The 62,611-nt window shown below is 36.5% G+C and overlaps 1 protein-coding gene and 1 non-coding gene across 7 annotated transcripts; one reads left to right on the forward strand and one right to left on the reverse strand.

Annotated features, from left to right (window-relative positions):
- Positions 1–1,156: 1,156 nt before the first annotated feature.
- On the forward strand, positions 1,157–54,728 carry LOC145691772 (uncharacterized). Of its 6 annotated transcripts, none has more exons than XM_081767111.1 (4): positions 1,157–1,271; positions 1,553–1,883; positions 28,570–29,327; positions 36,190–54,728. In XM_081767111.1, the coding sequence occupies exons 3-4, from the start codon at positions 28,618–28,620 to the stop codon at positions 36,854–36,856; spliced, it is 1,377 nt and encodes a 458-aa protein (XP_081623237.1). In that variant the 5' UTR covers positions 1,157–1,271; positions 1,553–1,883; positions 28,570–28,617; the 3' UTR covers positions 36,857–54,728. The 6 variants fall into 6 exon arrangements, with proteins under 6 accessions (XP_081623237.1, XP_081623223.1, XP_081623229.1 ...); XM_081767097.1 differs by adding an exon at positions 19,159–19,266 and having other exon boundaries at positions 1,160–1,883; XM_081767103.1 differs by adding an exon at positions 23,935–24,041 and having other exon boundaries at positions 1,160–1,883.
- Positions 26,839–26,912, reverse strand: TRNAQ-UUG (transfer RNA glutamine (anticodon UUG)). Its single transcript has one exon. It is a non-coding gene; the product is annotated as a tRNA-Gln (tRNA).
- Positions 54,729–62,611: the final 7,883 nt, after the last annotated feature.

A 62,611-nucleotide genomic window follows, 5' to 3' on the forward strand; every position in this document is an offset into this window, starting at 1 on the left:
GACCCTGCGGGGGACCCTGGGGCGAAACTTTTTACTTCGATCTGTTGTCCTGTGAACATCATGTGACACTTGTTTTACTGTTTTTCCGTTTGGCTGCACATTTCATATTTATAGGGGTGTCCATGTTGTTTTCAATGCAAATTTTGATGACATTTTGACCCGCCGCCATTTTGCATAGGGTGATCGTAGAGAATCGGGACTTGTTGTAGCTTTTTTTTTTTTTAACAATAGCTTTCAAGCGATATACCAATTGACCCCTCTTTCCATTTTACAATTTTGAGTTGGACCCCGTCTTGGACCCTGCGGGTCACCTTGGGACGTAACTTTTTACTTCGCTCTGTTGTCCTTTGCAACTAATGGAATACGTGTTTTTCAACGTCTACTGAAAGCTTTTGATGTTTGTTGAGATAAATTTAAGTTTTAAAAAGTAATCAAGAACAGAGGCGGCTTTAGGATTTTAATTTTGGTAGGCCCGTTTCCTTGCTTATGGATACATATACACATTTGAAAAATGAAATGAAATATTTGGGTTTTACGTCCCACGTTTATGCCGATTAGGCTAAAGGAGACGGTGATGATGACTGATAAATGAAATGATGGAATGAAGAAAGTGGGAGGAAATGGGAGAACCCCGAGAAAACCCACTCACATGGATATACACATTTGATTGATTAATGACAGTAAGGAATTACTTTTATAGTAGTGGTTGATGCTATTTGTTAAATTATTATCTATCATTAATATAAATAGTGGGAAATATATGGTTCTTTATTGTATATTTTAGCGTTTATATAGGCCTATTTTTCAAAATGTTTGGGTAGGCCTGTGCCTACCCGCTAAACCTGCCACATGGCAAGAAGCTGCCCTAAGTTGAAAGCTGATTCCATTAAATCTATAACAATTTCAACCCCCTCCCTAATATATTAATCCGGATATGGGGCTGAACAATGATATTGATATACCTACTCTATTTTGAAGACAGTTTAGCTAGCTAAACGTAAATAAAACTGTTGTCCTAATTAACTTCCCATAACTCAGAAAGTCAATGAACAACAAGAAATTTTTTCAACTCCAAAGGGGAATTACGTTCTCAGACCTGGTAACATTAAAATATAGTCTATACGAAATAGGGCAAATATTTGTTTGAGTATGAGTTCGACAGTGGCTGTGCTAGTGAGTGCCTCGTGGCTTGAGGTGCTCCGTGAGGAAGATGATTAAGTGGGCCCAGTGATGCACCTACAATATACTTACACTTTCTGTTCCATTTACACGTACATACATTCCCTTCTTTTTTCTACACTTTCTATTTCTCCTTTCTTTTTTCATTTTATACTTCCCACTTTCCTCTACTTTTTTGCCCTGTTCACCTTGGCTTTTCGCCCGTTTTCCCTGTCTGAACTCCTTTCCCGACTTTGACTTTGACTTTTTCCTGATTTTGACTTTTTTTCCCGACTTGTGTCCTTTTCCCGATTGTGTCCTGTATTTTATTCTATTTTGCTTTTGAATCATAAATCCTCTGTTTGAGGTACACATTTGACCATTTTTGCATTAGTAGCACATATGACTAGTGAGCCGGTGCACCTACCTATTTAACCGATAATGGTCTACGACAAGACTAGACAAATATTTGTTTCGTCTGATAGTGTAATTATGGGAAATGAGTTTATATTGTGAATTTTACACTTAGAGAGACGCACAAATTAGGATATATATGTTTATAATTGGAATTGACGTTCAAAAGGAAGTAAATCATAGGAAAGAAAATATGTAGGAACTAATGTCATATAATCTCTCCTGATAAAGTCTTGTCAGTAACACGTTCGGATGGCTGCTGTTCAACGCAGCTGACATGATAATGAATACACTTGATATGTGCAAGCAAGGTATGGGTGAGTATGAGGTGGCACGTTAAAGGCATTACTCGAGCAGACGGTTCTCCTAAATTTTGACATTTTTTCCATTTTCAGGTTAGGTTAGAGCTTTGTATTTTAGCATAGTATGCAATAAAAGAGCTCCATTGCCACAGGTAGATTGATTTCAAGAGTGCTTAGTGTAAATACAGTGTGGACGTACGGCGTAAAAACTATAGTGCATAAAACACGAATCAACTTGTGGTAGGTGGCCACGATGCTATTTGAGTCAGGGAAACCCGACCGGTTACGGGGGTGTGTGTCTGTAGGGAGCAGGCGCGTCAGCGACGGGAGGATACACATTTCAATATTCTGTGCACTGACAGTAATTACTTACATTCACTCTCTCATTCCTTTACGAAAAGTGTTTCACGGTTTTTTACCTATAAATTTTCTATTTGGTAGAACCGTCTGCTCGAGTGAACCCAAGTTAAGAGTGTGAGGACATTTTATTTGGAAAATTTAGGGATAAAAGCTACTAGGCCTAATTCATACAGGAAGAGGGTCCCTGTTTATGGAAGAAATATGTTGTTGATTTCACAATAGGATTGTACAAGTAATCAAAATATAATGGGACCTCTCTTTTCACATGAATAATAATATGGAACTGCAAAATGGAAAATGTGCTATTTACCGCTTAGTGTTTTATGAGAACATTGTGAAGTGAAGTGCTATGTTAAGGCATTGAGCACACTGATCATAAAAGTGTTGCAAAGCTGTGCCACATGCAAGGCATGTATATTTATGCCATATGAAGTATATTTTCCACTATCCGCGATAATGCGTGTGCTCACAGTTGCTCATGCACCTGCTCCCTACGGACGCGCTATTGCATGAGCTCTGTACAATACTGCTGGCCTGAATCTGATTCGTGCCTTTTAGTGGCCACCTAGCACAAGTCGGTTTCGTGTTTTATTCACTAGTTTTTATGCTATATGTCCAGATACTGCGATTATAATGAGCCCTCCTGAAGTTAATATGTACCCATTAATTCAGTTGCTCTTAAGAAGGACTCTTGAAGGCACTAACTGTGCATTTCCTGCTAAAAGAAATTCATTTTTCGTGGATATAAATATACCCCCATAAAATGGGATAACACGAGAAAATATGCCATACGAGGACAAAGAGAAGTCAAGAAGTGTGGTTCATTTATATGGAGTTAAACATAAGTAAACAAAGTATTAATTATGCATTAGAAATCTTTGTCTTCACTTCTGCCCTTAGGGAAGGTTCTCGTTTAAGCTTCGCCAGATGCTAACCGGATCTTATAGTGAACACCTAGCATAGGTTGATTTACCTTTTACGCACTTGTATGTTTCTTGAAGCACATGTTCAGTGTTAAAAACGCAGTATTTGGATTTAAGTTTGTACGCATATTATAAATGCACGCAGTCAGTCGACATGCATTCTTAATAACAACATTAGGATATTGTTTCACGATGTATATGTTGTATAAATATAACCCCGCATTCTTAAATTCTACGGAATTCTAATATAATTAATCTCTGTAAATTAGTGTTAAATTCTATTAATTTACAAGTTAAGAGTAGCTACTATCTGAGGAATGCATGTAGTCAGGAACAATACCTCTCTAACTAAATCCGTGAGGTAAAAGTGACAATATACCTACGTAGTCTGTATAATTTTACTCCTAAAAGGATCAGCAATATAATTATAACACCTTATATGCATTTTCCCATTACATTCTAGGGTTATTCCACCGAAAATCAGACGATGGTGGTTGACCATTTTTGAAAATTCTGATAATTTGACACAAATTGGTACACTCAGGTCCAAAATTATTGTCGCATGTCTATAAATATGTTGTTGTAGGAGTATAATTTGATAACGAATTCGCCCAATATTTCTTATAATGTTAGTATGTGTATAATCGGCAAAGACATGTATGTGGCAAATTTTATGTAAAAGAGCAGTAAATGAGAACAATATAACGAAAATGAAACTTTCTTGTCTATTTAACATCTCATTCTAATTTTCCTATTTATAATTATTTTCCTATGAAATTTACCACAAATATACATTTCCCGATTATACACATAGTATCAGCATTAAAAGTACCCTGCAAAATCATTATCAAATTATATTCTTACAAGAAGACAGTTATAGATATGCGACAATCATTTTGGACATGACTATACATCTTTCATAAACATAATGGTACGGTTAGAAATATTAGATTCCATTCCATATGCCTACGGTGGCCATGTTTCCAATGTGACGTGTAGCAAATCATGATAAAGTCAGGATGCACGCTAAATACAGTATCTCAGAAATAAAAAGGGGTACAGGTATGACACAAATACCAGTGAAAAGGTTATGAGGTGGTCGTTAATACAGTGCTAAAACTTCTTTACTACCTTTATTTCAAATGCCTCAGATAATGCCACAAAATTATAAGCGACCATTATCCAAATTACCATTTTTAAGCCCTGAAAATTCTGGGAAGGAGTTGAGCAAAACCTCCTATATGGACTAAGTATTTGTCTCCACACAATGTACAGCTGGACGAAACAGACCATAGAAATGAATAATGATGGTTTTGTAAGCCCACAAACGGAATTTTGCCAATGTTTGCACTTGAATGTCTGGTGGAGCAATTGCCAAAATTCTGAAAGTTACCCTGAATGACGTTTAGTTCATAATGTACTTATGGTATTTAAAAGAAAAAGACAGAGTTTTAGAGTTAGCAGGTATACAAACTGTAACGTTGGAAATTTACATATAAATCATGTCAAGGTACAGTGTAGTGGCATGTATTTCTTTCAGCTATAACTCGTACAATACATGAAAATGGGACAAAATATGACTATAACTGTAAAGTACCTTGTTTCTAACAAAACATGAAAAGAAAAGATTTAGAGCCCGCATGATGGCTTAATAATGGTGCGTTTGCAAAAGAGAAATTTCGTTGCACAATTTTTCTGTAATACGATAGTTTCTCTTTGTGAATGTTTATCAGTTATAAAAGTGTAAGTATTCTGAAAATATGTGACAGGTGCCCAGGATATACACTTCACTTAGCAAATGATGTTCTCGGTCCCACTGGTTTAAAGAGCCGAAGTTACAAATCATTATGCTCCAGATCCACATCATCGACAACCAGACACCACTGCTGTTCATAAACGCACATAATAAAGTCCTAGATGTGAAAATTAGAATAGTCTAATTCCTTGGCCATTGATGTTATACCTTCATATGTATTTGAATTTTTATGATCTGTAATATCGCATTGTACTTACGCTAAGCGGCACAGATATGTGTTTTGATCTAATGTGATGTACGTTTTTGCATTTGGCATACTTTCCAGGGTTTGTCCAGGTGGGCCCAGCCCGAAAAAACCCTATTTGTTAGTATATTATTGGTACAACTATGGTGATTACATTGTAAGTGATTTTTATCAGATTTTAGACTTTTCTTGGGCGAATTAGACACTTTTACGTTAAGATATACAACAACATTCAACATAAGACCTTTATAAAGCTCTGAATGCGCTAAATGAGTTAAAAAAAAAAAAAAAAAAAAAAAAAACTTGGCTTGAGATAGTTATAGAACAAATTAATGTATGGATTATGCTTATAGCCTTTTTAAGTAAAAGAAGCAATTTTGTACTTTAGAAAATATTTTCCGTGAATAGTGTGCTCGTCGACTCAGCGACACCGAGGGACGTTATCACTCATACGTTTGACGGGTTTAAGGTCATAGGTGCCGGTACTAATAGTACATATGTAAATACATTAGTAAAACTATTAGTATTATTTCTTACTATTGATGTAAAACACAAGTGTTTTCAACTAAAATTTGGTTGAACCATAACAGTTCAGTCATTTGTTGCTACTATTCAAATAAGCATTCTGTAGAATCAACACCAGCAATAGCGTAAAAATTCTTGTCAAATTTAAGAAGCTTAATGCTCGGGGTTCCGAAGACTATGTAACGCTTACTATTTCAAGTGCTGAATTCAAATTTCCGTACTAGTGAAAGTTTTGATGTACACGCCGTGAAAGAAGTGCTCAAGAAATTCCCGAATTAAACGCAGAAGGATCGAAAATGAATACTTCAATAATAAAACTATTTATTTTACGCTTAAGCCTGGCATACGTACCGTAAAAAACGGAACAGTCCCGTTTTTGGGCCCGAGTGTCCCGCGTCCCCATAAATTTAGTCGGAAAAGTGAAATGTCCCGTATTTTAACTCTCTTCCATTTCTGTTATCAATATCAGCTTATTCGAAAAGTGAAAAACAAAAAATTCTGACATTGGCTGGGAATCCTGTAATTAGTGAATGTACAGTACGCTGTTGCATGCAACAGTTTCGAGGAAGTTATTACACCACCCTGTTCGACTTGATAGCGAGCGAAATTTGGAATGCTACTTTTTCCATTGAACTTGATAGAAACTCGGATACTCTCCGGATTAAAAAAAAAATTAATAATAAAATGGCTTTGAGTGTTTCTACATTTACAAACATGGGGGAAGATGGCTGACCTTTTCTCCAGCAACACATTAAGTAAGTTAACAAGAATTATAATCTTTTTCAGGGGCTAGGGGCTCAGAATTGTGCTTTGGTCCACGTCTTAGAAAAATGTAAATCTGGTCCTGACAATTTCACACGACACAGGGAGAAAAATCAGCTTTTCATCAGATTAAACTGACGAACGTAATTTTGGCAAATAAATCCATGTAAATAAATATTGCTAAACGCGCGAAGAATATTGAAAGTAGATTGTATCACTGATTTAAATAATTTGCATATTGTTTTCCTGTATAGCATTTTTATAGCACATCTTAAGTTTTTAGGCATCTTCAGTCTGTACAATTAATTGCAGGGTACGAAGAGAGAAAAACAGCTGCTGCTTAGTGAACTTTCGCCTATTATATTCTTGAAAAAAAAAAAAAAACAAATAAATAAAAATGAAATCTTTTAGTTTTAGTCTCACGGTTATGCCTGCTATGCTCAAGGTGACGGTGATGATGAGAAATGAATGAAATGACGGAATGAAGAAAGTGGGAGGAAATGTGAGAATCCCGAGAAAATCCACGCACACGGTGTTTGTCTACCACAAAGCTCACTTGGCGCGAGCTGGGATCGAACTAGGGACCCCATGCACCAGAGGTGAACGCTCTACCACTGAGCCACCGCGGCTTATTATACTTTTATTCATAACCAGACTATAGTTCAATTCATTGTGTTGGAAAGTTGAGGTGGGGGATCTGAGGTGTCCCGTATTCTCATGGAGAAAATATGACAGGTTTATTTACGCTGGAAGATGTTAATTTCATATAAGACATTTTGAAACTTTTATTTATTTCATACAACATGAATTGTATCTTTGTTTTAAATTAATAGACCCCTTTTGTATTCATATTTGGCGAATGGCAGTCAGGCTTCTGGATGACTTGATCTACATTTGTTCGTTTGTTTGCCGAGCTCCTTCATGGCTAAGCGGTTAGTGTACGCGTCTTCGGCGTGGGTGACCCGGGTTTGCTTCCCGGAGGGAGATCATGTGGTTCGGATTCCACTTTAATCAGTAGGTCCCGTGTAATATAGCCTCGCTGCTAAAAGGGATGTTAAACACAAAATCAACTCAACTCGTTTGCCTTTACCACACACATTACAGGATACAACTTTCGGCCTTTTAAGTTAAAATTTTCACAGTACAAGAAGAGACAATCTAAATTTCCTGTATAGATTTTGGCGGCATACCAACGAAAAATATCAAAATGGCGGCAATTTTTTCAAAACAGCGAGTATCTACGCTACGAAGCGCAATTTTCAGTCTTTTAAGTTGAAATTTTGACGGTGAAAGCACAAGTTATGCTAAATTTGCTGTATAGATTTTCTCGGCGATCGAATGTAAAATTTCAAAATGGCGGCCATTTTTTCAAAACAGCATTGAGTAGAAAATTGTTGCAAGTTGTGTCAATGACAATCTTGAAACATAAATCACAAATATAAATAACATTTTAACACTTTTACCCCAAAGACATTGAAATATTTCGAAAAAACCCGATTAAACCCGAAAAAACCCAATTAAACCCGAAAAAACCCATATGGGCCCAGGTGGGTTGGGCTTTTTCAAAAAAGCCCGGGTTTTTTCAAACCCTGATACTTTCTCTCAAGAATAGGGATATTAGCTTGTACAGCTTCCGTGGACATAAATATGTAGTTGGTTTCTATGATTTTTATTTTCTTCACGAAAGTTATGCAAATATTGTGCTCATCCACTGTTTAACATTGACAGTTTCATCCATTTTTCCCTCTCAGTATTAAACATATCATCAATTATTTCTATACCAGGGCAACTAAAGCACACATCCATCGTACACTCGTACCTATGTAGCAGTGGCGGCTCGTGGAATAAAAGACAGGGTGGGCCAAGCCTCAAGACAAATACTTTATGAAGATGATGATGATTACTACTACTACAGTAATAATGATCATAATAATAAGATTGATATTATTTGATTATTAAGTGAATTGCTTAAAAAAGTCGAAATTGCAGTCAGGAAAACTTATCATACTAACACATTAAGTATCATCATAGGGCAACAACGCAACATAAAATATTTTCTGTAATAGAAGGTACTCACCTAATTATCTGTACATATGCTTTGCTCGTCTATGCTTAAGGCTGGAGAATTTCTCCATTACTTTTTGTTGCATTCCTTTATTGTGGTAATATAGTCTTTGTGTGTATACAATATTGTTAGTTCATTGAATCTGTCTTGGCTCATCGAATTCCTTAGACAAGTCCTCACTCTTTTTAATGTACTGAAACAAGGTTCTGATTCTGCTGTAGATACGGACATTGTCAACAAAATATCCACCAATTTTGACACCTCAGTAATTATATCTGTTAAGTCATTGTCACGCAGAAATAGTAATAAATTACTGGTGTTATTAATTGCGCAAAGAATATCGTTGCTGTATGTGGCCAATAGTTCAGATTTGAGCTTTTCTTTGTTCAGCAGCGGATAGGAACGGGATACAATTGTTAAGTCATTTTCCGGAAAGGAATGTTTGAAAGTGGAAAAGTTCTGAGGATTCACTATTGAAAACGCACGTAATACTTTCTAGCAACACGCTTACTTTATTCATTTTCGCACAACCACACGAAAACACAGGGAGAAAAAATAGCACAAACGACACTATGAAGATGCATATTTAAACTGAGGGATGGACACTCGGTTGGTTTTGCATTCCTTGAGCAGAAGTAAGACAAGAGAGAAAGGACAAGGGACAAAACAAGTGAAAGTGCGGGAACAACAACCTCTACAGACAAAGCAAATTTTGGCAACCAGCAAGCTTCAAATCTTTTTGTTCAGAAGGGATCGGGTGCAATCATGTGATGAGGGCCTACTATTCTTGGCCCATGCCACCTACATTCAAGCTGGGTTTTCATGTTGTTCACCACAAGAGTCAATGCAAGACTATACTAAGTCCACACTAAAACACCTCAAGCCCCTTTCCCGTTTATTTTGTACTGACTGCGTGAATAGCGTGCCCATAAGCGTAAGTAGTACATGGAAAAACTGATATGGAGGAGTCCGAACTACTGTTTTTGGTTCAGAGGGAAATTATAGCAACAATACTAGCAGGATAACTTAAGATACAGGGTTTTCATAAAGTATGGACGGATTTAATTCGCTTATAATTTACATAAAAATGCTCATATTGAAATTAAATAAAATGCAAATGGTAGCGGAAGGATTAAATTTTTACCTGTAATCTGCACCAGCTCAGTTCATTCACCGCCACACCTCCAACTGGGCGCCACTAGGAATCGACTTCTGTGGGCTGTTGATGATGCTTTCCCTTACCCTACTCACTGTTGTAGGCGATGTTGGCGGCCTCCCACTTCGAGGACGGTCCAGGACGCTTCCTGTCTCCAAGAACTTAGCATGCCACTTTCGGATTGCACTCTCAGTCGGTGCCGGCTTTTTGAACTCTTTGGTGAACTTTCGACACACCAGAATTGGTGATTTTAGCTCTGCGTACCACAGAACACATTGCGCTTTCTCTTTCACCGACGCCATCTTTGATACGGTAACAGTGTTGCCAACTAAAAATTTAATCCTTCCGCTACCGTTTGCACTTTATTTGATTTCATTATGAGCATTTTTATGAAAATTATAAGCAAATTAAATCCGTCCAGACTTTATGAAAACCCTGTACTTACATTTTTCTATGTTAATACAAAAACGATGGGAGGGCCGGGCCCATCGGGCCCCTTGTGACGGACCACCTCTGCTATGTAGGATCACATGTGATTAGTTCTACCAACTTTTGGGAATCAACATTTAAATGTAATATTTTTAACATAAGCTTGACATTTTGATGCTAAACACACAAACGCACAACTATGAGGGTACCTGCACACAGGGTTTGAAAAAACCCGGGTATTTTTGAAAAAACCCAACCCACCTGGGCCCATGTGGGTTTTTCGGGTTTAATTGGGTTTTTTCGAAATATTTCAATCTCTTTGGGGTAAAAATGTTAAAATATGATTTACATTTCATGAGAGTCATTGTCACAACTTGCAACAACTTTCTATTCACTGCTGTTTTGAAAAAAATACCGCCATTTTGAAATTTTATATTGGTTCGCCGAAAAAATGCATACAGCAAATTTAGAATTTCTTGCGCTTCTACCCTCAAAATATCAACTTAAAAAGTCCGAAAATTGCACCTTGTAGCATGGATACCCGCTATTTTGAAAAATGGCCGCCATTTTGAAATTTTATGCCGCCAAAATATATACAGCTAATTTATTCTCTCGTGCTTCTACTTTGAAAATTTCAACTTGAAAGACCTAAAAGCGTGGATATCAGCAGTGGCGCAAAACAATGCTGAGGAGGATTACCCACGTCGGTCCCAGCGTCCTCCACAGGGGACATAAAATATGACGACATTATTATTGTTTTATAACTTTAAAATCCGACTGGCAACATTGAAAACTGTTTACAAGGGATGATCCAAATATGAACATTCCCTGTAAACAGTTTTCAATGTTGCCAGTCTGATTTTAAAGTTATAAAGCAATAATAATATCGTCATATTTTATGTCCGCTGTGTGGGACTCTGGGACAACATGGGTAGGGGAGCAGAGTTGTCTTCAACAGAGGGAGGCGGTGAGATTTGAGACTTATTCTGTGAGGTATCAATTTCATCTCACTTTCCTTTGTGACAGTTGGACACAAATCATCACATTTCTTCCTAAAAGACACATTTGCAATCGGATTATTGAGGGGGACAGTTCCAAGATTGTAGGGGATATGTCCCCTCATCCCCCCGGGATTTTCGCCAGTGGATATCAGCTATTTTTTTTTAAAGCGCGCCATTTTGTAATTTTACGTTGGTATGCTGCCAAAATCTAAACAGAAAATTTAGAGTGTGTCTGTTTTGTATCCTGAAAATTTAAAAGACCGAAAGTTGAACAGTGTGTGATAAAGGCAGACAAACGAACAAATGTAGATCGAGTCATCCTAGAAGCCTCAGTGAAGTTCGCCAAATATGAATACCAAATAGCTATATTAATTTAAAACAAAGACATAATTCATCAAAATGTCTTATATATTTTTCAACGTAAAATAAATGGTCTCATTGTTGAAGTTCACTTTCGATGCTTTGTGCATTCAATTACGGGAATTACCCGAGCACTTGTTGCAAGACCGTTCTTTTCCGAAAATTAATTTAAAACAATTAACAAAGATAGGCCTATAATTCATATTTTATAAAGTAAATGATTCAAAATATCTAAAATGAAATGAAATATCCTCCAGCGTAAAATAAATAGTTTTATTGTTGAAGTATTCACTTTCGATGCTTTGTGGGTTCAATTGCGGGAATTTCGCGAACACTTTTTTCACGACGGGTTTTCCCTTAAAATGCAGCTTGCTTTACTGTACATCGAAACTTCCATTAATACTGAAGTTTGAATACAGCACTTAAAATAGTAAGCGTTACGTAGTCTTCGGAGCTCCGAGCATTAAGCTTCTTAATTTTGACAAGTTTTTTTACGTTATTGCTAGTGTTGATTCTACAGAATGCTTATTTGAAGGCTAGCAACAAATGACTGAACTTAACTGTTGTTGTTGGAAAACCAAATTTTACTGAATACTTTTGTTACCATCAAAGGTAAGAAATAATAGACCCTACTAATAGTTTTACTAATGTATTTACATATTTACTGTTAGTACCGGCACCTATAGTAGGGGAGCTTAGGGGAAGTATCCTGCACTTTGTGTTAAAAAGGTGCCACTCGGATATGTTGTTCCCCTGATCCAACTAAGCAGGAATCGAAGTGGCCCCACTCCGACAGGTGCCCAGAATCCAATATGGCGGCTATCAAAGATGGCCGCCTCGGCGAATTCATAGTGTTGGTTTTAGAGGCATATATCTCCTTAACTAATAGTCCAATCTTCACGATTCAAAAACTAAACGACGTAGAAGATAACAGGGTCTAATAAATGGGCAAAAGGTTTTACCTAACACTGAAATTAATACTTACAGAAATTATTTAATTTGGAACTTAACATTTCTTATGATGGAGTTTACTCATATTTTTTAAAATAACAAGTAAACGGCTGGGATTATCGAAAAAGATGTCGTATAACATTTTAAAGAATGTTAAATTATCTTTCGTTTGGTGTATATTTTATTCAGATTGGTTAATAAACAACGAAGTTATGACAATTTAAAGATTCGCATTGAGTCGATTGATTTTCCCAAATGACGAGCGAGAGTTCATTTACCGTAATAAAACATCACTGATGGATGCTGCATTGTACGAAACAAATCATTCTCTTGTGATGTATTCTTCATAAGTCCCACTTTCACCAGAAACACAAAATAGCCTGACCAACAGGCCCGTATCCAGGGGGGTCTAGGGGACCGCCTCCCCCTAAAATTTTCGCGGTATTCTTGCAAACTAACTATAATATGGTGATGAACTATAATATGGCTGGATCGCCCCCCCTACATTTTTGGGCTAGCTACGGGCCTATTGACCAAGCCCGGTTATGAATCCAATATGGCGGCCAATCTAGATTTTTAAACGTATACAGAGAAAGTAATATCACCTATTCTATTACTATTCACTTTTATACATGAATCAAGTTTAAGAATATCTTAAGAAATTACGTGCGTAGCGTCACAATAGAAAAGTTTTATTGTTTCATCTGAATTGAAAGAGAACTGCACAGGAAGACTAAGAAATAAATTCATGTCTTTAGACCAGAGACATTAACTTTATATCCTTTACAATATTATAAGGAAATTACATAAAGCAATAGGTTGTTATAAATTAGAAAGTAAATAATTTCTTTCGTAGTGTAAGAACAGAAACACAGCACAAACACTTGGTTCGATAATTTGAAATTCACAATATATCTTTTGGATTTTCTATGTGTACAAAAGTTTTATGATTTTGACGAACAGTTAATATTACTTTTTGTACAAGCTATTCTATAAAGAATGATACATTTAAGTTTATCTATTTATTGGTACGTTTCCAACGTGGTGTAAATTTACTGTGGATCAACTGAATTTTCAAAAATAATGAGTGCTGCTTACATGAAAGTTCTATTGGTCTAGATCTTTGTTTTCAGTTTCCATCACCTTTCCACATGTTCCCCTACACATAGAACAAAAAAGCAACATGGGACGCTTGTACTTCTACAACGACATCTTGGGGTACATGTCGTGCAGGCACATTTCAAAAAGAGTTTCCTACATGCTTCGTGTACAATTGGAATGGAAGTCCATGTTGGAAAAAGTTCACTTCCATTGTCTGTCCATCCCCAGTTTACTGGTGAAGGAATATGTGCTATCTTCTTTATTGCCTGGCCCCAGATTTGTCCAACTTGGTATGATGCACGCTTGGTGTGAAGAAGCAAAGCATCACAAGTTGGAGAAAGTGCAGTAAGAGGTCTGCCCTTTTCCAAAAAGAATTCTCGTCGGGCTTCATTAACTTTAAATTTTTCACTTGTTTTTGAATATAATAGGACAACATATCGTTGCAGTGAATTAAAACAATCTTTGCCTATGTTGATTACAGGGTGTGAAATAGGAAAGCTGTGGTCACCTCTGGATACAAAAGCCGTGTTTTCCATGCTTATAATTGTCCATGTCCGAGAAAGTATGACACTGTATCACATCCTGTAAACGTGTGGAGGCCTAGTAACGCAGTTAATTTTTCTTTTCCTAATGCTTTTGAAATATGATGAACTGGGAAAAATCAATGATGTTTCTTGGTGCCGAAAGATATCCATAATTCTTTTAAACCGTGTCGCTCAAAGTCGTAGAAAAACGATACAGCAAGTATTACAACATCTGTGTCTACTGTGCGGATAACTATCTTCTTGTGTGCATTTAATGCTGAATCAAAGCAATGTAACATGATTCTACTATCAGCTTCTTCTAAACGATTTCCTGATGATTTGTTTGAAAATGTTGGAAGATTTCTTGAAGATTCTATGTGATATCCATTACTGGTTGCTACCTCAAAGTTACTTCCTTCCTTTTCACACATAGACTTTCCTAGAAAAAGGAACAGTTATTTATTTGCGTCATTGCAAAGGAAATCGTTCCACTTGTTAGGAATTGGTGTAGTTGGTGTTACTTTTGTCCTTATTCCTACACCACTGCTTTCTCTTGTGGAAAATTTTATGCTCTTTGAAGAGTATCTATTCCATATCAAATCCACTTGCTTTGCATGGAATGTGTGTACTTCTCTTTGAACATATTTGAAGAAATTACACTGGAAAATAATCACAAAATGTTTCTACTGATACTGATTGCAAAATGTGAACCAAAATTGCTCCATCAAGTAACAAAACATCACAAAAATTAGGAAAGTGTTCTTCTTTGATGTTGGCTTCAATCTCTAGAAGCATAACTAAGTCGGACCTTTTTTGAGGATTGTGAATTATGGCAGAGAGACTGTGGAATTGGTTGACTCTCGTGCTAAAAGAATCATCCAAATCAAGTCGTCTTGTTTGACTGACGCGTAGTAAGCGAGAGAATAGCTCAACGTCCATCTTAAGTAATTTTATTTCATTTGTATTTGTTTTATTCTTTTGAAGGGAAGAATGAAGCACTAGAGAAGATTTTTTCATGGGCGAAAAGAATGGCTTGGTACATTCTACTAATCTTTCTTGCACAAATTCCTTGTACATATTATACCCTTTTTCTTCTGTTGAATATACGGATTCAATTATATCACCGCTATAGATGATTCTGGAAGCAACATTAACAAGTCCACTATTTTCTTCAAACGGATTCCCCAATTCGATTAAAATTTCTTTCATCTTTTCAACGGACGATTTAAATCTTTCTTGCATCGACGAGTAATCTTCATGGTGCTTATTATCAGAATCATATTCATTATATGATATTTTGAATTCATTAATTAGTCTACTAATTTTTGGTCCCGCTGTCATCCATTTGACAAGAGCATTGTCGTCGTGTAAGAGACCAATCGCTCCGCCATCCCCTTTTATAATTTTGTTATTCTGTTCGTGAGCTGATCTATAGCTATTGCCGAGAAAGGTTTTGATGTCTTTCTTATCACAAAGTAACCCATTTCGAAAGCATAATCTCAGGATGTGTTTCTTCCAACTTCTTCAAATCAAATTGCGAACGGGAAGCCAACGAGCATAGTTAAGGTGGTCCATTGCGAAAAATAATTCTGCCATTAGTTTTAGTGTTTCAATGTAGAGCTTAAAATTTCCTTGACGTATGGCTCTGATGTAAATTAAGAGTAAAATCACGAGACTAATATATTATCCAAAACTTAAACGTTGGACACGAAGATTCCTTTTCAGTATACCAGTCATTGAAAGATTGCCCTGATGAAGAATTCTGATATGCATCACGCAGCAAATGATGTAAAACTGTCAGAGTAACCTGATGAGCAAAACGTGCTTTGGTAATGTGAGTTACTTTCAATATATTGTCAGCGGTTCCTGGTGTTGCTACATCTGACTTGAATAAAATTTCTCCCAACCACTTCCATCTAACTATTTGCCTATAAGATGCAGGAAGGCTTGTTCGATGTGCAATCCTCCCAGCATCATAATTTGATGATCTTCGCCATATAACTCTGGCCAATTCCATTAAATTCGTTTCCCCAAGGCAAATAATGGTTGATCCATTACAAGAACCGGAACTTGTCCTTTGTTGACTTTGTCTGTAAGTTCTCGTAGAACATTCATTTCGTGTCGTATCATAGCAACAGATTTAGTCTCCTTTAAACAACGGAAGCAGGCAGCATATACTTGGCACTTGCAGAGTTTCAGTTTTCGAGGCATGGTGTACAGACCAAGTGCAAATAGTGTCATTTTTTAAACATGCTTCAAGTCAACACTACCAGTTTTTTTGATTCTGCGAAAAATCCATTTCGCGGAAGAACTTTCTCTACAAACTGCGGATTCTGTTGAGGTAAAACTAGTTCCTTATTAGTGATATAAGCAGGAGGTACTAGAGCAGGGATGCAAATAACCACTCGCCCGGGGCGAGTGGTTCATCGGTGCGGGCGAGTATTTAATATCATAACCAAGGTAAGTAAATGATTTCTATTGTGGGATGTAGCCTAGTAGCTTTTTTCTTGGGTGAGTAAAATTTTGTTGCTTATTTGCATCTCTGTACTAGAGTATAATTATCGGGGAGAGCAGGAGCAGTTCTCATTTTTATATTCACTTATCCTGTGAGACATGGTCACGTCGAATGCCAGGGTTTCTTTAGAAGGATGCTGGAAAATAGAAATGCTCATAACATAAAAAAGAATCCTTTGATGTTGTGCTAGAAGGATTGTAGTCAGTATTATCTAATGCTGCAACCGTTAAAATACCTCGACGAAGATTGGAAGGACAAACCCATATCGTCACTTTGATTTATCAAGCACTGAGAAAGACGTGAAGATATTTCCTGTACACGTGTAGACGAATTGCCTTGTGAATGCAGTTCATTTATGAGAGATTTTCTACGAGTTTTAGCATACACGCTCAGCCCAACATAGAGAGGAAAAGGTGGCTCGCGATTGATTTATGCCTTGTTGCTTCTGTTTCAATATCGCCTGCTTTCTGATAGAAGTTATAAAATATAAGTTGGCTTGCTACCGGGCGATAAACTTGAAGCTGTTTGACGCGTTGCTATCAGGGGTGATAGCTGAATCATAAAGTAACATATAAACAGCAGCTATTAGTGAAGGAGTAACAGAATCTTCCTGGCAGTGATTCTCAAAGTTTCCTGCAAAATGACTCTTGTGGTTTGCCATATCCTTTCGAAGCATCTTAACAACACGACTTAGTGCCATAGCATCTTCATCAATGTCTTTCTCCAGCTCACTTATGTCAGATCCTTTTGAAAGCAAAACATCTCTGCCGGACAGATGAGCTGTTGGCTCTTCCCTGTGACGAAGAACCCTTTCACGAAATCTACTATGAATTTCTATTTCTTCTGATTCAGGCTTCTTCATCATCATTAACCGTGTTTTGTACAATTTAAAAACATCGCTCATTTTGAATCGACGACTTCTTGGTAACACAAGAATTGCGGAGGCGCCTCAAACTTTTCCTTTTTGTGTGATTCCGAACTATTCCCGCCGAAACATTACACGGGATTTACGCCATTGTTACTTCCAATGGAAATACTTCGAGAATAGTGCAGTAGTTATTATTCCAAGTTTTTTAAACACTCAGTTCTATCCGATTCTTTTGACGTATTTCGAAACATGATTTGGAGTTCATTCCTTCCCATACTTACTCTGTGCGGCAGAAGGATGGGAAAGAGAAAAATGTTTGTTATTACTTTGTCGTACTTGTTTATATATCTAGATACTTTAATAAATATTTCGAATAAGATTTATCTTTATGGATGATAATTAATGGCCGCCATATTGGCTCGGTCAGGCTGTCTTGTGCTCTGGTGAAAATGGGACTTACGAAGAACACATCACAAGAGAATGATTTGTTTCCTGCAATGCAGCATCAATCAGTGATGATTTATTACGGTAAATGAACTCTCGCTCGTCATTTGGGAAAATGAATCGACTCAATGCGAATCTTTAAGTTGTCATAACTTCGTTGTTTATTAACCAATCTGAATGAAATATACACCAAACGAAAGATAATTTAACACTTTTTAAAATGTTATACGACATCTTTTTCGATAATTCCAGCCGTTTACTTGTTATTTTAAAAAATATGAGTAAACTCCATCATAAGAAATGTTAAGTTCCAAATTAAATAATTTCTGTAAGTATTAATTTCAGTGTTAGGTAAAACCTTTTGCCCATTTATTAGACCCTGTTATCTTCTACGTCGTTTAGTTTTTGAATCGTGAAGATTGGACTATTAGTTAAGGAGATATATGCCTCTAAAACCAACACTATGAATTCGCCGAGGCGGCCATCTTTGATAGCCGCCATATTGGATTCTGGCCACCTGTCGGAGTGGGGCCACTTCGATTCCTGCTTAGTTGGATCAGGGGAACAACATATCCGAGTGGCACCTTTTTAACACAAAGTGCAGGGTTTGGCCATTTTTTTGCCTTAAGCTCCCCTACTACTATGACCTTAAACCCGTCAACGTATGAGGGATAACCTCCCTCGGCGGCGCCGAGTCAGGAAACACACTATTCACGGAAAGTATTTTCTAAAATATACAATCGCTTACATTACTTCAAATGGGCTATAAGCATAATTCACACATTAATTCGTTCTACAATTATCTCAAGCTAAGGTGAGGTTTTTTTTTATTTGTTTATTTATTCATTCATTCAGTGCATTTAGAGCTTTATAAAGGTCTTATGTTGAATATTGTTGTCTATCTTAACATGAAAGCATACACGTATAATTCGCCCAAAGAAAGTTTAAAATCTAATAAAAATAACTTTCAATGTGGTCATCTTCATTGTGCCAATAATACACTAACAAAAAAGTCAAAAACCCGGGTGGGTTTTCAGATGGGTTTTTTCAGGTGGGTCCAACCCGAGAAAACCCGGTGGGTTTTTTCGGGCTGGGCCCACTTGGGCAAACCCTGCCTGCACACCCAGCAAGAACACGCCATTTAGATCTCAAGGCACAGAATTTGGAGAAAACTATTTGTATCGTTGAACACATAGTTTTGGAATGAGTGTACAGTTCTTTGAATTTACATAAAATCAGTCGTTTTTGTCTCCTTTCCTTCATTCTGTTCACTTTCACTGAAATGCATTTTTTTTTTCAGCAAAAATTCTGCTATTCTTATCGAGCTTATAGAAGTCTTCAGTAGCCCTTATTACTTCCGTACTTAACTGCTTTCGTACTTAGGATCTGGGAGAACGTCATATTTCAGGTTAGTTCTCGACAGATTGGCACAAGATATTTCGACACCTGCAATTCTTCGCAAACTTTAGATTTCAGCCAACTTTCCGGCATTAAACTAATAATTTTAACTTTTTCTTATCACGTGCGCACTTAATCTTCAATTTTTCAATAATACCATCATGTTCTTTACACAAAGGATTAACACGATTCCGTTTTCAATCCACGATTACACGTTTTGGAAACGATTGCTCCAAGTTTCTTTGCAATGTGTTTGTTATTCTCTTACACTCTTTTACGTAATGCAGCCTTCTGTGTTTGAATACTAAGTCTTTTTAGTTTTGATACTGGTGACGTACATAACACACCTCATCTACTTCTCTTAAGTTAAATTCTGCAGGTACATGCTCTTGGTCACTGCCAGGTTCCGTATTATCTACATCTACACAAATACTGCTTTGTAGCATGTTGGACAACAAAATTTGCCTGTAAGTTCCACTGGTTGGTTTTACTTGCTTTTCAGATGATCACGCGTTACTTCCGCACAGACTTTTTTGCCCCCTTTCTTCCTACCTTGGTAGTATTGAAGACGATCGCAATACACTTGTTCAGAAAGATGATGATATTTGGCAGAATCTTCTTTTCGTGTTACGTACACACAATTTAGGTCTCTTTCTTTCAGGGTTGACTGGTTTAAACCAAAAATAAACGAAAAATGCTTTAAATCGTGTGAACTTCATGGTGACGTTTCCACATATCAAACCATCTGCATTAGTTTTATCTCCTTTTCACCTTTTAATCAAGGTGTCTCATGTTCAATTCTCGGTCGAACCATAACCCTTCTTTCATCTGTAAACCAAGTAGCGGTTTGGATGTCACTTTAAAGCGAAAGTCTTCTTTATAACCTCGGTATTACATAAAGATGTTACGCCTAAACATACAAAACGAAGTCAAATTGTGTGTTTTTGCTTGCCTGAATGCTTGTTGCTTTATAAAGAAGCAAAGGTTATCTAAATGAATTGATAGACATTGGCAAAATTTATCGGCTGCCTACTTAGCTTCCAACATAAGCTTGGATTGGACTTCGTTTCAATTTTATTGAATGATATCTACATACTAAATTTGGAATTTAATACCTCAGTTTTAGCGTATTGATTATGATTCGTTGACCTTAGATTTTACATGCAAAGCAATAACAGGATTTGCTTTGCATTTAAAGTAATAACAGGATTTTCCCAATGGCTAATGTGGGAGTTTCCCGATTTATATGTAATTCTGTATAATGGTTTCACTTGTGCAACTATTTATCTTTTTGTCCTGAAATGACTCTTGACAATTATATTAACAAGTATGTAAAGATCAGTACAACGTATTTTTATCAGGAGTCCTTCGTGAGTGAGTCGGCAGACTCATTGCATTTGTGGCCAATTAGTCCCGTTTCGAGTCCAAGTGGAGGACAGTTTCTCTCGGATGTAAGCCGGGAAGCTGTTTGGATTCCGCTTTAAGCTTATAAGACCCCTTCCAGCATAACCCTGTCGTTGCATAATAACAGCAGGGCGAAACAAACTTTTTTCTGTCCATATGTAATATAAATACATAGAGCAAATTATTTAAACAAAAAAAAAAAAGAAAGAAAGAAAGAAAGAAAAAGAAAAACTGGTTTAGACAAACAAACAAAAAACCAGGTTTAAACCCAAAAAAAGCTGTTTTTTTTCAGTTAAAACCGTGCTTTCTTTCCTATTCTTGATGTAAAAGCTATTGATCGGCTTCATTTAATTCACTCATTAGAGTCTATTCATTTTCCCACGCGTATTCTTATGACAGTCCCCTGAAACACATTGTCCTACAGAGCACCATTTTCATCTGATATTCACAACTGTTCATAACATAGCACAGCACTGAACTGACAAGTAAGGGACCATATGGTTGTCGCGCAAATCAGATGCAGACATACGCCATCTGATTGAGCATGAAAAGATATGGAGAAAACAGAAATTTAAGGTGCTAAGGGCCATAGGGAGCGGAGCGAGGAAAGAGGAAACATTGAATGTCGGCAAAATTGGAGAAAGTCAGGAATGACGGGAAAAGTTAATTTCGTGCAAACAGGGAAAGAAAGTCAACCAAAAGAAAGAAATTAAACATAACAAGGGCATCAAGGATGAAGAAAGATCATAAACAGGGTTGCCATCCGGACCGCAGTGTTGCCAGCGCTGCATAACATTGATATGGAAGATATAGCACAGTATAGCAATTCATGCACAAGGAAAAATATTAGTAACACAAAAGACAATTGAAAAGACTCTGTACACGTGCGCAAAAAGGTTTAACGATAGTCGTGAATGAACATGAGGGAGGACAAATATAGACAGGAAAGTGAAGGGGTACACATGATAACACAGAAACGAAAGTGTTTTTGTGAGCATCGTTCAGTTACCGCAACGACACATTCCTATATGATTATGCCGGTGATTGGGATGGACGGTACATTGCTTCCACACATGTGTGTTCTTGTTTCGGAACCCAGTGGTAACTTTCCAGCGCGCATGGTCGCTGAATTCCCCAATGTAAAAGCATATGCAAGCAGATCAGCGAATATGACCAAACGGGATTTGCAAATCTTCCTGGAAGAAGTTTTGTGGCCCGATCTTCAGGGTAAGGATCGTGTTTTGCTTTTCGCTGACTCCTGGACTCCAAACAAGGATAACACTCTTTACAACATGACAGTTCCTGACTGTGTTCAGTTCTACAAAAAGCTGATTCCTCCGAATTGTACACGCCTTATACAACCTGCTGATGTGTTCTTCTTTCGTCCATTCAAAAACATGGTGAAGTTCATCACAGATACGTTAGTGTTCTCCAGTATTAATGTGTGGCAACGTGAGAACTTTCTCCGCCTTCAGTCATTTGTTCATTACCAGTTTTCCTCTGGGCGATTCCAAAAGATGATACGCTTTGCGTTTTTCAAATGTGGCTACTCCAATGAACATCCTGGACAGTTTGAAACACCTTGCGCATATTGCTTTGAAAAAGGACTCACAGAGGAATGCTGCAGAGATGCGTGTGACCAGCTTACTTTCATCCGCAGTGCTCACTGCGAGAAATGTTTGTGTGTTGACCATTCATTCGTGATCTTCACGTCAACTGCAATTAAACTACAAATGGTGCGTACTGTTCTCTATTTTCCTCCATTTGTATTCACGCGGATGTAATATTCACTCACGACTACGTTAAACCTTTTTATGCACGTGTACAGAGTCTTTTCAATTGTCTTTTGTGTTACTAATATTTTTCCTTGTGCATGAATTACTATACTGTGCTATATCTTCCATATCAATGTTATGCAGCGCTGGCAACACTGCGGTCCGGATGGCAACCCTGATTATGATCTTTTTTCATCCTTGATGCCCTTGTTATGTTTAATTTCTTTCTTTTGGTTGACTTTCTTTCCCTGTTTGCACGAAATTAACTTTTCCCGTCATTCCTGACTTTCTCCAATTTTGCCGACATTCAATGTTTCCTCTTTCCTCGCTCCGCTCCCTATGGCCCTTAGCACCTTAAATTTCTGTGTTCTCCATATCTTTTCATGCTCAATCAGATGGCGTATGTCTGCATCTGATTTGCGCGACAACCATATGGTCCCTTACTTGTGTGGTGTTGCTACGAGCTGGTTTCAACGGTAGGCGTATTCAAACTGGTAAGTGTAAGTTTTCGGATGATTTTCTCGGAAACTTTATATATATATTATTGACAGTCTTACAATATGGCGTGGACACTTTTGTTAAAAAAGAAGAAAAAAGGAATAGGTAGTTTACTGTTGTGGTGGGCCTAGATTTGTAAAATGTGTACCAACATTCGTTCCTGTTCCATATATAAATATCTTATTAGTAACATACAGTATATTATGAAATACTCCATTTCCTTTGCAGAGAGTCAGAGGTGGTTTACTGTCTGAAAATATCTAATGACTTTATTCATATTTCTTAATATATATTTTAGTAATAACTACAATACGGTGTAATTCACCATTCAATTTGAGATATCTGAGTAAGAAAGTTTAGTGTGGTGGCTCGTACCTTTCATTTTTTTTATATCCATTATCTAGACCGAGGCTTTTCTTCTGACATAGATGTATATCTGTGTACCAGACAACTACGATAATACGATCTCAGATTGACAGAAGGTAGGCACGGTGGCTCAGTGGTAGAGCTATTACCTATGGCGCGTCGGTACGTGACGTTTGAGCGCCGCCGTTTGGGCGCGGACCTTTGGGCCCCGCCGTTTGGGCACTGGACGTTTGGGCGCGAAGCCATTTGGGCGCCAGACGTTTTGGCGCGAGTTAAATTAAAAAGTCATTATGTTAGACGCTGAGTACTAAGTACGAATCAAGATATCACAAGGTGTCTACTGTAGTGGAAGTCCTTGAATTACACTGGATGTTGTTTTACATACTAGAAATACTGTAATTTCAAAATTCTAAAAACTGAATTAACAATTAAATTTTGTAAATTTAAGTTTCAACCAAAGTTAAGTGTGCTTTTTATTTGATAACTTTTCACATGGGCGTCTCTGGCGGGGGGGACGAGGGGGACACGTCCCCCCCAATATTTTGGAGTACAAAATATTCGATATTCTAATTTAATTTATTTACTAACGACAGAGGCTGTGAATCTATTATAACAGAGTTCTTGATATGTCTCAGGGAGTCTGTGAAGGTAGTCGAAGAATCGAAGATAAACAAGTTGGGTTAGTTCGATGTCCCCCCCAAATTTTATAAGTCAGAGACGCCAGTGACTTTTCAAGCCAAAGGTAAGTAGACCAGACTAGATATGATTGACTGCATTACATACATAGTGAGCATATTACGTTAAAAAACTTTAAAAAAAAAACAGGCCTTCTACTGTAGTTATGCAATAAGTGTGAATGTCAAGCACATTTCTAGTGGCTAAATGACCAATATATGTACACTTAACTATTATTTTTCACTTTGAAATCATTCTTTTTTTTCCTTTCGCCACTTTCTTTAATGCAGATTAAATGCTTACAATGGGACGAAAAAAAAAGTGTGTTAAGTTTTGATTTTTGGGTCTAGGAAAATTCAGTGTAAGAAAACTCGGTGTAAGAAAATTCGGTGTAAGCAAACTCGGTGTAGGAAAATTCGGTGTACGGAAAACTCGGTGTGGGGAAATTTAGGTGTAAGGTAGATTCGGTGTAATTCATACTGAATATTGCCACTTACGACACTTCATACTGTGAAAACGAAAACCATAAAATGTAACGAATAAAATGTCATTGCCTATTTCAAGAAAAGCACATTTATTTTTTGCCTTGAGTCCAATACCTCTTGCATGTCTTATGCGAGGTATTACTATTAACTACTTTTCATCACACAATAAAACTTACACTTTTTGTCAGAAATAAAACAATTACAACTATAATTTTAGAGAATAGTTATAGGAACAACTAAAAACACCTTTCCTATAGTACATCATAGAACATACACAAGGTGATTCTTTTAAAACTCACGGATTTCATTTGGGTCTAGAATTTCTAACTGAAGTTCGATTTTCATGCGGTTTGTGGCAAATGATCAAGGAACGTTGGGAAATTTATGGAACTATGTTTACTGGTTTAAATTCATTTGGGGTAATATCGGCCACGCGTCTAGAAAAACAGCAAATATTCGCCACTGTACCGAATTGGAATTAGGTGAGGTGCGGTGTGGAGATTTGAGTTTCTTTGTTAGATAGCAACCTCGCGACGGTCAATAAAAAACAGGAAACTGGGCTGTTGTATTGAGAATTATGCTGTGCTACTGTATCAATATGATCAGGACACAGTTACAATAATGTACTCTTTGGAGCAACGTGATTTTAACGTTAAAAAAGTTTTTGGATCTGTTGTTGCTACGCAAAGGGCATTTACACGCAACTTTGCCTCACGTTCTGCCCCAGACAGGAACATAATATGGTCGTTAGTGAATAAATTGCAGGAAACAGGATCGCTTGTGAGTAAGACAGGGAAGCATCGAACCCCGCTGGCGGATGTTGTGGAAGATGTCACTTACCAAGTCACCCAAGAAATCTCTCTGTCGTTTGTAGCGAGAAACCGGCTACTCAACATGTGATTTATGTGTGTTACCACTAACACTTAAATTGTATTCTCACTAACACTTAATTTGTATTCTTCAATTTCGCTTCAAATATCCAATATCTCATTCGAATTGTAACGTACAATGGCGAATATTTGCTGTTTTTCTTGCGGCCTGCTCGATATTACCCCGGATGAATTTAAACCAGTAAACATAGTCCCATAACTCTCCCATCCTTCCTTGATGATTTGCAACAAACCGCATGAAAATCGGACTTCAGTTAGAAATTCTAGAGCCAAATGAAATCCGTGAGTTTTGAAAGAATCACTCTGTATATACATATGTAAGATACAAAAATATATTGATCAAAAAAAGTCTTAGTGGAAAGGGCAATATAAAGCAGGATAGTTTTATCAGATAATAGTTGTACAAATAGTTGACTTCTCCTCGAATCAGACATTTTAGTTTGTTTGGCTTAAGTTAAGGTAAACTAGTACTGCAACCTTATTGACTTCTTCTCCAATCAGGCGTAGATACTTTAGTTGAGGCATTTATTTTTACACCTTTGAGTAACATAATTAAACTACGGTGTATGTCGTTTTTGAAGAATTTAGATTTAAATATTATTTATAAAATAGACATAAAATCGTCAGAACATTTTTGAAAAATCTACAATTTTGAACTTTACCCGTCCAGTAACCTACATTTTGTTGTAAGTAGAAAATTCTAGGAGACATCCTCCAAAACAGCATGAAAACAAGTTTTAAATTAAATGTCGATTGGTAGAGATGGTCGCTTCGCTAAATCACACGAACGGACATCGAAAAACAAATTTCTCTTCATGAAAGGGCCATGAAATGTTAAAATCCGTCGAAATCTAGAATTCAAATTATTCCACGATCACGATTTTTAAAAATTTGTTATAGTAGACAGTAAAAGTACGTTCTACACAAAGTTTGAACTTAAAACTAATACGCTCATTTATCCTCAAAGTTGAGTTTTTAATAAATCCTACGCTCTACTACAACGGATCTTTCTTTACACCTAACATTCCCCACACCGAGTTTTCCGTACACCGAATTTTCTGTACACCGAATTTTCCTACACCGAGTTTTCTTACACCGAATTTTCCTACACCGAATTTTCCTGCTCCCGATTTTTATATTGGAATGTTAATAAAAAAAAAAGTGATGCCAGAAGTACGGCATACTGCAGTTCCTAAAATCAATGTCTTAGACACCCTGTATGCGAAATATCTTTCCCTCAACTCGATTAGGATTTAGGATTTTTAGATTTCTGGGCTCTCGGCATCTAAGGCCATTTAGCCCGTCACGTTTGAGGGAGCACACTATCCGGGGAAAGGGAAGGAAGAAAGGATTGGGGAAGGAAGGAAGCGGGCTGGACCTATAAATTAGGTACCACCCCGGCATTTGCCTGGTGTGAATGAGGAAAACCAAGGAAAACCTCATTCAGGGTGGCTGGCCTGAAAGAGCGTGTTACACTTTTTTGACCGAGTGCCCCCACCGGGAATCGAATCCGGGACCGCTCGCACCAAAGGCGAGAGCGTTAGCGACTACGCTACGCGGGGCCACTTCCCTCAACTCGTGTGCGCGGGAATCTTATTGGTAGTTCTTTATTGGACTTAAGGAAAAGAAGAGTTTGGCAAACGTAATACGAAAGAAAACAAATTTTAATATTCATAAGTTTGTAATTATCAACTTTTTTAAAAAAATACAAAAATTAAATCAATATGTTTTAATTAACATTAAAATTATTAACACTTCGTCTGATTCCTTCATTTCCTAGCTTTCTTATATAATACAAAAATTAGATCAGAAGTACAAGAATCGTGAACAAGCAAAAAATCAATCCATGACGAGGTTAGGCAACAAATGCCACAAACGCACTAAACTATTTAATTTAGATGAATAAATAAGATAGAGGTAGAAAATATACAGATAAATGAGGTGAGATAAAGATAGAAGGGTAGGAAATGTATATATCTTGATTCGCGCTTAGTTTTCGGTGCCTAGCATACTTTATATGTTGTAAATTGTGATTTTTACTATGTACCTCGCGCCCAAACGTCTGGCGCCTAAACGGCTTTGCGCCCAAACATCCGGCGCCCAAACGGCAGCGCCGATACGTCCGCGCCCAAATGGTGGCGCCCAAACGTCCTGTCCCGTGGCGCGTTGAGTCCCTGGTTTGATTCTCGGCGAAGTAAGTATGTGGTGGACAGCATCGTGTCTATGGGTTTTGTCGGAGTACTCCCGTTTCCTCCCACACTATCATTCTACCATTTCTTCCATCATCACTCACTTGTCTTAATCATCATCCTCCCTTAGTCTAATCGTGGGACTGAAAGATTTTTTTTTTTTTCAATTTGACACATATGCCTACTTGTTTTGTCCTTAAATTATAGTTCCGATATAAAAAGTACAAGCTTACCTCTACAGTCTATCCCTCCAAGATAGCAGCAGTTTACAAAGTGGCATTTCATATTTTACGTCCACGTACTTGTCTTGTAGTTTGAGCACTGTAACATCAATTGTACACTTTTCTGGATCAAAACCCTTTAGTGATAGGCGAATAATGTTAAGATTAATTGGGAACTTTGAACTTTATAACGAAGTATTTAACGAATTTGTTTTTAATTCATTCAGGCGCATAAAAAACAGAACTACTGGCAGGTAAAAACTTCGAGTATTAACGTTGAAGAAAGTTAGACGCCAGGCTCATATTTCAAGTCGCCATGGCGACCTGTATTTTTCAAGCCCTCCTAATATACTATGGATAAGTAGATTGTTTTCAAGTACTTACCATCTCGGACACACACACACACACACACATTATTATGCGTACGTAAGATGAGGGTGTTCGATACGCAAGCGCGCCATGATCACGTCATCTCGGGCGAGTAGCACGCGACGATGCCTGCCAGTTGCCGAAGATTGTAAGAGTTCTGTGACGTTCTCTCGTATTTTGATATACATTTTCTGATGCATATAGGGTGCTTTCCAGATCTTATTCATATCGCTGTAATTAGTTTGTGTATTTCAGAGCAATGTGTTCATATCGCTTTCATTAAGATTTGACTCCTAATATGATGATACTCATAGTAATGTGCAAGAAAGGATATTAAATACAGTACATTAGTTTCTGTAATTGAAATGTGAATTATTTTATGAATCAGTTTTGATTTCATTTCACTGTTTTGATTATCTTCTAATTTTTATTATATTTTAGGAAGAAAATAATTACAAACCGGGGTAGTTTTAAACTGGAAGAAACATCATGATGAGTTCAACTGGAGAAACCAGTAGTATTCCAGGTGGAAATTTCTCTCATTGTAATAATGTTGAGTTTATTGACGTGGGCCCAGTAAAAATAGAGTATGAATCGGATGAAAATGAGAAAGTCAAACCTGGAGCATCGGATGATAATGATGTGTGGAACAATTATAAAGATACTTGGAAAGTTGAACTGAGTCCCATACCCATTAACATTCCTTCTAAACCTAATTCTAGTCTCCTACAAGTACCAGACGAAAGTAATGCAAACCGCCGTTGTGATGATTATAAAAGTCAGAATTCTTTTCGTCTTGTTCAAGATAAAAATAGTGAAGAAAGCAATAAAGAACTGAAGAATAACTGTTTATCCAGTGTACAAGGGTTGAATTTAACACAAGCAAAAAATGTACTAGATATACAATTAATTGAAAGTCGTTCAGAAGAATCAGCATGTTTCCCCCGAACGCCAAAGGAGGACAATCCGTCTGTGGATAACCCTGTCTCAAATCAATTGACTTCAAAAAGCACTAAAGAAGGAATGAATAACTACTTATCCAGTATACAAGGATTCAATTTCACACAAGCACAAAATGTATTAGATATACAGTTAATTGAAGACAGCTCAGAAGAATCAGCACGTTTCCTCCGAACGCTAAAGGAGGACGAACCGTTTGCCTTCAGTCCTGTCTCGGATCAGTTCTCTTCAGCTATAAGGTTAGTACGTTATTGATGTTAATGTTCAAGGTTAGATTTTGAGATTGATTATATATGTTTTGTATTTGTGTATTCTTTAAGTTGTAGCAACACCTTGCATCACGAACTTTTGTACTTTAATCAGACGGTTTCAATGTTCGCTGATACTTTTATCGATGATATGTAAAAGTTGCCAAACTGGCCAAAACTGGGAAACTATTGTGAGAGAGAAATAGATAACCTCACTTTTCAAAACTATAACAAAATTTGCGCTTTGGAAAACGTGCATTGCATGGTTTATAAGATTATCATTAATTTTAATTTTTTATCTTTCCTGTGAGCGAAAATTGATTGTAATTCCAGATAACTTTTGATTACTTTCAACAACTAGATTATCTACATGTGTGTCCAGGTGAGCAACTTTTAAATAACATCGATAAAAGTGTCAGCGAACGCTGAAACCGTCTGATGGAAATACAAAATTTCATGATGAAGGAAAGACTGTTCATATTTCAGTTACGAGTCGTATAACATCTATCAGCAATTAGTCTAAATATTTTATCTAAGACGATATTACTGTTGCTTCGTAGTCACAAGCAAAAATGGATATGTATATACCTTGCATGTTGTCAATAATCGAACGAATTGAAGAAGTGGAATACATAGGAGAGTGAATTGAATTTGACCTCCTTGTCTCAAATATATGGGCAGAAGAACGTGTAGAAAGTGTGCAGTCTTTGCTAGCGACAATGGTGGTAGAGGAAGGGGAGGGTATCTAACTGACGTCAAGCAGCAAATTGAAATTTTCTTTCCCTAAAGAAGGTAGATGGTGCTCATCTAGTTTGCAAACTAGGAAGCCACTTCGTAAACGAAGTATAAGGTTTTCTTTCATGATCTGGACAGCAGCGTTGCTGGGTCTAATGATATATCAATATAATTACGTACTTTTGTCTTGCAGTCGAGCCAGAAATTAAAACAGACTAAATGAAGCTGAAAAGACACAACGGTACGTTTGTTCAGCTCAATAAACTTCTGTTTGAGAAGTCCTTAAGGCTACAGCTCATAAAGAATTATGTCTGGCACATATTCAACTGGGTAATGCGTGGCTACTGCGCCAACATTTAATCCTGTAATGAGGCCAGATGGAGCATGTTTGACGCCGCCTTTGGGCACAAAATTTTTGGTTTGTGACTCAACATTGCAGTTGGACTTGAATTAGGAGATAGCTAACTTAAGTTTGGAAAGCCATACGTAGAAAATTAGGTATATTGTCACCATACGAAAAGCGACTAACACAAGGCCAGATGGAGCATGTTTGACGCCGCCTTTGGGCACAAAATTTTTGGTTTGTGACTCAACATTGCAGTTGGACTTGAATTAGGAGATAGCTAACTTAAGTTTGGAAAGCCATACGTAGAAAATTAGGTATATTGTCACCATACGAAAAGCGACTAACACAACTTTCACGGGTACACCACGAGTGCTTCTCGTAGAAATTTACTGAATGATGCCAACACAGCCACAGTTGTTGCCTTGTCTGTTGCTGTGTGTTTTCGAACAGTCTCGAGTTAATCTGCCACAGATTAGTTTCTTGGAATTTTTTCAGCACTTTAAATAATGCCATTGGTTATGGGGGTCCTTTCCAGATGGTTAAAATTGTCTGCAGTCACCCTGGTGCTTCGTTCTCCAAAGATCAGCATCACGTTCTCAATGCACTCTGCATGCGTCAAGACCATCTTCTGCTAGTAAGTCACCTGCAAGGATACAAATAAAGTAACAGTCATAACTTCGTACTGGTTAGTGTTAAAGCAAAAATAACGTGTCATTCAATTTCCGCGAAAGTTTGTTATTAAAATGACATATCACGTGCTGTGTTTTTTATTTAAGACAATTACGTAAAATTCAAAATGGTTATTGTGATGTTACCTCCCCTGTTCCTATTCCCCACGTACGTTGTTGCTTTGATTGTATTTTGTAGCGCTTATCACTCATTAGGGTGTTCCCACACTTCTGGACTACCTTCTATATTATTCTTCCTTGTTCATATTGTTTCAAGTTTAGGGTCAGTGAGGGTAATTATGAGACAGATTTCACAATATTTCCCAGCTACGTAACTGTTGACCTACCAGGCTTCCACCAACACCCATTAGTTTCACAATATTGATGTTACTGCACAAGTGCATATAAAAGTTAATTATATGATTTCAAATTTCAAAACTTTTTTTTTTTTTTTTTTTTTAATAACTTTATCAAAAATTTGGTATATCCAAACTTTTGTAAACTGAAACTTAAAATGTAGACAGCATTGTAAAGGATGTTACTAAATGCCTGTGCTCTTAATTTGTATTTATCCTACAGTGGTTGAAGATCAGTGAGGGGTGTTCGTAATTACCCTCCATAGACAGTGTCTCATAATTACCCTCACTGACCCTGTATGTTCTATATTATGTGTTTACTTCTTTCCAATTATGTTATTCTGCATATGGTTTTAATAATTTATTGGTTTGAGTACATTGTTTATGTATTTATATTGTCATATTTTTAATATATGTGTATTGTATTTTAAGCTATGTACTGTACCTTACTTTTGAACTAACCAAAGTGGTGGATATAATGGAATTCTAACTGCCTGCAATACGAAATTCTGATTACTCTGTATATTTTTATCCATGATTTCAAGTTTTGGAAAAGATAACTCGAACATCGATGCAAGTCGAATTAATATTAACCGAATGTTTCAAGATATTAGAGTAATATGTTTGTAACTGTTAAAGTATGCTTTGTCAGTGTAGGAAGAAGACACGATCTGATTTTTAATAGCTTTTTTTTTTTTTTTTTTTTTTTTTTTTTTTTTTTTTTACGTAAACAGTGCATAAATATACTTCAAATAAGCTGTTCCAGCAGAAATATTGGAAACGAACGACATACTTTTTAGCTCCATAACAGTTGTTTTTTTTTTCTCCATTTTGTCGGAAACCACGCATCAGAATTTATTAAGTATGCCATTTGGTTAAGCTTAATGCGATCTATCAACTGATGCCTTTGGCCAATATCTATCTATATATATGTATATATATATATATATATATAAATGAAAGTGACTATGTTTATGAGTTAATAACTCTTGAACTACTCGACCGATCTCGATCAAATTTTCAAAATAAATGAGGTTCGGGCCTGAGAGTGATGCTGTCATTTCACTTTGACGGGGCAGCTTAACGGAGGGGGAGGAGGTAGATATATAAAAACGATCGAAAATGTCTGATATTAGTGTCGAATCCATAGTTTTCGGGAGTCACTGAGATAAACAGTGACACTTCCGATGCTGTTTAAATCCAAATTCAGCCCACAATAGTAATATTTAATTTTTAAGACAAAAAACATTGTGTATCAGAGAGCGCTTCTGTAATAGTAAAATGACTGACTAACGGAATATATTACTAATTTTTCTTATTTTAACTCAGCGAAACAGGTAATTGACGCTAGTTGTTACTAAATAGAAATTAAAGTTTTGGAGTTAATAATAATTTTAGGATATAAATTATAACTACTACATACTATCATCTTGTGTCATAATAAAGAGTTCTGTGAGGGTATACTTTGATGTTAGTCTAACCGTAATATTTACCACGGTTTTCGTTTATCACCAATTTTTAGGTTTATAGAAAAAAATTGTTTTTCTCAGTTTTCTCAAACTACTCATGAACTTTTTACACTGATGCATATCATTTTGTTCTACTTACTGGGATGAAAATAAATGTTAGAAAGACAAAAGCCACAGTGATTGGAACGAAAGGATCGGTGTCAAATATAGAAGTAGGAGGGGAGAAAATAAAATAGGTGACTAGTCTCCGATACCTGGGTAATATTATTAGTAATGATATGAAATGTGAACGTGAAATAATAGCAAGGATAGGAATGACAAAAGAAAGATGAGAAAGTAAAGTGGATTTTTTGGGATCTGAATCTAGAGTTGAGAAAAACACTCATAAAATGCTTCGTGTGGAGTATTGTACTGTATGCGTCAGAAACATGAACATTACGCAAAAGTGATGAGAAGCGATTGGGAGCTTTTGAATTGTGGGCGTGGAGAAGAATGGAGAGAATTAGCTGGATCGAGCGGAAAACGAATGAGATGAGTAGAAATAGTGGAGAAAAAAATTTTTTTAGATATTATTGAAGAGGAAGAGAAACTGGTTGGGACATTGGCTTAGAAGGAATTATATCATAAGGGACGTGCTGGAGCATATGGTGGCAGGAAAGAGAGGGAGGGGGCGAGAAGAGGTTAACGGAAGACTGTGGAGCATGGAAGCTTCTCAGTTGCAGCAAGTGACCTACCAATAATGGCAGAATAACTATGATGATGATGATAGTGATATTTATCGATTGGTATATGTCTAATCTTTGGACATTTTTTCCCGTTAAATGGTAATAGGAAAGTTTTGAAATATGTTGGGTTTTATAAAGATACCAGATTATTTAATTATTTTTAAAAGTGATGGTAAGGAATTTATTTTGGATTATGTAGATTTCAATTTTAATGTGTTAGCCTGCACTATTGGGCGTCAATACCATCTAGAGAATCTAGCTTTCAAAGTATAGAGTTGATAAATATACTAGAGAGAACGAGAGAGAAATTGAAAGCCTTTAGTTGAACTATACTAATCTAGGAAATCAGAAGATTGATTAATTGATGTACAAGACTTTGTTGTAGCTACGACCGTTTCTTTGCTATATGGCGAGTAGAATCGCGACTACATCCTCATTGAATCAATCAATAAAAATTAATGAGAGAAAAGTTCAAAATGTGAAACACGTACTATATTAGACACGCCCATAACACTTAAATTCACTGAAACCATGTCAAGTGTGATGAAAATTTTCAATATATTTAATTTAGATTTAAAATTCAGTATCCGACATTAAAGCTGTGATACAAGGGCAGAAGGGTAAAGGGTAAAAGAAACAAACTTAATCGTCTTTGATAAAGTTTATAGATTGTCTGACACATATATCGTATTTACCGGCATATAAGACGTATAGATTTTTCTTTGAGAGTAATTGCAAAAATGGGTAGTTTCTTATTCATTGCAACAAATATTTTGAGTATTTAAATTTCAATAAGTATTCCCGATTCTATGTTATTTGATGCCATGTTTCCTTTTGATGTGTAGCAACATTCCAGCTACGTATAGTTCAATGACTCAGTAAATGTAGTTTGGATACATTCGCTTTATTTACTGTTTCTTAATATTAATATGTATGATTTTCCCTGAATGTGTGCGGTAAACATTCCCAGACACGAATGCAATTCAATTGCGTATATTTCTTGTAAATATCACTTTATATACATACAAAGGGATCCAAAAAATGTACCCACTGTTTGCTAGTCCATATCTCGTGACAAATTTAACTTGACTTGACAAGTTTTTGCACTGAGAGAGAGAGAGAGAGTTACGGTATGTGTTCGAGATGACCACCAGCAGCTTCTATACAGTGCCCATGGCGTTGAACTGCAGTCCGGTTGTTGGTGTATATGGCATAATGGCAGCACATGACTCTACAGCAATTCGCGGTAGAACAACGTGAACCTGAGGAGTTTTAGGAGACCAGTAGACACGATTGTAGCGGTTCACAGTACCGTTAATTTTGAATTGCACCTCCTTCGCTCTAGATCGTCCTCATTCATCGCGTGTAGCAGTCTTAGAATGTACACTTTCCAATTTGTCCTCTTCAGAATGCATCTTACACTTGACCGGCTCACCCCATTTTCGCGCGCACCTTGGTTCACTGATCGGGTGAAATGTTGCAACACCGCAGCACTGGACGCCGGACTTGTATCTGTTCGTAGTCGACCGGATCTTTCGTTGCGAACGTCTTTAACTGTTTCGTCGGCTTTTAATTTATCGCTAATGTGGGCTTTTGTCGACGTGTTGGTGGCGGTGTTCCAAATTCTCTACCAGTGCCGTTGTACCTTTTGAATGTTCTCGTATTTCCAGTACCGTTTCAGTACAGCTTTGCGTTTAACATCGATAAGCGAACCTCAGCCATTTCTGTTACTCGACTGTCATCTGCTGCACTGTCTTGTTCCACCACCAACTACCTGCGCATGCCTGGCATAAATTGCCAACTCCACCTACCACAACAAATTTAATATCTTACACTATACATGCATTAGATTAATGAGTATAAGGCTTTTTGCTTAGAAATAATTTAATTACAAATAGTAAGTACATTTTTGGACCCCTCTATATATATAACATGCAGTGAAAAATTTTCCTTCTCACGAAATTGAACACAAAAAATGGGGTGCGTCTTGTACGCTGGGAAATACGTCATGTAATTATGTGTGTAGTATTTTTCTTTAAAGTAAAGAAAAAAAAAAGTAGAGAGAGAAGGAAATTGATATTCAAAATTCCGTAATTATTTAGTCTTAGCATTGAGATGATCATTAAAGTAAAACAGAGGAGAAAATTCAACTTGAATTGCTAATACTACAAATGGGGTAAAATTATAATCACGAGATGAGTACATTTTTAGTTATTCCTGCTTAATGTAACAGACTTCATCGTCTTTTGAATAGGAAAGTTCACCGTGTGTTAAGTAATAGTTAGACCGTCGAAAATCAAAATGCGGTTTTGGTATAAAGCCTACACACCGTGAATGAGAGATTGAAAAGAACAGGTTCTTGTGCAAATTAGTACTCTATTTCAGCGGTAGTGAGATGAGACTGGTGATATGCTATTCATTTTATATTCCTAAACGTAGAACGCCTAATTTTTGTGGAAACCACGCAATATGAAATACTTCGTAGGTTTATCATAATAATGTCTATGAAAATGTATAATATTAATAATTGTTTATCATTAATTTATTTTTGTAGGAACGAAGAGGAGGATGGTACATCAAATTCTAACACTTTAGAGAATAATAATTCCCAAGTAGGAAATAGTGATTCTCCTTACACATGTGTTGTGTGTTTTAAAAGTTTTCCTAACTATACTGGTTTAGTACATCATAAGCGAGTGCATACAAGAGATCGAACGCTAGTGTGTGATATTTGTGGGAAGATATTCTCAAGTAAGACCTATGTAGAAGACCATAAGCGCTTACACACAGGAGAGAAACCGTTTAGTTGTGCAATATGTGGTCGACCGTTTTCTTGCAAAAGTTGGCTGGCGGGCCACATGAGAATCCATAGTGGAGAACGACCTTTTGCATGCCAGCTGTGTGGCAAGACTTTCGCGCACCGTTGGAACCTTCGACGACACCAAGTTCTCCATACGCGTATTCAGCCGTACTCCTGTGAAGTATGCAAGAAAACATTCACACATGCCTTCAATTTAGAAAGACATAAAAATATCCACACAGGAAATAGACCCTTTCTGTGCGAGATATGTGGAAAATCTTACATTGATAGTAATGACCTTAATACTCATTTAAGAACTCATACGGGAGAAAAACCGTACATGTGCGATCTTTGTCCTAAAGCATGTACAACGTCGTCGAATTTAGCTACACATCGCAAAAAATATCACAGGATTAAATAAAAATACAAATTTATATTGAGGGAATAAAGGTGGCATGTTGAATCATAATCGATAGTCCAGACTTGATAATTAGTAAGTTTCTCATTTGTATGGCATAAACCATATTTATACAATGGGAGAAGTGTCGTGACGTTGGGTTCCTGTACTTTTTGGTTAAACAAGAATCTAAGCTAAGTATATGCGTGAAGTATTTATATGTTAAGGAATGTACCTCATTAATTAAGAATACCATGAACAGGACTGATCGATCTGTTATTTTCGTTTCAAAGACATGCAGGCGACTTTGTGATGTATGAACACTAGGGTGGTTCAAAAAAAAAAATTCAAAATTGGCTTTCGACTAGTGCTAATATTTGACAAAATTGGCTTAATAAGAAGTGTGCAAAATCTGAATTCGATCGGTGAAAGTTGAGGTGCCGCATCGGACCTAAAGTTTGAAAAAAAATTAAAAAATACACTTGATGAAAATTTTGAAAAATAGTATTTTTTATCTATTGACGGTATTTTGTATGTAGGTCATATCTAAATGATATAAACAATGATACAAATAATAATAATGGGCATTGCCAAACCCCTTTGGCCGGATCTAATATATAAGCTTAAGTCAAAATATGTGAAAACAAGGCTAAATTATACATTTCCGACATGCATTTTGAATTGAAATAAAGAGCTATCTATTCGTTAAAAGATATAATTTGTTTTGAAGTGGGCGTATCAATATTCAATAATTTGTTACATTGCTTAGGCCAGAGGGCTTAGCTTTGAACTCGCAGCTAATAACTTATATGAAAAATTTTTCACTTCTAACATAATGTTTTTTAACAATTACTCTCACCATGTTGTTTTAAAGAAATTGTTATCTGAAGAAAAACGTAAAGGGCGAATCTAATTTGCTGCGGCATCTGAATTATGGGGTAGGTGCGTGAATCAATCCAATTTCCCTGTTGCAACGCGTAGTGGACTCACTCGAGGTGCAAGCGTCAACAAATTAGTATTTGCTTGAGTTCTGCCAGTGATGATGTGGTTCTCGTTAGTTTGTTGCATTTGGAAGAGCATTGTTTACAATTTTAACATTAATCGCTATTATACTCTTATGAAAGTACTACTTATTGGTATTGCATTTCATTTACTAAAAGTTTGACGTCAACATATTTTAACTCAAATCAGGGAAGGTGCATTCTCTTCAAAGGGCTCATCCCTTCATTGAATGTGGTGCGTTAATGTCCTAATTTCGTGAAATTAGGACATTAACTGTTGACACTATTGACTGTAGTGTCCGGACGTTGAACGTGTGTTAAACTGTGTTGATTTTCTCATTATTGTGGAATAATGACCAAGAAATCAAGTTTGAGATTTATTGAACGTGCTCATTACGTAACGGAAATACTACAGGAACTTAGTAAAGTGCAATTGCCACCAATTACATTTGTCTTAAAACATTTTTTGTGGGAGAGAGAGATTATCTCAGTGCTCAGAAGGATCCATCTGCCAAAGAAATAGCTAGATCAGTTGCTCGAAAAGTAATCCAGCTTTGGAATTAGGCTTCGATTAGCGAAGATGCTATTTTAAGTGAACGAAGAATCATAGCTCGAATATTGGATTATCATTCAAAAATTCGTCAGCTTCAAAAGTCGTTGAAAAGGACATCGAGTGCTTCTAAGATGGCTGATATTACTTTCTTTGAGACTGCAAAGTGCAAGTTCATTGCAATTGTGGAAATAAGAATTCGGTTTCTTCCTTAGAAATACTCTTTTTGACTGACCAGCGCACTCAAAGAAACATGTTTATTGGAAGTTTAGATACAAGAGAAACTAAACGTCGACAAAACCAGATTCGTCGTAACGAAGAGAGGTCTGAATCAAAGGAAAAACATGAAGTTGGAGGTGCCTCAAGTTTTACCGCTGATTTATTCCCAAATGAAACTGAAACTAACACGAAGGAAACCTCGGACTCAGAAAAGGAGTACCCCCCCCCCCCCCCAAGAAAGAAGAAAGAAAAAAAACTCCAGCAAATGAGACGGAAACTTCCTAACTTCGCTAGTGCAGTTTACAGGGCCCAAATTTCTAAACGAAAATCAGTTCTAACTTCATCTCTTTTGGAAGATGTAGGCCTTGTTTCTGCTGATTGTAAGGAAAAAGTGATTGACTCAAACAAAGTTCTCAGAGAGAGAAAGAAAACATTGCAGAGGAAGCTGCATCATCACTTAAGTAAAGTTATAGGGTTATATTTGGACAGAAGATGTGACCAATTGGAATGACGCTACAAAACTGCGAGAACATGTCGATGTAACGGTTTCAGTCTGTGTGTCTTGGACTGCCGACTTAACAGAGGAGAACTTAACCTCGGACCAAAAGAATCTTCCCTGCATCTGTGAAGCTGTTCCAACCGGCAATTGTGACACTGGACTGACTGAGAGGCATCCTGGGTAGTTACAGCATGCTAGGTGGCTGACAACTGGTAATAGAATACTACATTTGTACACTGCAACGAAGAATCCGTCTGAAACATTGCAGACATTCGTCCAGTACGTTATGAACGTGTATGCTCCTCTTTAGTTTTTCATCGAGAAAAAAACATCGTGCGTTGAAGGTGGCCGACACCTGTGGTTTCTTTTCTCTGCTTCCCGCTGCATAGACGACAAGTACAGAAAAAATAATCGATACTGTGTTGAAGAAAAATGTCTGGTTTGCCCACCCGGAAAAGGTTCTTCTGACAATGATTTCTGATAACGACCCAAACGTGAGGATACTCGGTTGGAGAAGAATTCTAAAAGCACGATCTTAAAGTTCTTCTCCCAATGTCACCAGAGAATTCATAGTTCCGGAAATTCTGGTCGACGCAGGCAACTACGTCGATATGATTGATTGGTCTAAGTGCCAATTGTCTGAACCATCATTGATACGACTTAAGTGTGAAACAAGTACAAGATAACATTAACTCAGCATCTTATCTGAGAGAAGATATCACTTGTTTCTCTGTTCATACACAGCAGTGGATAGACAGGTGAAAATTGTGACGGAGCCAGCAGCATCAGCATGTGGCAAAGAAGAGCGCCATAGATTTATTTTGATGACACGTAAATCTTGTAACTACATTCCCGATTTTCCACTAAAGCAGAGTACAAAACTACTACATAGAAGCATAGCAACAGGTTGAACATTACATAGTAAACCAATATATGCAATAATGCAAGAGTGGATAAGAGGGTAGAACTCGACCTGCAGCCACCTTCTCGTGGTGAGTTCTGGGCTATTAAAAAAAAAAAAAAAAAAAATTAATAATAATAATAATAATAATAATAATAATAATAATAATAATAATAATTGAAAATAACAGAAGAGCTACAGACGAAGCATTATAAACCGTCAAAATGAATGCGCTTTACTTTCATCGGAACAAGAAACGTAGTAAATATATATATAGACATTTTGGCAAAGCCTTCGAGCAAAGGTATTCATATAAAGATCCTACAATGCTCGTTAATATTTGTAGCACTGTTTATATCATTTAGATATGACCTACATGCAAAATGTCATCACCAGAGAAAAAAAATATTTTTGAAAATTTTCACCAAAAGTACTTAAAAAAAAAAAAAATCTAATTTTAGGTCCGAAGCGGCACTTCAAGATTAGGAGTCTTTATAGGGCAGGCGCGTTAAAATCCGTAACGAGTGAGTTAGAGAAATACAGGATGGACGTAGTAGGAGTTCAGGAAGTTAGGTGGGAAGGAAATGGATCTGTGAATTCCAGAAATTTTACGGGGAAGGAAATAAAAATCACCAGTTAGAAACAGGGTTTTTCTTTCATAAACGTATACTACCAGCAATTAAACGGGTTGAATTTGTTACTGACAGACTTTCTTTTATTACTGTTAAGGAACGGTGTTGTGATATTATTGTTTTAAATGTACATGCCCCAACAGAAGATAAGGATGATGATATAAAAGACAGTTTTTACGAAGAAGTGGAACGGATATTTGACCAACTCCCGCGATACCATATGAAAATTCTGTTAGGGGATTTCAATGCGAAGGTAGACCGAGAGGACATTTTCAAACCGATTATAGGAAACGAAAGTCTGCATAAGGAAAGTAATGACAACGGTGTTAGACTCGTGAACTTTCCAACATCCAAAAACCTGATCGTGAAGAATACAAAATTCCCACATCGCGACGTTCATAAATACACTTGGATATCACCAGACGGAAAAACACATAATCAAATTGATCACGTTTTAGTAGATAGAAGAAGGCAATCTAGCATAATTGATGTCCGGTCGTTTAGAGGGGCTGATTATGACACTGACCACTACCTGGTAGCAGCAATAATACGAGAGAGGTTATCGTTGAATAAAGGTAATATTCATTGTCCGAAAACGGAGAGATTCAATTTAAAGAAATTAGAAGAGAGCCAGGTAAGAGAGAAACACCGGATTGAAGTTTCGAATAGATTCTTGGCTTCAGAAGATTCGGAGTGCACTAGTGTTGAGGATACCTGGATTGAAATTAGAGATAGCATTAAAATTTCAGCAAAAGAAAAATTGGGACACGCGGAAATACGAAGGAACAAACCATGGTTCGGCCAGGAATGCATAAAACTAGCAGAGAAGAGAAAACAGACAAAATTACGCTGGCTACAAAATCCGAATGAAATAACTACACAAAATTTCGCAGATATCAGGGGGGAAACTTCCAAAACTTTTAGAACAAAAAAACGCGATTTTCTGAAAGCTAAAATTAAGGAACTCGAAGATAATAGTAAAAATAAAAACATCCGGGACTGTATAAGGGAATCAACGAATTTTAAAAAGGCTATCAACCTCGTGCTTATATATTAAAGAAATCTGACGGTACAGTTCTCACTGATACGGATAGCATCTCAAATAGATGGAAAGATTTCTTTGACGATTTGCTTAACACGCAACCAAAAACTAATGTGTGTGGAGAAAAGGAGATACATACCGCAGAACCGTATATTCCAGAACCCAACCGAATAGAAGTAGAAAACGCTATAAAGAAATTAAAGAAACACAAATCTCCGGGTGTAAATGAAAATCCGGCTGAGTTAATTTAAGCTGGAGGCGAAAAATTGTGGAACAAGATACACAAACTCATCCTCCTTATCTGGAACAAGGAAGAATTGCCACAAGAGTGGAAAAAATCAATCATTGTTCCAATTCACAAGAAAGGAGACAAAACTGACTGTAATAATTATCGAGGTATTTCTCTTCTGTCAACATCCTATAAAATCCTTTCAAATATTCTATTAGCAAGACTGACCCCATACGCAGATGAAATTATTGGAGATTATCAGTGGGGATTTAGACGAAATCGATCAACTTTCGACCAAATATTTACCATTCGCCAAATACTCGAAAAAAAGTGGGAATACAATACCCCGGTACATAAAGTATTTATTGATTTTAGAAAGGCGTACGACTCAGTTAGGAGAGAAACATTATACAACGTTCTTACAGAACTTGGAATACCGAGAAAGCTAATTAGATTAATTATGTTAAAATGAATCCCAAAGTATAGTTCGGGTAGGAAAATTTTTGTCCACGAGCTTTCACGTCGAAAATGGCCTGAAACAAGGAGATGCGTTGTCGCCATTGTTATTTAACTTCGTTCTGGAATACGCTATAAGGAAAATCAAAGATAGTAACCAGGGCCTACAGTTGAACGGTATTCACCAGGTTATGGCATATGCTGATGATGTAAATTTAATAGGGGATGATAGGAGAACAATAGAAAGAAATGCAGAGAAAACTAAATACATGGAAGTGCGTCGGGACCGGAATACAGCAAATTATGGATGCGTTAAAATATTAAATAATACTTTTGATAAAGTGGATAGTTTCAAATATCTAGGATCAATATTAACAGAGTAAAATCATATTCACGGAGAAATTAAATGTCGACTAAAAGCAGGGAATTCGTGTTATTATTCGGTTCAAAATCTCTTGTCGTCGCGAATTCTGTCGAGGAATTTAAAGCTTAAAATATACAAAACGATAAGCATGCCTGTTGTTCTGTATGGTTGCGAAACATGGTTACTTACTCTGAGGGAAGAACATAGACTGAAAGTATTTGAGAACAAGATCCTGAGACGAATATTCGGACCCAAGAGAAACCGGAATGGGGAATGGCGGAAACTTCATGACGAGGAACTACATAATTTATATGGTTTAACCAACATTGTTAGGGTCGTCAAATCTAGGAGGCTTAGGTGGGCGGGTCATGTAGATAGAATGGAAGAAAGTAGAAACGCTTTCAAAGTCTCGACTGAAAGACCAATCGGGAAACGACCATTAGGAAGACCTAGGCGCAGATGGGAGGACAATATTAAGATGGATCTCGCAGAGATTGGAATACAAAGTGGAAACTGGATGCAGTTAGCTAAGGATAGAAGTCAGTGGAGAGCTTTTGTGAACGCGGCATTGAACCTAATTAGTTTTTAGCGGCATCTCAAGACTTCCACTGATCGAGTTCAAAGTTTGCACACTTTTAATGAAGCCAATTTCGCCAGAAATTAGCATTAGCCGTAAGCCAATTTTCGAACCACCCTAATGAACATCACCGGTTGGGTTTCCGAATTCTTCCGTTTATTTATACTTATTGTAATTTATCTTGATATTGTAACTTGGGCCGGATTCCAAATTTACTAGGAACTCCCTTGTGGCTATATGGTTCGCGTACGCACTATCGGTGTAAAAGACCCGGATTCGATTTTCTGTGGGATCTCGTGTGGTTCGGATCCCGCTTAACCCGTTTCTACTAGAATTACTTTCCTTTTTTAATTTTGGTGAAACTTGTTACTGTAAGTTATCATTGTATGAAGACAATGTATGAAAAATTTTCAGTTCGTGACGTAAATGGTTTCGTTGGTATACCCCATGATTATATGAACACGCTAGGCGTTAACAAAGTGCCCACTTTGGACGAACCTCGCTCAAACTCACGTTCACGATATCATTGCTACCTCACGCTTACAACATCTTTTCGACATCACGCCCAACATCCTTTCGACATCACACTCATTTGACCTCACGCTCACTCGACCTTACGATCACATCGCCAAGTTTACATCATGCTCATATCGCAACCCAACATCCTGCTCACTCAACCCATTTCCTCGTCTCGTTTTTGGAAATGTACACCATGATCATCATCTTAATTTCGCCTAGAAGTTATCAGAACCCTTCCGCATCACAAGAAGTCCACGAAAGGTATGATATAACATTTAAATCATATTTATTATTGGGATATATTATGTAACGACTTCCGTATTTTTAAACGCTCATCATTGTGTGTATAATCATTTATCAATTTATAGTTTTTTTTTCTTTCCTACTATGAATCATGTAACAGTAAAACAGTATTTGAGATGTGAAAATTGGTGAACTAATGTTGTTCACAAGACTTGAGAAATTGAAAACGAGACGAGAAAAGTAAAGTAATTCATCGTCTCGTGGGGATCATTAGTATTCATGAAGAGACTTATGAAGAGAGGTTGAACACTGTGTGGCCTGAAAAAGAACTTGGAGAAACAACCAATCATTGTTTTGGCAATTTTTATTCTTGTAGGATTCTATTCGTATAACTTCAATTTATTATATACTCGCTACACTTTGTTCAAACCACCAATTTTACGATTATGTTCCATTGTTGAGACGATCACCACATTAGGAGGCAGTGGTTAAAGGTTTACAAACTAATTAAAGAATCATTGCTTCGATCCCATATGAACGTAGTGAACTTGCTATTTCTGGTCTTTTTCTACTTGTTCTTGTTCTTGTCTTAATTAACTAATATACCTGTATTAGTCTCTGTCACATTCCGAGTTGAAAATCGTCGTTTTGATCTCGGTCTCATCTCGATAGTTTTGTGTGAAATAAAATGTATAAAATAAGCAGTATAATCTTTATAATCTGTCGTTTTCTCTTATTTTTTCATATTATTCTTTATTACAGAATATTGTACTCTTATATATCCCTTCATCATCAAGTGGCTACCCTTTGTGTTTTCTGTGTGAGTGATTGCAGATTCGATCCCATGAGTAGTGGCGAACACAAAAATTCGTCAAGGGAAGTTCAATGTCCCAAGTTCATATAATTTCAGGTTTTTGTACACATGTCTTAATATAGTAAATGTTTATTTTTGCATATTATGTTGGTCAAAGGCGAGTTAAAACCTGCAAATACCCTCACGTAATCCACTGCTCATGAGTATACGAAACCTTGGATAAAAGTCTAAATCTAGAATCCCACTTTAAGCAGTAGATCTGTTGTGTTGTTGGCTTGGTATTAGAAAGTGACGTTAAACTCTTAATCAATCAAGCAACTAACTCCAATTGAAAGTTAAACGTAAGTACTATTAGCTCATTTCCACCCTGTTGAGAACAAAGTGAACAAATGCTCTTCAATTCCACATAAAAGCTTATCAGACTCGTATTTATATATTGTTCGCCCCTGTGCTCTAAATAATTTGCCGCCCTCTGCACAAAATATCCCCCCCCTGGAAACGACCAATATTAAGAGTTGAATCACAGTTTTGGGGGGCGCTGAGATGAATAGTGACGGTTTTAATCCAATTCAATTTCAAGGTCATACTCCACTCCCCAGGGAGGGGGCGAGATTTTAAAAGTAATCGAAAACGACAGATAGTTGAATTTAAAGTTTCTGAGGTCGCTAAGTTTAACGGTATTAGTTTTCATGATGTTCAAGTTCATCCTCACCCGTTGGGTAGGGGTGGGAGAGGATGACTTTTTAAAAATAATCAGTTAAGCTAGCTAATTAGTAACTACTGTAATTAGAGCTAATTAAACACATTAACATATTTCTCGCACTTGCGCGGAATTCTGCGGGTTGCTAGTTTTAAATATTACTTTATTGTGGATCTTTAAAAAGATCAAAAATTTTGCCGGCCCCTCAATTCTGCCGCCCTATGCTTGAGCAAGGGCCTGAAGCTTATAGATGGCACCAAACAGCATTGAATAGCATCACAATGCAGACTTTACGCTTAAGTGTTTCATTTGTCATCCATTCTTCTTCTTTGATTGATGTATTCACTACAGAATATTACACTTGACAAATATTGGTAAATTGCTGCTAGTGAAAGTATTATTTCATAGGTTACTCGTAGCTATAGTTGGCATATGTACGCGCCATTGTGCGGGAAATCGGGTTTAATTTCAGGTAGGAGCTCGTATGTTCGAATTTCACGTCAATCTGCAGATCCATGTGTAACATATCCTTTGTGCAGAACGGGACATTAAACTCTGAACTACTACAAAGTTTATTTCAATTGCATGATACGCTTTATTGCCGTTTCATTTTTTTTTTTTTCGATTTTATCCCAGTAAAAAAAATAAATAAATAAAATAAGGAAGTAACTTTCTTTACATCCTGCATGCTTTTGGTATTAGAGGAATTATAATGCTAATATTTCTGGTGAGTATTCTCGACTCCTGACCGTTTTTAAGAAATAGCGTCTACGTACTTCCAAAAATAAATAAAAACCAGTTGAGAATGCTCGAAGAGCATTGCCAGAACGAACTTAAAAAGATTTTTTTTTTCGAAATTTATGTGAAATTGTATATTAAATTTATTTGATTAAATTCAATAAATACAGTATAGATCAATGATTCTCAAACTTTCCGATAACGCGGACCCCCTCTTCATTCGAAAAGTGATCTGCGGATCCCCTTGCAATTTTATGTGAAATTTCACATGGTAATAAAAAATATACTAATTAGAATTACCACTGACAAGAAAAATCATGGGTCTAGGAACATATTTTACTAGGGGTTTCTCATCGTTTTTTTTTTTTAATCCCAGAATGGTAGGGGCTTGATGTTTATAAGCATAGGAATGACTAACATTTACTTCTTCTTTTTTTTTTTTTTTTTAAAGCAAACAAACAAACAAACAAACACATCTGGAATTGATGGTAGTGATGGAGCTTTCTGCCACTTGAAGATAAAATCCATGAAATTCCGAGGCGTCGTGCAGTTAATGTTGAACTACTTTTGAAAAAGTGCTCTAACAAAGAAAGAATTTCTCTCACTTGAAGCTTCTATATAACGGTTGACCGGCTTCAGGGTAGAAATTTAGTAAAGTAGGAAAACATTTAAATTTAGAAACGTGGGTATAATTTCTAATTGTTTCTTTTAAGTAACTCAAAAAATGCTTTTGTATAACAGCTGAGAGTTCCATTTTATTACAACACATTTCGATTCTTAGGCGTCGCGGACTACCTGACTAGGTTCCACGGACCCCGAGGGGTGAGCGGTAACCACTTTGAGAACCACTGGTATAGGTGATTACATTAATATAAATTATAATTGTAATAAAATAATTAGAAAACTATAATTCAAATTGTAGGCAATTACTTAAATAAAAAAAAAAAAAAACTATGACTTACAGTTTCTGAGATATGGCTGGTTAAATTTCCCAAAATCAGAACTTTTTGGTCAACATCTCGGAAACGGTAAGAGTGACGCGAAAAATTACATCACTTCTTTCAGATATTTTTTGATTCTCCGTCGAATGGAGAGTTCAAAATTTAAAAAATCGCAAATAACACATGCACAGACAAAGAATTCAGTAACGAATTTTTTAAGTTCATTGACCAGAGCAATCTTCTTTCAGTTATTCTTTTTATAATTCTTCCTTTCCCAATCATTACCTATTTTTCGCACTTTTATCATTACGGTGCAAGAAGTATCTAATTCGACCCCAAGCAATAGACGACATCGTGTCCATGATTTTCTGGGTGTTCTCCCGCTCCCTTTCCCAATCTTATTCCACTGATTTTTTTTTCCATAATAATTCACACTAATTAATCATTCATCTCTTTTGGCCTACAGGGCATAATCGTGAAACATAAAACTCATTGGTATTAAAAAAATACTAATGACAACATAAGCAGTAAAGTGGTAAACCAAGCAATTTGTAAGCTAGTAGTGAATGTAGCATCCAATCACTAACAGAAAATATGTACATAAATGAGTGAGTATGTACTGCCGATATTTTTAACTCTGTATAATATCACAATATTAATTTGACTTCTCACGATTGTTCCCTTTCAGTTAAACCGGACTATCAGAAACGATGATACTAAATGGATAGCGAAAGGATAATACTACAAAACTTCTATGCTTTGAACGGGATTCAATTCCGTAACACACAGGTCTTATAATTGTGGCCTAATGTCTTAGCTGCCTGAACTATGTTATTCGAAAGGTCCTTTCTTATCGGCATAAATCAGGATGCACAGTCTCTTTCGAAACATTATAAAACATTCTTGGAAACAAACATCAGTTCATTTAACTATTTTGTAAGTACAGGTTGCCATTATAAAACCTTCGACCTGTGGAGTGCCAGATTTTCAAATACTGGCTTTCGGATAGTTATACGCTATATATATTTAACAGAAAATGACTACTTGTATAGATCTTTAAAGAAGAAAATTCAAACTAAGTGGAAAGCAAATAAAATTTTAATGTTTTTCAACGAAATAAAACAGTCTATAGAGTTTTAGTTCAACTGAATAAAATGGTTCAAAAAAGTTCCTCGGAACTTCACAGCAATTAAAGCATAAACAGCGTCTCCAGAAAACAATAGCACGCCAATTCGATAAATTTGAAAGTGCACTCCGAAATTCTTGTCAGATTGATTAAAGAGGGTATCTACAAGTTCTGAGAATGCAAATTTCTTGACCTTTTTTTGACGATTTTACAAATTTTCTTGGCCAAGTACTACAGTATTTTAGGGTTTAATCCTCTACCAATGACCAGTTAAGATGAAAGCTAAAGGTATTTTACACTTTTGTCTTTGCAATGTGTAATTAATAAAGACTGCACATTAATTTACGTAATCTTATCATCTCAGTATTACCTTTTAGACTACACTAACGTTCATCCTGGATAGGGTATGGCTTTATTGTTGTGTCATAATTAACACTTTATCTGTAGATACACTACTACTAAATGACAGAGATTACATGTGATTCTGGAGAAACTGGATTCAGTTGGCTAAGGATAGAAGTCAGTGGAGAGCTTTTGTGAACGCGGCATTGAACCTCCGAGTTCCATAGGCTATAGAGTGAGTGAGTTAGATTACATGTGATTACAGTGATTTATGACATTCTAATAAGTACAAATACTCTCTACAATGACAAAAAAGTCAGTCACCCCAACACATATGGTAACTTGCACATTTATATTTGCATAAAACATTTATTTTCACTTATCTCATAAACAGCTATTTTTAAGTAATGAAAAATACACATTACTAAGCAAAAATGTAAGCAGTAACAAGTACTTTTTAACAGAACACCTATGTTAGATTAAGCAATTTACATACTCATTTTCTTTTTTAGATTTGTAATTTCTTTCTCCAAAGAATCAACTTCTTCATATGTTCCCTGTGTAAGTCTGTTTTTCTTCATCTCCAACAAAATGAATTCTTGTGCAGCCTTTCTCTTACTGTTAGCCACTTCCTTCTCTTTGCTCTTCTTATCCTTTATAGCTTCCTGTCTTCTAGATGACGAATTTCTTACCGCCAAAATCATTGCTTTAATTATCTCAACGTTAGAAATCATTCCTGCAGCTGTAACTGGTCCGTACATTGCTCGTTGAGCAACAAGCGACTTTTCTGTCAACTTTTCTATCAAAATGAGAAACCTCTTTCCACAGCAACATTGCTGTGAAACAAGGTCAGAAGGTGGTGAAAAAAAACAGTTTTCAAAACACTATTCACAACTATTATCACGGAGAACGTTAGAAAGAAACACATCCAGTATTTCTGTCTTCCAATTAAATGATTTTAACGGCTTCCTTAAAACATGGGGAATCGCGAAGTTGAAGGTAGTCCCGTTTCACACAATCGGCCATCGATGGAGATAAATGCTTCTTAGACAAGAACTCTTCAAGGGCAAGGGTTAACACGAGACACTTGTAATAAGCTATTCGCCATTACATCTGATGAAAGACAAGAGGCCCCTTTAACAATTCTGCAGGGCAATGGTCACTTTTCAACCAGTTTCTTAAACAGTGATCAAAAACCCTCTACTTTAGTTCCTAAATGACAGTATCTCCAGATCTTTTAAAGCTTTGTAAGGAGCAGCGCAGAAGCACCAAAACCAACATCTACATCCTGAGCCATCTTGATATTGGACGAATTTGTCAAGTCAATGATAGTGAGCTTTCTGGCGTTTATTCCATTCATGACATTTTTGCGAATGAATCGGGTTGCAACACTGTCAAGCTTTGCAGCTAGAAGCTGATCCCACAGAAATTCTTGTACCTTTCCAAAGGTCTTAGTTTGAGGTGTTTTTTAAAACACCACTCTCATACTTTCTAAGAGGCGTGATCATGTCCAAGGCTCCCAGTGTTTAGCGTATACTCGCAAATTTAATATGAGTATACACTGAACCAGTGATGGAAACAACTTACTGCGGGCCAGGACAAAATAAGAACCATATATGGCGGCCACTTTAATTTTCCTTGACCCCTCCCCCTGAGACTACAGTTCGTTGAATGTGCGTAATACCTTTTCTGAATCTGTGTTTTGTTCTTCGTATTCGACTTTGTGCTTTATGTATCTCGGCTAATGTAGTCCTGAGCTACGAACATTAGAAAGTAGCTTGGTGAAATTACATTTTAATGAAAACTGCCCTGCTACCAACGGCCTTGCCCTGCGGAATAGGCTTGGTAACTAAAAGGGAAATTGAAATATTTTCCCAGTTAAGTTTTGTTTTAGGTATATTATGATGGCCACCTTTAATCTTTCTTGTACGTATGGAGTTAAAAACAAACAAACAAACAAACAAACAAAAATCATACTCTTTTCGCGGGTCAGTTGAGATGTACTCGCGGGAAGAGTCTGACCCGTGGGCCACTATTTTGACACTTCTGAGCTGAACTACAAAAATATTAGGTGAGTATACTACAATACGACAATAGTACTGTATACCTACTACAGTATTAGATCCCTGAATTTCTTTAGTTCTACAATGATAAAATTGGCCGTATTATTTAACATCGTATACTGGAGTGTAAAACTTCGTTTTTTACGTGGATCATATTTCGACAATCTACCTAGGTATAACTAGAATGCTGAAGTTGCATCATAGTATACGTATGACAAACTGAAAGACAGTATTATTACATACAGTGTTTTTATATTGCAGAAATACATTTTTCTTATTTATTATCAATAGAATACTTTATACGAATACTAATTACTGCAATTGAAATATGTATATTATACAATTTATACTATTTTTTTTTGTTTTGTTTTGTTTGTTTGTTTCAAGTATATATATATGTAAAATTGAACACTTCTCAATGCAATTCATGATGGTCAACATAGGTATGTTTCACGGTATAAAGATCCATAATTTAACTTTCGAAAGATTATTTTGAAAATGAGCAAAATGGACAATTTTAATGCTACGTTCACTCAACTCGACGATCACATTATTTCGACCTTACAGTTACATCACAGTCTCACATCTCGCTCACTAAGCCTCACGATCACATTTCCACATTACGCTTACTCGACCTCATGATTACAGCATCCTTCTGACATCACACTTACTCGATCTCACGCTCACATTGTCAAACCAACATCACATTCACATCATTTCGACATCACGCTTACTCCACCTCACACACATCATCATCGTTTCGATATCACGCTCACTTCGTGAGGCTGAGATCGAATGAGTGTGAATTCCGAACTCATAAACACCGCCTTCATGAATTCGGGCCCCTTTGAGCGTTAATGTAAGCATTTTCAGATATCATATTTAGATGGATGGCCTTTTGAAATAATAACACATGCGTAAAATAAGCAAACATTTATTGTCTGAGAACCTGTAAAAGACAACAATAAACACAGTGTTGTGACCATGGAATTGTCGTTATGAAGCATATTAGATATGGGACTGTGAAACTAAGAAAAAGAAAGAAAGAAAGTAAAAAGCGTACTTGACACATTTCGTACGAACGCTTACAGTTACAGGGCGTACTAAGTGATCTATCCCATCCAGACGTATGTCATCACTAACACGGTACTGTTGACTGTTGTACTTAGAAATAGGTACATGGAGTTGCTTTTATATTTCTGCAGGTAAGTTTGTACAATGTACCAGCGAAATTTTAAATGTCTATTCCGGACGTCGGTACAACGAACAACACAAATTTCATCAGCATTTGTGGCCACCTCACACGTGCGGATCGTTGATTTCTTCATGGTGTTGAAATTCGTAATAGAACAGTCCTTTGGCAGTCTGTTTTCTCGAATGGTAGCAGTAGCATGGTAACCACTATTCTTGAGGTGCACTAGAATTGGGATTTCTAGGAACCAAGTTATCGAAGTAAATGTGGGAAGATGGTCGTTCTCGATTATATTTGGGAAATGTCAAGACTCTTAACGAATCTTTGATGCATCCAAGAAGTTCGAATATTTTTCTGTGGTGTTGGAGCTAATGCTTGAGATGTATCTGGTTCTTGACTTGAAGTAAGACATACCGTTTTGTTTGGTAATGATATATTGTTGTGATGTAATGTTGAAGCAGAGCTGGAGGCTGTATAGTATTATGGTCAATTTAAAGAAAATTTGGCCTACGTGATGCAGTAAGGTTCTTTGCCACTAGTAGAACGATTATCTATGGTGTCACTGTAATGAAGTAATACTGGCAGGAATGCACTTTCTGGAGTGTTGTGAGGATCTACGGAGAAGGTTCCGCAGGATTCAAACCCATGAACGGCATTAGCAAATGTGGCAGACCTTACACAATGCACTCCTAAGAGAAGTTCCAAGTACACATTTTGTGATATATACACCTGAATTTAAACGCAACCACAGACGTAATTCTTTATTGTAGAAGTGCTTTTTATCGCTTGGGCTCCTGGATGTAATCCTTTATTTATTTATTTACATTTTTTTTTTTTTTTTTTTTTTTTTACCATCACTAGAAAAGGAAAAATAAAAGTCCCAGAGGTATTGGCACAAGTCATTACAATAATAGTCTCTGTTCTCTGCATTTAGATTGACTGTACACAACTTTCTTCCCTCTTTTGGAGAAAACTTTTCCTGGTTTACACATTAGTTCCAACCCCGTTTCATCATACATAAACGTATGCCCAGGCTGATCCCACAAATCATATGTATTATAGCAGACTTCGAGAATTTTGTAAAAAGCCTTAAGTATTTCTCTTGTAACACCCTGGCCCAAGCGAATGAGAGGTTTTCAGCTTTCCGTACACTAATAGGTCGATATCCTTTTAAAACGCCATAAACCTAATTGTAACCAGCGAGCTTGGTTTCGTTCTTGAAGCGGTTTTTAACTTTTTCAGCAAAATCAAATGCTAATTGACGCAAGGCAGTAACTGAGAGTTCAGATCCTCTGAGTCCTCTTCACCAGTAACTTGTTCTTTCGTAGAAGCTAAGCTGTCGTCAAATTTAATCTCAATGTTGGATTGTGGCAGTCTCTCTCTCAGAATATTTCGTAGAACTTTATATGCTCTCAGGGCAGTTGCAAGTAGCATGCCTTTCCTACAGCTTTAACTGCTGCTATCATGTTTTCCAGTAACAATCTATTTCTTTGTCGTTTGATTGTAATTTCTCACCACCTATTTAAATCTGGCTTTCACATTCACACATTAATTCTAAGAGCACTAATTGTAAAATTTTGATGTCATCGAATGTAGAAATTGGCCCAAATTCAAATGTAGAAATCGCTCCAAATTCTGTTAATATACATCTTTATATAAGTTAGCAACACTGGTTCTGAAGATTGACTGTAGGGACCTTTTAACAGTGAACCCTAGTTCTAGATCCCAGGTCATTGTTTTCGTATCAACTCGTTCTCAGTTTTATGATATACCAAGACCTTAATCTTAAATCAGAGTACATATGCAGCAAAATCCCCTTAACCTCAGCTCCTGCCCTTCGCAGCGTGGGGTCTGAGAGAAAGTTACGCCACTATCTACGTGATATCCATGAGCAGCTAACGTCACAGTCATTCTCTGCTGTTTAGTTATACCGTGGAACATTTGATGAGAATACAAGACCTTATATTCTTCTCTTGTCTCCGTGGTAGAGCATTGACTTTATATTGGGGAGGGTGTGGGCTCAAATCATGTAGCCAGTCATTCTGAATAGCTTTTTTCGCAGTTACACCACGCGAATATTGCTGCAATACACAAATTAAGCTGTAGATGAAAAATGAAATCTTTCAGTTTTACGTCCCACGGTTATGCCGGTTAGGCTAAAGGGGACAGTGATGATGAGTAATGAATGAAATGGTGGAATGAAGAAAGTGGGAGGAAACGGGAGAACCCCGAGAAAACCCACGCACACGGTGTTTTAAGCTGTAGATGACTCCTTAGTAACTTCTTACCCCTTTTCTAGTCATCCGATGTAAGTAAGACAAATCTTCATTCGTTACTTTCAATGAAGTCTTCATCCAGATGCATGTCACGTGACAGGTATATCTTTCTCCGACGTATTAAACCGTCTTGACACTGTTTTACAGTCATGTCATAGGTGAACTTTGCCTGGAAAAGAGCCATGATATATCATTTCCAGTAGTGGTTTAGATTTAGCGGGATTGGCATGCATGTCATTCCAGATCCTGTATAACGGAATACAAAGAATAAGAATGACAAGCACTCACTCACTATAGTTTATACATTATATTGTCATATGAGAACCAGAGGAATGTAACGCATTTTCGTAGGTTTACAGAAGAGAAGGGGAAAGTTTTTTTTTTTTTTTTTTTTTTTTAACATGTTTTAATTAGATGGTAAACATATTATTGCATAGCAGATAAGTCAATGACAAAGTCAACTTCAACAACACTGAAATAATCCCAAGTGGGGCTTTCAGAATTATGTTCATAATTCAAGCATACAGAACTTCCATTCTGAGAGTTACGTTCCTTTGGTTCTCATACGACGATATGGCAGTGGCGTATAAAACTGTTCGAATGTATCCGGAACAACTTACACAGCATATTGGGGCAGATCATATAGCCAAATTACGCCTACAATACATATCACAAATCAAATAAACTTGAATCACTTCCTACATAAAATTGCTTCCTTTCTTTTTGAAATGGCCCAAAATAATTTTTATTACTACAATTGCTGTGTATGAATATTTTTTGTATTTGTTTATTTATTTTTATTATGTAATGGCCAATACAGGATTTGAAATGAAGACAGTTTTAATTTTTTTCACCTAAATCAAACTTACTTTAAGACTACATAGGCATTATCTTAATGTGACTGCGGTAAGTAATGCATTTCTATTTTAGTCTCATTTCCACTAAGAATTAAGTTCAGAGTACATTTTGTAATATAATTAGCTTTGTTCGTTGAAGTAGAAATAAACATAAATAAGGAACGACATTAACTTATGAATAATTAAAATGTAAATGTAAATTGAGCGGATAAAGTTCACTCAATGGCTACGTAACCATTTGGTTCTTACCCTGTTATAAAGTAATGAGTCTGCGCCGAAGTTAGATTTTTAAAACTCATATGTACAAAACATTTGTGAGTGTTGTCAAAAAAGTTGTTTGTATTTCGAAAGTTGTAGAATAAAATATGTATCTCAGAAAAATTTATGTAAGTACTACGTATTGATTAGAGATTAAATATCAATTATATTTCATGCCATTGCTAATCTGAACAAGGTGTAAGGTAAAATTTTGAATAATGTGTTATAGAGCTCGTGTTTTTTTTTTTTTTTTTTACACTTAGTATATAACTAAAGACTAATGTGCGTTATTTGCTTTCCATTGTTGACCGTTATTTCGCTCTGTCCAGAAACGATTTTTCATATCTTGAATGTCTTCTCGCATTTACATTGCAGTTATATTCTTCTTTATATCAAAGCGTCTTAAACAATAAGTGAAGAAACTGTTGTAGTACTATGTTTCCTCCGCACAGCGGCGCTAGCTCCGTTTGGTCTGAACTTTTCCTCGGAACAAGAATGTCCAATGTGAAGAACGCTAATTTGATCGAAGTTTTAACAAAAGAAAAAAAAAATATAGCACAATAGACATGAAAAATTATTAGAACGAACATTAATCAAGAAACAGTGTTCGAATTAATCTTTCGAACGAGGGGAGATGTGTGTGTATTTTCGGTAATTATAAGAGGGAAATGCTCATAGCTGCCAGGTATGAAATGTTTTTTCTGTGGTACGAGCCGGTTATAAACTTTTGGAAGAGAGTGATTTCCCCGCCATCCCCCGTTAATTTGAACAGTCAATAAATATGCATTAAACAGAAAATTCAACGTAAAGATTGAAAAAAAAAAATCATGCGTTAAAATAGTAAACTTAACTTTAATGGGAAGCTACTTTCATTAATTTCCTTACGCTTTGTGCACTAGTTTTTGACCTCAATTCTTTTGAAATCTGCTTGACATGAAAAATGAAATGGCATTTTATGTAGTGAAAAACCAGTTTAGGCAGATACAGTAGCACATTATCTTCGGAACATCCTAAATTTCTGTTTGCTGGGAGTTCGTACATGTCTATACAGTCTGAAAATATATCCCCCCAGAGTGCGTTCTCTTTTTGTACTTTATTTTCTACTGCCAAATCAACCCTTTCAGGTATCGAAAAAGGCAAGAGAAGGGTATTTCAGATATTTTTGTTCATTACCGCCAGTTTCGCAATTTGCACAGAATTTCTACGTCAGTGAGAACAACACCGTCTAAATGGGAATGGCTTTCCAATAATTGCACACACTCGCTGCAATCAACAAGTTTTTTTACTTGCTGCATGAAGTATGTACCCGCACAAGTGATACTCAATATTATAATTTGCACTCGTTGTATTTCCACTAACTGACAGATGTAGAGGATTTAACTCAGCTCTAAATCTGTCAACGTGATAGTGTCTTTTATTTTGCTCTCTACACTCTCGTTGATGGTCTTACTTTTAGTGACTTCTGCTAGATTGCATTTGTTGTGTAAAGGAAGCGAGTCTTTCGTCAACTTCATCTACACAGTTGGCTGTAGAGGAAAGCAAACCTTTAACTGGCACGTATATTGATTGAAGTAAATGTAACTGAAGGAAATCGATAGAAGTAGGATGATCATCACTGCTTAAACCTCGGATAAGTCCAAAGTGCCTTTCCGCAGGATCTTGATTCAGTTTTGCGGTCAAGATGCATTTGTATCCTGCTTCCCAGAGAGATTCTGACAAGTCGAGAATGCTTTTGATTGTCACACGAAGTGACTCCAAAGTCTGTTTCGATGCGAATGTGTTTTCATTTCTTTCCAGAATTTCACAAAAAGACTAAATGTTTCCTGTCGTTTCTCTGAATTCCCTCTACTGGCAATTTTGCATTCATTGCATCGAACAGGTTGTTCAAGTCGCGCGTAAATAGTTGTGTCCCTTCGCTACCTTCAAACCCGTGAACACCACGTTCTCTATAAAATTCTAAGCCTGTGGCAACCGAATTACCGAGGAGCTGCACGGCTAACTTCACACTTATTTTTTGAAAAGCACGTGGGTTGATGTGTACGGCGGCTGAAATTGTATCTTAGATGTTCTTTCAACTTGACTTCATCAAATATTAACACACAGTTCCGATGATTGTCATCACTGTCCTCCATGTTTTCTGAAATTGCTTGTAAAGCATGGGGGTTCAGGCCATAATCACATTTGAGTTCCCGCGATAATTTTCTTAAAAGAGAAACTGATGGCAAAGGCAACAATTCATGTTTGCCACAATGCTCATAACCCTTCCTGGACTTGATTAACAATAACACTCTCTCCAGAATAAACTCTGGTTCGTATCGCATGCCTCGTGAACTTGCTTCACTTTTCTTCATCGTGCGAATCACATTTTTTTTTTTTTTTTCCACTTTTGAATCTTATATTTACAAACGATAGATTTCAATTTTACTATCTGTTTGCGATATTTACGTTGATTCTTGTTTGCTGCGAGCAAACGTTTAAGCCGATTGACATCCTTTCGTAACCGTGTTATTTCTTTTGATAAGTCGATACCGGTAATTGAAACCAAAGATTTGCTGTTGTTAATGGATTGCGGGGTTTCATCCACAGATTTCGTCTGGTGAAAATTGTTCTCTGCTCGAGCAGTTGTCACATGTTTCTTCTTCTTAGGGTAGCAACGAGGTTTGGGCGTTTTCCTTTTCCGAGGTTCGAAACTGAGGTAGCTTGGAATACCCAGAAATTTATGCGACACTGCATTCTCAATTAATTTCCATTTTAGCGAGGTTCCATTTTCCACACTTTTTTCCATTTATTGTAAAAGTATCCGCTTTCACCAACATCTCCTCGCTAAAATGTAAATCGCACACATGGTCAGTCAGGGTCAGCACTCTGTCAACTCGAGAGATTTTTTTGTTCCATTCCTCTAAAGAAGATTTCGAAGGCCTAAACAAATGTCTACCATCTCCTTTACGGCCATCCAGATTTGTGGCCTGGCACAAAACAACTCGGCATTTTGTCAATTAAGCTATTTAATATTTTACCACCACCACCACAACTATATTAACAACCGATAAAAGAATCAATAGTTACCACTACCAACACAACTACAACCACCACTAAACACCCAATAAAAATATTAAACAAACAAAAGAAAAATTAAATAGCCAGTTAGCCACCATATAGAAACACCAACCTCCGAAACGAGAAACCCGCTCTTCATTTCAGATCAAACGCTCGACGCGCCATCTGGTATTGGAACTGAGTTTTGTGAACTATAGTTCCTCCACTTATTGTTTAAGACGCCCTGTTTATACTAATATGTAAAAACTCAGATCGTAAACCCAAAAACTGTCTGATACACAGATTTAAACTATGAAATGATTTAGCCAAAGGACCACAGCAATTTCAAAATTCTGTGTATCAGCTTTTGGAACTATCAGCTGAATTCTTAAACTGATATGAAGATGAAAAGTGAAAATGCAAACGTGAGAGGACATTCAAGTTACTTAAAAAAAAAAAAAAAAAAAAAAAAAAAAAAAAAAAAAAAAAAAAAAAAATCGTCCCTGGACAAAGCTTTCAGAAGTAAATGAAAGCGAAATGTCGGTTAAAAAGGAAAACAAATAATAAACAGAAGGTTAGTCTTTATTTAAATTTTTGAGTGTTTCGTGTCGTTGTTCTTATTGTAATAAATAATATCAAAACCTCTCATTACATGTAAAGGTAATTCACGTAAAATTCCGCCGTAACGTTCTCCGAACTTGTCTAAGACACATGAGAAGATGAGTTAAACTTAAATAAATGAGAGAATGGTAATTTAGGGACCAAAGATTATTAGATAGTCAAAATTCTTCATTCTTGTGACAAATGATGATTGTCTACAAGCATTTCCAATGCTATGGTTATTTGTTCTCCCCACGTCTCTTGTTTAAAACTAAATCGGGAGAGAGGCAGGCAGCACCATAAGTTAAGTCTCTATTTCAATGGCAATTTACACAGAATCGTCTTACAACCTGTTGAAATATGCAAACAATCCCTCCGAAAACGAAGGATACCCAGTTGATTTGCTGCTTCAATCACAATGGATTTTTTTTTTTTTTTTTTTAACAAATCAAATCATAAGAACTTCAGAAGTTTAACTATTTCACCATAAAGAAAAGGAAGCATCGGTGAGTCCGATTGAAATTTTGTAAGAAAAGGTTGAATGTCTGCAGCAACGGTTTACTGAATCGACATACTTCTTCAAGTGTAGTAATAATCGCTGAGTTCTGTTTACTACATTCACGATTTCTATAAAAATATGAGCACTTGCTTTAAATAAATAAATAAAAAGTTATTAAAATGTTACAAGCACACGAAAAATATTCACAAAACTGACCTGCAAAATAATAAAAATAGCGAAAGACAAACTGCACCGAAGATGGAATAGGAGTTTTAAATCTAACTAACGTAGGTACGCATTATATAAATTTGAGTTAAAGTTACGTTCTAACTTACCACTACGTTAAAATCAACAAGACCACAACAAGTGTTATTTAGGACTTTATTGGGAGTCAACGGTTCCATAGCATAGCTACATTTCTGAACATGAGGATCATTTTTTAACGTGAAGATCAGAAACCATGGGCTCCAGACGCAAGGGTTGCCAACTTCTTCCCAGAAGTCCTTCACTGTATGATGACTTCAGCTGTAGCCAAAAGTTGTTTTCCAAACGTTGTGCAAATAAAATGTAAAAGCAATGAAATAAACCTAACTTTACGAAAAATTTCCAGAATATACAGGAAATTCCCTGACTTTTCCAGATCTTTCATGTTTTCCAGACTAGTAGACACCCTGTTGTCTCCAATAACCCAGACTACTACATTACTTTTGCAGTTCTTTGCACCGCATATAATTAGCTCAATAATACGCTACGCGTCTCAGATGGCCGCTCTATCATGAGTCACTGCAATGATTTTACATTTCCCGAGCTAGTACAGAGCTCATAGTGGTCTGGGCTCCTGTAAATAGTTGAAAAGTGACCAAAAGCACACGAAAAAGTGACCGAAATTGCATCATGCCCCTTTTTTGCTTTGTCAATTTCTCCATAACCTCTCTCTTTGTTTGTTGTTTTGTTTCATCTTTTCTTTGCTTCTTCTTTTTCAGCTTCCTCCTTTCTTAGCTTTTCTAAGTATCCTTTGTAGTTACGGTTAGTCGACTTAGCAGATGTAAGAAGCTTCTGAGTAATTGGAACCAGTTCTGGCCTATTTCCGAATTTCTTTATCCCAGACATTATATTAAAACCACGAAATATTCAAATTCATCACCTACTCTTGAGAAGAATATACAAGAAGCAGAACACAAGACGAACATGATGAACCACACAAACACACACAGTTGAGCGGAGCGTTAACTATTACGAGAGAAAACTAAAAGACTATTATTATAGAAGAAAGAATAGACACTGAAGGTTCTCAACCCTACTGTGCTTTAGAAAGAATAAAAGCTGAAGGAGAATAAAGCTGACTGTTTTACATGTGGCAGCAAGTAGTGAAGCTTTCAGAAGAGTAATGAGTAACAAGTTTCTGCCTTTTTCCATTTATTTTTATAATATTTTTCTTAGAAAGCTGCGGATGCAAAACATAAATCACACGAGAAAGCCACTTTACCTCCCAAAAAAGTAACTTTTAGTGACCAATTTGAAATAAAGTAACTTCTAGTTAAAAATGTGACTCGCTATGAGCTCTGCTAGTACTATTCGGATTCTGTAGAAACCAGAGCATATTATACTAGTACGGAAATTGTAATCTTAGTTAAATTTATATCACAAAATACCGAAATCTTAATCAATGTTTCACTACAACGAAAGCATATTTCGGTGCAATCTGCTAGTTTCTTTCCTAGTTTTCGGTCTCTTTGCTAGAAAAGTTTGAGCTTCCTATTTCAGTTAATTTCGACTAGGCAATTATATCTTAAAATATATATACAAAAAAAAAAAAAAAAAAAAGATATAGTTGTCTTGTGGGTATTTTCAGGTGTTCGTTCTTTGGAAAGGAATCAACACTTTATACTAGTATTTAAAAAAAAAAAAAAAAAAAAAAAAAAAAAAAAAAAAAAAGCCTACATTGGAGAAAAGATAGAGGTAAATGGACAATTAACACTATTATCAAATTACTGCTTGTACAATCCGCGGCAAAAAACCTGCAACATGAGGATGTAAGTTTATTGTGAAACTACGCCTAACAGCACAAGGAATGAACATAACGTCTAAGTGGAACGAATCACGCCAGGATAAACCTCGGCCTCCTCCCGTGCACACTTATTTTGGAGCAAAAGACTTCGTCATTTCACAATAAACTTATATGCTCATGTTGCAGGTTTTTTGCCGCGGATTGTACCTGACAATGAAGTTTAGGTAATTACAAGAGGCACTGGTGTACTCAAGGGTTTTAAAGAGCTTTGCAAATGAAAATGCAACGTTGCCATTTACTTAGACCCACAACAAAAGTAAATGAAGTTAGCCTGTCTTCTACGCTAACGTGTCGATCGCAAGCCCCCATGCCAAAAGTAACTTTATTCACTTATGTGAAAGGCAACCTTGCATTTTCACTTAACATTGGACGCATAAAGAGTGTACAGCCCAAACGGCTCGTCCGATTTAAAAATTTCCTTCACTTTAGATTGAAAACATCACATTTGGAGACGATTTTCCTTCTTACATTTTGTCATAACTTTGATAATAACTGAGTAACCCTATGTCAGGGGACTTTTGAGACACCCTGTATACTTCAATAATACGAACTTAAGAGCTTGAACAATTCCCCTCCCCCCAAAAGACGAAATTCAGCATACGCTAATGACAAAAGGTAATCGATATTAACATTTTACGTAGATTGAAACGATAGTGAGTATTCATAATGTTAAAAAATTTCATTGTATCTAGGTTTTGCATATTAAAAAGTTTATTGCACAGCAGAAATTTACAACATGTAAAAATGTACTGTTAATATTTTGCGCTATGCATCTGTGCAGTATTTTCCTGTATAAAACATAATTAAGTTTGGAATTTTCAAAACTATGAAGTTAGAGTCATCTGTTTTAACGAATATGATAAACAGTAGTTACAAGGTATTTGTTTTGTTAACTATAGAACAATTCCCCTCCCCCCAAAAGACGAAATTCAGCATACGCTAATGACAAAAGGTAATCGATATTAACATTTTACGTAGATTGAAACGATAGTGAGTATTCATAATGTTAAAAAATTTCATTGTATCTAGGTTTTGCA

Source organism: Thermobia domestica, chromosome 1, assembly GCF_964235325.1.
Source record: "Thermobia domestica chromosome 1, izTheDome1.hap1.1, whole genome shotgun sequence".
Taxonomy (NCBI): domain Eukaryota; kingdom Metazoa; phylum Arthropoda; class Insecta; order Zygentoma; family Lepismatidae; genus Thermobia; species Thermobia domestica.

Excerpts from the sequence above, each read along its gene's own strand:
- LOC145691772 (XM_081767111.1), top strand. The coding sequence starts at position 28,618 with ATGATGAGTTCAACTGGAGAAACCAGTAGTATTCCAGGTGGAAATTTC. Across the intron at positions 29,328-36,189 it reads CAGTTCTCTTCAGCTATAAG|GAACGAAGAGGAGGATGGTA; the intron begins GTTAGTACGTTA and ends TTATTTTTGTAG.